This window comes from Melospiza georgiana, chromosome 18 (genome assembly GCF_028018845.1).
Source record: "Melospiza georgiana isolate bMelGeo1 chromosome 18, bMelGeo1.pri, whole genome shotgun sequence".
Lineage (NCBI taxonomy): Eukaryota > Metazoa > Chordata > Aves > Passeriformes > Passerellidae > Melospiza > Melospiza georgiana.
This window is the reverse complement of record NC_080447.1, coordinates 167,832-239,920: the sequence shown is the minus strand read 5'-3', so window position 1 is coordinate 239,920 and position 72,089 is coordinate 167,832. Positions and strand designations below refer to the sequence as shown.

The 72,089-nt window shown below is 39.9% G+C and overlaps 1 protein-coding gene across 4 annotated transcripts; it reads left to right on the top strand.

Moving 5' to 3' along the window:
• Positions 1 to 27,125: 27,125 nt before the first annotated feature.
• SFSWAP (splicing factor SWAP) lies at positions 27,126 to 63,609 on the top strand. Of its 4 annotated transcripts, XM_058037308.1 has the most exons (19): positions 27,126 to 27,505; positions 29,972 to 30,141; positions 30,666 to 30,803; positions 32,206 to 32,291; positions 35,039 to 35,264; positions 35,698 to 35,813; positions 36,662 to 36,797; positions 38,379 to 38,616; positions 38,903 to 39,034; positions 39,406 to 39,499; positions 41,723 to 41,897; positions 43,699 to 43,932; positions 45,436 to 45,626; positions 52,507 to 52,772; positions 56,643 to 56,798; positions 57,683 to 57,808; positions 60,496 to 60,666; positions 61,226 to 61,298; positions 63,189 to 63,609. In XM_058037308.1, the coding sequence occupies exons 1-19, from the start codon at positions 27,252 to 27,254 to the stop codon at positions 63,252 to 63,254; spliced, it is 3,048 nt and encodes a 1,015-aa protein (XP_057893291.1). In that variant the 5' UTR covers positions 27,126 to 27,251; the 3' UTR covers positions 63,255 to 63,609. The 4 variants fall into 4 exon arrangements, with proteins under 4 accessions (XP_057893291.1, XP_057893288.1, XP_057893290.1 ...); XM_058037305.1 differs by lacking the exon at positions 56,643 to 56,798; XM_058037307.1 differs by lacking the exon at positions 56,643 to 56,798 and having other exon boundaries at positions 27,416 to 29,591; positions 29,972 to 30,094.
• Positions 63,610 to 72,089: the final 8,480 nt, after the last annotated feature.

The following is a 72,089-nucleotide window of genomic DNA, read 5'->3' as shown; positions in this document are numbered from 1 at the left end:
GTCTGCACTGATGCAGGCTAGAGAGTGATGCATTAATTACTTCTGAGACGTAATTAGTCAGGCTTTAAGAAGTGTTTTCTGCCCATTTGCAAGTATCCTTTTGGTGCATTCTGGCTCCCCATTTTCACCTCGTTCGTGTTCAGGTGGCAGTTCTTATCTCCAGTGCAGTTCTGACACACAATTGTGCTAAGGTGAATTAAATCTGTGTATTTTCTAATAACGGTGGTTTCAGCTCAGCCGACTGTGTGGGCTGGTACAGAGAAAACTAATAACTGCTGTGTATCATTTACAGCAGCTATCCCATATTTTAGAAAAGTGGGAAATAAATGTTCAAGGTTAGTGGTTCCCACTGCATTTTCTTACAGCACAACCAGGTGAACAGCAGGTGTCTTATGCAGAGCAGCCTCCACCAGAATAAAGCCACAATTGAAATGGACGTTGATGTCACTGAACAATTTATCTTCCTTAAAAGGGTTTTGCTTTACAAAAGAAGCTAATTTAGTCTGGGAATTAAATTGATGGCCATGTGGGAACATTTGTCTAATTCACTTAGAGTTGTATCATTAGCCATGATTGTTTGATCAATATTTACAAAACAGTGGAATTTACTCAGTTGACAGATGTCAGAGTTCCGCTCCTCATTACTGAAAGTAGATTCTTTGTGGGAAACCTGCAACAACTTCTACTTCCTTAGAGACGCAAAATGCTAATATGAAGTTAATAATGGATTTTTGAATACATGACACAGTCTTCTCCAATCTTTTAGGAAGCAGGTAAAACCAGGAAATGCTATTGCTAAATACATAATACTAATATTCACTACATGCAGAAGGGTTTAGTGGCCTACCGTGACTGGACGAAACCTGGAGGATGCCAAACATGCTGCATCTAACAGCTAAAAAAAGAATTACTTGTGTTCCCAGCTTACTTGTGGGTGCTAGCAGAGTGCTTCAGGGAAGAAGATAGTGCTGCAATTACATGCATACTGCTGGGATTGTCTGTTCTCCCTCTTTAATTGTGTCAGATTATTGTCTTTTATCAATTTTTACTCTACCTGTGGAAGCTGAATCCCTGACAAAATGTATTTTAGACGAGTATGAGACGTTATTCAGGTCCAAAACATTCTGTTAGAGACAGGAAGGCTCCCTCTGCCCCTCTTGATAAAAATCAGTGCTGTTCCTCTGCAGACCTTGGAACACAGTTCATTTTGGGAAGTGCTCACCAGAGATGCCTGTTTATCAAACAGCAAATAGAAGAGAGAGGCTTGTTTAAAAGACATGAGCTTATTTTTCTGTGAATGTTGACTGTTCTCACTGCTTTCATATTTTTTTACTATCCTGCCTGTGGCACAGACTATCACTGAATTATCCTGGGTGTAAAATTGGATAAGTTTATGGAAATTATTCCTGATTTTCCCTGGCTACCCTGTATTTTTTGTTATCTGTTGATACTTGGAGATTCTGATGCTTTCTTTCTCTCTCTTCTCTCTCTCTTTTCCTGTCTCCCTCCCTCCCTCACCCTTTTTATTTTAATAATGGATTGTTATCTTGTAAGCTTTTCTGCCTCTTAGTCTGGTTTAAAAGAAATATTCAGTTACTTCCTACTGACAAGTAACACAGGAGTAGCTTCCTCCATATTCTTTTTCTTCCCTTGCTTGACTTGCCCTCTGCAGTTAAAATGATATACTTTCCACTTGGGCAATTTTATGATCTTCTTAAACCAACATGCACAAATACAAAAAACACAAGTAACTTGGGTAGCTCTCACTGACATTTAAAAGCAGAAGCGTGACTACATTAGATAAAATATGTCTTTCTTTTGGCTCCATTTTTCATTTTATTGCATTTCTCACTTGTAAATATGTTTTTAAGAGTATATGCTAATCAGTTAACCAAAGATGATGCGCTGAGGTACCCAGCTGTCAGAGGAGCATTAGTGCATCCATGTCTCCTGGAAGGAGGTGCGCACCTGATCCTTGTCTCAGCATTTCCTCGCTATTTCTCCCTCAAACGGGAGTGCCAGAGGTGCTGAGCAGGCTGGGTGAGGCACCTGGGCTCCACGCAGCTCTTTGGGAGTGCAGGTGAGCGGGGCCAGGTGTCTGCCCGCCCCAGCCCTGGCGTGGGAACCACAGCTGCTCTCAGGAACCTGGTCAGGTAAGGCCAGGGTGTCATGCCATCAGGGGGATTCTTTAATTATCCTGGGTAAGAAGCCAGCCCCAGCTGAAATCTCGCCTTCCATATGTTTTGGGTTGAGTAATTTCTTGTGTTGGTAGTTATGTAACAATGCAAATGGCTTGTGCAGTCCTATATTGAAGTTCAATTTCTTTAAGTCATTGTAGAATGAAGAGTCAGCTCTAGGCTTTCCAGGTAATGGATTTCCACGTGTTTGAATTTGTGTCTTTAATTAAAACTGTCAAATTGGTGCTTTTGAGAAGTGTATTTCCTTGAATTCCTTCTGTTCTCTTTGACTTGCGAGTAGGAAAACAGACACAGACATGGTGATAGATTTGACAGCTGACCTATTACTCTCCAAGAAAATGATACCATGATGGACCTCCTCTAATAAGAATTCAGGAGGTATTAATGTCACTTTCAGTCTAATAAATGTTTGACCTTTATTATGGTCTTACAGAAATGATAGCTGCTCGTACTCTTCAATTTTAAATGCATGCTGAAAAACATTTAAATTTGGAAAGCCCACTGATTCAAGGCAAGTTCAAGAAATTGCTTCTGACTTCAGGCATTGTAATCAATTTATGAATAACAGGACAAGCTGGCTCACATTGAAGGTGGCAATCTAAGGCACTAAAAAATCTGTTTCATAAAGCTACATATAAGGCTTTCCCTTCTTTAGGAAGCTCTGTTTTATGATTGTGCAGATTTTCATTGGTGTACTTTCATTTCAGGTTCTGGGAAGAAAGCCAGAAGTTTAATCCCATTTTATAAGCGGCTGGGGCCAAATTCTATTCCCAGAAAATTAAATGAGAGTTCTGTGATGGAGTTCAAAAGAATTGGGAATTGACCTCTATCTAATATCTTTCAGAATAATTTATTAAAACTATTTCACTTTTTTTGCTATTGCATTGCCAATGCAAATTTGTGCATTGGGTTTAAGACTTGAGCAAAGGGGAAAAGCAGCTAAATAATGATTGACATTCCAGTTACTTTATGCTTAATGTATATTACTCCTAAAACCAATGCAATGCACGATTTCATGACGTTACAGAAAGGGCCATATGTGCTAAATAAAAAAAAAAATGGTTTGAAAAATAAAATGCCCCAATCTCAGTAAGCCAACACGTAAGATTAGCTCCAAACAACCCATGAAGGATCAGGAGCTGAAACTCACCTTTCTGTAGGAAATGTTCTGGGTGGACTGTTTAAAGGTTGGGGCCAGTTTAATACTAAGTAGCAATTTCTGTAACACACTGTGTGAGTGATTAATCCTCCTCTGTGCATTTCCACCTTGCTTTCCTGTTAAAACCCTCCTTCTGAAGCTGCATTGTTAATGTGATGTACAGCTGGTCTATCCCAGCAGCTTTGCCTGTGACGCTGCTTGAAAAGCTCATTGATGTTTGTCCTCCTCACCTGGCACACCTTCCAGCTGAAGGAAAGTGTGTGGATTAAGTTAATACACAATCAATATTGTTAAAACGAATGGTTCCTTTAATCAACAGGCAACTCTCGTTCTTTTGGATTGGGATTTTCAAAGCTATTTTGAGGAGCAAATATATTAAATTTCACCAGTGCTTTTAAGATAATGGGACACCAAACTTCCTTGTGTACACATAATGAATCCTCATTGAATTTTGTCTTGGATTTGTATTCAAGAGGGAAAAGGAGTGGTTTTTTCCAAGCTTTTCTTCATTATTTTGGAGACTTGCCAACCCTAAGTAAAATTGTATTAGCTGCTTTAGCTGTCTCTGTTGTCAGTTAAAGAGAACTATAAGACCACATGGCTTAGGAAGAAAGTAGAATTTCAATCACAGAATTTTCTAACTAATTGTTTGGAAAGCTTCTGTCAAGAAATACAGGGTTCAGACTTCTCTTGAAAAAAAGATAGATTGTGTGACTTGATGGCATTTCCAGACTTATTTTCTACTGTGTTTTATTAATATATTTTATAATATTTCAGTTTCAGAATCTCATACATTGATGGAAATGCATTCACTTTTGCAGTCAGAATCTGGGGGAAAAGCTGGCACCAGAGTGAACTGATTTCTGAGAATGAAAATGTGGGATGGCAGTCTCGATCTCGGTTTTTGACTACAGAGGAAGGTTAGTTGAATGAAAAAATCTTCTTCCAATGGCCCTGCATCCTTCAAGTACACCAAAACCTTTCTCAGTTTTGGCAGCAATGCTTAGGATGGAAATGGACCCACTTTTGGGGGTTTTGGAAGAAATTTTGGTATCTGATTCAATTATTTATTGAAGTTTTTAAAGAGGGAGTTATTACTTGTCTTAATGGCCACAGAGAAACTGAAGAATAAAGGATAGTAGGGCTTTTAAAATAACAATTTACAAGGAAACCAAGGAGAAATTTTTGAAAACTGACACTTTTCTTCACAGATTTTTTTTTCTGAGCTTGACAATGTTAGTGTACTAATATTGCAATTTTTTTGTTTTTGTTTTTAACACTGGCAAGTGCCATTTCATGACTATATTTAGTTAGATACCCTCAGCAGTCTTTGGACGAAGTTTCTGAGTTTTTGAAACTTGTCTTATTTTGTTGTTTATTCCCCATAGAAAGTAGTGATGTTATTGTTTGGCTTTCTGCCATTTGAGGCACCAGCTGTGTGCAAAACACAGATGCTACCCTCAGCCCAGGATTCATCCTGATTATTATGTTCTTAAATCAGCTTGTGCTGATTTATGGCAGTGCCACATATCACTTTAGTGAGTCCATACCATCCTGTGTTAATTTACTGCTTCACTGTCCACTTCTGCAGTGTTTCTTGCATCCTTCCTCACTTTAAAAGGTTGATTGAGAAGTTTTTAGTGATTTAATGGGAACATAGATATGTTCTGAAAATTTAGATTCAAGGAGGCCTCTCCTTTCAAAGATGGGATTTCTGGTGAAAAACAGAGAGATCTGTGCCAAATGGACAGAAATTGGAGGATGATGCAGAAAGCCTTTATTTGAGGAAAGCAGTTTGAGTCAGAGACAGCCTGATCTCGAAATCTGAGCACTCATTTCTCAGGCCGGATTTGCTTTCTGTCTGTCCTTTCATCCACACAGTCACAAAAACCTTTGAAAGACCTTGACTTCGCTGTAATGTGCAAAACAGACCTTTTCAAGCCCTTCATTCTGTGCAAGTGAACCCCATGCCAATTAAATTGCTGATGGCAGTAATGAGGCTGTCAGTGAGGCTGGGCAGACCCTAATTGGGCTGGAGCACAGCCCCCACTGGCTCTGCCGTGGCAATAACTGGACTCTCTCCTCACTCACACTTAATTGCTTTGCCACTGCACAAGTTCAGGCACATCAAATAATTGAGGATAACAGTTTTGACCCATTCCAACCTTGGCAAAAGGTTTTGGAAAAGTTGAAAAAATGCCGTGGAGGTGGGGGGGGCTGAATTTTGAGAAAGTTTTTTGTCTGTTTTGATTCATCTCCCTGTAACCACAAAAAGCATCTATTCATATTCTCAAATAGTTCTGTGTGAGTTACAACTGTCCCAAAGTTGTACGTTTCATTTCTGTTCCTATTCCAAGTGTGTTTATTTAAAGCTGGGCTAAAGAGGATCCAGATAGAGCTGGTGTTTGACTCCTCTATTAGAAAACTCCTCTATCAAGTTGGAATAAGCCGTCAAGTAGCAGAGACATAATTTTTTCAAAACCAGATTTCAGCAATATCTGGTTTTTTTAATGCAGAATGAAATATTTAGATTGCTGCAAAATAAACTGTATTTGAAGTTATATTTCAAATTTCATATATTTTAATTTTTAAAGCATACCTGTAGTAACTCAATAATAAGTACCAAGAGGAATTTAAGTAGGTTTGAGTTAAACATTTCTGTAATTTCCATGTTTTCCACAAAGAGAACAGTATCATAGCTGTTCTCCCCCCCGCCCTTTTTTTTTTTTTTTTTGAGGGTAGAGCAGTTTCTGGTCAAGGTGCTACTTAAATCTGTAGTGTCTTGCTGTCTCTACATGATAGTTGGTGAACATGAATGCATTGATTCCTAACACACTCTGTTTAACAATTTCAATTTCTGAATGTACTGTGCTCTAGCAAGAAGCTCTAAGCTTCTCATTATAGCTCAGTATATGTTGTCAGCATAAACAATCTTCAAAATTGTATTAGAAGTGAGGAATTATTTGTCCTTCATTGCTTAAATTGGTTTACGTAGACTGCTGAATGTCCTCTGCCTTGATAAAGCTTTTTAGATGAAAAATCTTTATATTTCCTTAGGAATACTTGGAATGAAGCAGTTAATGTGACATACTGTGTCATTGATTACAAATTGCAGCTGACACTTCACAGAGGAATTGCTTTGTTCTTCCATTTTCAAGAGCGTATCCACACTCCTGTGTCTGTTCATCTGTTTGTCTATATATTGATATATTTAGAGAGACAACTTTTAAAAAAGCTACTTAGTTTGACATCAGTAAAAAGCAAATCAGAACGGAATTTTGATGTGATACTAAACACAGTGTATGAAACCCAGATTGTGTAAAGGATAGATGAATTTTCCCAGGGTACTGGCAGCTTTCATCTCCCCACGTGAACACGAGTGCAAAAGCACAATCTCCCTTGGCCACGCTGCAGTCTGAGACTGATTGACATCCATCAATATTGCTCAGCACCTGAATAGCAGGAGGCTGCCTTTTTCCAGCAGAACATGACAGCTGAGTGCTCTTATCTGACCGAGCCCCATGTGCCAGCGGGCTCAGGAGGGAAGAGACACCAAACGCTCTGCTGATTGGCAATTCAGCTCTGCAAGGGAGAAGGTCACCCAGTCCTGATCAGAGATGGAAAACTCACTTTGCCTGCTATTTGACAGCTCCTTCCCATTAAGCACGAGCCTGCAGGATCACAGTGCTCAGAGGTGCACTCTGCCTTGGCAGCCCAGTGATGCGGCAGCAGCACTGAGCCAAGTCTGAGTGACCCCCAGCCCCTGGCTGCCCCGAGCCCACGCAGGAGGGACTCCCCATTCCATTGCCCATTCCATTGCCCATTCCATTGCCCATTCTATTGCCCATTCCATTGCCCATTTCATTATTTTCTGGGGTCAGCTGGGACTGAGTGACCCCCAGCCACTGGCTGCCCCGAGCCCACACAGGAGGGACTCCCCATTCCATTGCCCATTCCATTGCCCATTCCATTGCCCATTTCATTATTTTCTGGGGTCAGCTGGGACTGAGTGACCCCCAGCCACTGGCCGCCCCGAGCCCACACAGGAGGGACTCCCCATTCCACTGCCCATTCCATTGCCCATTCCATTGCCCATTCCATTGCCCATTTCATTATTTTCTGGGGTCAGCTGGGACTCCTGCCTGGTGCTGCTCCACTGAGGCTCCTTGGAGTGTTCTCACTCAGGAAGCTGCTGAGCAGCATCGAGTAATGGCAGCCACAGTCCACTGAAGGCCCAAGAGCCCTTTTGGGAATTGGGATCTCCATACTCTGAGGTCATTCAAGTCCTGCAGATGTTGTTATGGTGATCTCAACTAACACATAAACGGATGAGCACAAGGAGAGAAAAGCCAGGGTGAATTGTATATTTGTTGTGGATGGAGATTTGGTATAGATCAGTTAGAAAGTGAATGCAAAGCAACAGAAAGATTCTCTGCTACATTTGCCAGTAACATAAAATGCTCTGTGACTTTTGTGTGAATGCCAGTTGTCTTTTTAGTCTCAAAATTACTTTCATGGCTTTGTTTAGTACCTCAGTGCTCAGCAGGAAAAAAAAAATCTGAATATTTATATATTGAGTGTGAGGAATGACCCTTACAAGTGACAACTTCAGCACAACTGCAAAGATGATAAATAATAACATGAATTAGTTTGTCTTTGATCATCTAAAAGACTTGTGTGATTTCAGCACTACTCTGTGGTATGAAACATCTGTGTGAAATTTACATTGGTAGCCAGGATCATCTGTAGAAGAAAACTGGGTATATTAAACTATGCCAGAGTAGGGTACAGTCAGATGGGTAAATGATATATCTGAACCATAGTGAGCTCCAAGTGCTTGTTCATTTAACCGGTAAAATTGCATTCACACTAGAAAGATTTCACAGCTTTAATTATATTTTTGGATTAATTAAGGCAGTAAAACTTTCCAACGTAGATGAGCCCTTGCTCATCTAATTTCTTTGCTTCCAGCATGCAGTCTATCAGATTTGCAGTGCAATTTAGGCACCCTTATTTTGTCATTTTGCAGAGAGCTCAGTGTGCTCCAGCAGCTTCCCCTGGTCTGTGTTAACTTTGGCCCTGTTCACCGGATGGCTGCAGGTTCATTGTGACTCTCACTGCAGCAGCTCCTGCAGCACATTTCCTCAGCTCTCTGGCTTCCAGGCATGCGGGGTTTTATTGGTAAATCTGGTACACTGCAATCAGCATTACACTTGGAATGGTCTAATTTATCTTCTGGTTGTCTCTGGTGGCAAGCAGGTGCTGCCAGCCGCTCCTGTGCAGCAGAATTTGGGTTTGGCCGCAGCAGCAATTCCGCTGAGGCAGAGGCGCTCCTGCCCCTGGGCCAGCGGCGTCAGCGTGCTCAGAACGCTCTGATTCTTTCAGCCTTTTCCCCACCTCTTTTCGCTCAAATGTGGAGCTTTTGAAAGAGATAATGAGGATCGGAGGGGTGGGTAAGAGACGAGAGTGCAGGACAGAAACGTGCACCACGAGAGGAGCGGCATGAAGGGGAATAAATTGGGAATGTCCTCCTCTTCACTGGGCTGTTTGCCTGTCAGGACCACGCAAATTAACATTTTTGCTGCACCCTGTTGTATCAGTTGAGTAGCATAAAATAATTTTTCAGGTCATGGCTTGGTACTGAAGGAGTCTCTGTGCCTCTCCAGTTCCCATAAAAGTTAGATATTGGCAACCCCAAGAGTTCTAAGTTTATTATTATGGTTTGCAAATCATAACACTGGATTAATATCAGAAAAATTGAAAATGAATAATTTTAAAGATCATGGAAATTTTTACCTTTCCTTTTACTTCTTTAAAAATTAAAGTTAATATTTTCACAAAATGTTCTGGAAACTTAATAAAAACAAAAGGCTTAATTCAAAAAACTGTGCAAAAATACTAAAGTATTAAGAACAGTCTTAAAAATTTTTAACAGTGGAATATTTACTATGAAGTAAAACTGATCAAAATAAGAATTTCTACAATTTAATGGTTCCAAACAAGCTAGTTTGAAATGCGAAATTACTGAAGATTCAAACAGATCTCTGCCCTCTGGTATCCTGTGGACAATTTGGTAATGAGTTATAAAGCTTGTGCACGCACTGGTTCATGGTTTAGTTCCTAGGGCTATGCTGGGTCACTGAAGTGTTTAATGTATACATATGTTTGTCTGATTTAATAACAATCTGCTGATAGATAAATTCAAAATTGAGGCCCTGAATTGTTATGGACCTTCACAAGATTAACAGTTTGTTGTTTTCAGTTTAGTGGCTGTTGCAGGTGGTGTGATTGCCACAGTGAAAATGCCAGGGAAAATAAAATTTAAATCATGTATTGGTTATTCAGAAAACTCCTAACAAACACCAGCGCTATGCCAGCTGCAAAAACCACTCTCTGGTAAATATAATTGGATATGAAGAGAAGGCATTAATTATTCATCCGTCTATGCCCCACCAGACCCAGGAGACTGAGAGCTGATTTGCAGGGTAGAGCGAGTGAGGCCTCTGGCTCCCTGGGGAGCAGCACAGATTTCTGCCGGGCAAGATGCAGTCACAGAAAGCTCTCAGAGGCACAGCTAATCCTGTGGGCAGCAGGGTGGACCCAAACCACATTCAGGTTTTCATTGCAAATGGTTTCTCTCAGTCAGAAATGTGGCTGGCACTGCTGGCAGGAGTTAAAGGCACAACAATATTGCAATTTCAAACAACAAAAATGAAGAGTGGATCCAGCCAAATTACTTCTCCAAGATCTGCAATAGCTGGTAAATAGTTTTATTTTTTAATAGCAGAGTCCCAGTATTGATGATACACAGGAGTAAAAGATGGGATATCTCTCTGATGCAAGAAGCTAGACAGTGTTATATCAACATTAAATGGATTTTAGGTATAAGCGTTTTAAGGCTTGAGTTCATAAATAGAATGTGACAAAAGGTCAGGCTGGCACATATGGCTCATTTACTGTTCAGCTGTACAAAGAACCTTGTAATAGCTGGGGTTTATAATAACTGAAAACCCCATGGATGAGTGGGTACAGAGAATTAACTTCATAATCTGAATGTTGCATTTCAATGTTATTGAAAACAATTATAATTATTTGAATGACTAAACTATATTTACATGTTTTGAGTTTTCCCTTTGGGATAGTTTCCTGCTTTTCTATCACACACCACTGGCTGGTAGATATTAGGCTGCAGTTAATAGCTCTGTTTTACATGGCAATATTATTTCAAGTACGTGAATGTAATAGCACCAAAACACATCATGGGTTGTAGCCATGGTCAAATCAATACATCCATACAAAATGAGGAGAAAATTAATGTTGTGCTGTGAATGGCTCTAGCTAGAAAAATGTCTTTTGTAATAATGAGCAGACTTAATAGTCTCTAGCACAAACACAGAAGTAGAGAGCAACATGGCCTTTCAAGGAACACAGGGGAGTTTTGTGCTATCAAAATCCCCTGTGTCCCTCTAAGGAGAAACAGGATTTCCTCCACGATATGCTCTTCTTAAGGTAAGAGAGTAGCAGCTCTAAATAGATAAATATCTAGGTGGCAGGCTGTCAGCCTAGAGAATCTGGGTTGGAGTCTGCATTTTGTCACCATCTCTGCCTTGGGGGTGGGAATGGGGGAAGAGGAGGAGCTGGACCCTGGGTGTGGGGAGAGTGACCCCTGGGTGTGGGGGAGTGACCCCTGGGTGTGGGGGGAGTGACCCCTGGGTGTGAGGGGAGTGACCCTTGGGTGTGGGGAGAGTGACCCCTGGGTGTGGGGAGAGTGACCCCTGGGTGTAGGGGGAGTGACCCCTGGGTGTGGGGGACTGACCCCTGGGTGTGGGGAGAGTGACCCCTGGGTGTAGGGGGAGTGACCCCTGGGTGTGGGGGGAGTGACCCCTGGGTGTAGGGGGAGTGACCCCTGGGTGTAGGGGGACTGACCCCTGGGTGTAGGGGGAGTGACCCCTGGCTCAGGAGGAGCTGCTGAAGGCTGGCACGGGTCTGAGTTTCTATACAAAGGACAGCTCCTGGACATTGCCTTAAGCACACGTGGATTTGTGATTAATGGGCTTGTGATTGCAGGTGGAGGCAATGTAGCAAGCGGCAGGACAGACAGAGGGCCTGGGGGGGACAGATGGAATTTGCGCAGCAGACCGAGGAGTGACCTGAGGGAAAAGCCCAGGCTGACTGAGGGGAGACCCCTCAGGACTCTGCAAAGTGAACTTTTCCTCACTTGCAGGTGATGGTTCTGGGAATGTGAGGCTGCAAAACAAGCAGCTGTATGGGAAGACACCTGGGCTTTACTGCTTCCCTTAAAGGATGAAATCCATGAAAGAGAAGCACTACCTGAAATACTCAGGGCTGGCAGTGACACTTAAATATCAAACCCAGCGTGAGCTGAAAGATGAAATGCCAAGCAGCAGTGCCTGCTGTGAGGGGACAAACAGCTACCAGTAAATTCATTTGTACCTTGCCTTTCTTTTGCTGACAAGTGTCACCATAATGTCTTTCGACATAAACTTATTGTTTGATATGGTTTTCATACAGTTTCATACTGTTTTCTAATAGCTTGGAGCAGAATTTTTCTTGCTGCAAACAGAAGGCTGTGCTGAGCTCAGGAGTGGAAACAGGCTGCTGTTTCTGGTGGGGCAAGATCTTGACCATCTTTTTGTAATGCTTTAGCATGGGCTTAGCAGTGCAGATCTTGCAGCTGTAGTACAAAACATCATTGGTTCCATGAAATCTGTGATTCCTGTAAACCAAGGAAACAATTCACACAATCACCAGAGTACTCCAAGGTAGGGCTCTGCTGCCTTAATTTTGATATCCACTGTACAGAGATCCTGAGCTGAGCGTTCAGAGTGCTTTTATAGCCCATGGAGAGAAATAGGGAATGATTTGTCTTATCCTACAGTAAATGCCTAAAGTGCCATATAAGTCATGCTTTAGAAGCGCCTGTGTCTCTCTGAGGACTGCCGGGGTGGTGCAGGTAACTGGTTGGAGACCTGCGAATTTAGGGGCAGGTGAGGGGGGCCGTGCCCCTGGGCCTGCAGGAGAGCGGCCAAGAGCTGCTCAGGGCTGGCACCGCAGCCAGAGCCCCGCGCTGCCCGTCCCCGCTCTGCCGCCTCCTGCGCCCCCGCTCTGCAGAGCCGTCCCCACAGCCCTGGGCCGTTTGCTGCCCCTCTGGGCCCCTGCTCGCCTGCTCCAGCCCGAGGATTTGCACTCCAGATCCACAGATCCCGGGTTTGCTGTGCCCAGGGTACTTTTATCCACCAGGTTTTTCATGTATCCAGATGACTGCGCGGTATTTACCTCAAGTCCAAAGCTAGCAGAAAAGGGCATCTTGCTTCTCATGGCGGAGCCTTAGACTGCTCTGCTTTCATCTCAGTCCCGAGGTGTTTCTCAAGTTTATTTATAGAGGACACAAGTGCTGAGCTTGGTTTTCTGTTTCCTTGCACCACACAGTCGTTTACAGTAATGAGAACAGGATTCCAGCTGCTTCACAGTCCAAATGAGGACTTGAGGCTGATATTATGGGCCAGATTAAGTTCTAATTGCATTTAATTCTGGATGAAGTAGTTCTCCTTCTCTTTTCACTCATACCAGCTCTGCTTGAATGTGGCTTTAAGGTTTCCTTTGTCCTGCTTTTGTGTTGTGGATTTGTTCCTTGATTGCAGTGTGATTTCAGTAATTGCTGAAGTTTCAGTAGCTAACTATGTTAATTGAGGAGCTGGACAGATGGCTCAAGCATCTGATATTAAGCTTATTGTGCTGAAAGGATGTAGCCATCAGGATTTGAAGTGTTACTATGGGAATGCTCTTCCTACTGGGCTACTGGGTGCTGGAAGCTTTACCAGTGACGCTCTGCCAGGGCTGTAGTGACAGGAGCTTTTAAGAGATAAAAGGAAGCAATAAAGGGTTAGTTTCAAAAATCCTTGGAGAAGTAGTGTGATATATTGGTATCCTCAAATTAGCTGCTGTGTAGTCAACCAAAGGTTCCTTGTACATGCCCTCAATGAGGAGCATCAAAGCTGTGATTAGCTTTAAAATAGACCTATCATTTTGTAACTTTCATTGCAGACTTCAAATTGGTATAAAAACTTCCTGGTCTTCGAATCCTCTGTTCATTTCACTGGAAAGAATTTTCATGACCTTCAGACAAGGAGGATGGTTTGGCAGCTAAGCATTGAGGTGTCATCTCAGTAACACCCACAATTATTTGGTTTTCTATAGGTAACTCTGAACTGAGAGTTTGGACATGACCCAAACATCTCACATGAAACCTACAGAGTTGAAATTACATAGACTTTGTCTTGGAGCACCTTAAAATTCCTTTGCGCAAGTAATTTCATTCCTTCATAGCAGAATAATTGATATTTAGGCAACATGTTTCTTTGAAGCTGCTGTCTTTCTGAAACCAACTACTCTGTGTTGAAAGGCTGGATTGCATGGCATAAGGCATACTCTTGATGCCCCCATTTTTGATCGTGTTTTTCAACAACAGAAGAAAGTCCGTCCAAGGAGGTCATTCACGAATAAATCTGTTCTGTTTGACAGACGCACAATGTCAGTGAAAACACAAATTACAGGAAAGGAAAAAAAAAACCAAAACAGTTTAACAATTCCATTTTCTCATAAAATATGATTTTATCGTAGTATTGTAGTGTCTTGTATTTGGTATTTTTCCAACAATGAGCACTTTTTAAAAATCTGTACCTTTGTTTTGCAATTTAGAGCATATCTGCAATCTCTAGAAAGTCTCTCCCTAGAGCATAATCTTCAAAGTAATTGTCTGTTCATAGAAAAAGCCATGAGAGGAAAAAGGTCTGTCTGTCTATCTGCCTGGGGCCTTATCAGATCTCTCCCTTGGCCTGTGTAATCTGTGGGGCTGTGATTTCAAATAAAGGCTGGGTCTGAGTGGCTTTAGGCAAGATGGCCAACTGTGCTTGCCATTTTTATCCTTTCTAAGTAGCAGTCCCTGTGCAGGACTTGCAGCAGAAGGGAAATTCTAAAACTGTAAAATGAATCACCCCTAGGTAAAAAAGGAATTTATGGCAGCACTGCTGGAGACAGGGGCTGGAAGGTATGAGCTTCATTTTCCCAGTGAAAAAAGCACTTTGGTGGCTAAATGCATTTGTGAGTCAGGGTTGCTCAGCCCTGCTGAAATAAGGTGGCAGTGATTCCTGGCTTGTGCTGGATGAACTAAGGCCATGATGTTGCATTGTTTTCATTGTAATTTTCTGCTCCCTTTAAAGCGCTGCCCTTCATTCTGGACTATGAAAATTAGCAGCAAAAACACTCCTGATGAAATGAACCAAGACCCATCACAGCTGTCCTGTTCTTTGGCCATTTTGAGCACCATGTTCTTTTATTCATTTTCTTTGAGAGCATTGTGTGTTGCTGACTTTTCAAAAGTCCTTCATTGCCATGCACCCAGACAAGATGGTGAGTAGTGCCCATGCTTCAGATCTCATACCTTGTCTGAAGAGCAGTTTCATTAAAAACATAATTATACAGAAATGACAAGCAATTATTCCACAGAACAGCCCCCTGGTAAACATTGAAGAGCATCTCCTTCTTTTGCCTAGCAGGCAGGATGGGTGCTTTTTTGCCTCTGCTGTTACTGAGAAGAACCAGGGCAGTGCATGTGCCTTCTCCTCTACCTGTTTGTCTTCCCCAGAACCATCAGTGGTGTTCCAGCCACAGAGCATCCATGGTGAGAAGAGACATCTGGTTTGGGCGTGGTCCAGGTCAGTCTGGCAAAAGGGCTCTCTTTCCTCATAATGCTGTGCATTAACTATTGCTTATATGCACAAATGTAATAATATAATATGCATGTGGGAGGATGGAGGCATGGAGATAGGTCAGGCCTCCCACCTCACTGCGGTGGGTGAGACCTCTGACCTGTCAAACAGAATGCTAAAATCTGCTGCTCAAGACTGTAGGTAAAGTTAATCTATTGTCCCAAATTCCATGATAAATTCACACAGTAGTGTGTGGAAAGGCTGTCCAGCTGTGTCTGAAAGATGCCCAGTGAAAATGCTGTGCCAGAGTGCAGAAAACCAAGTTTCTTGGGTTTTCTCAACATCACCGTGTTGGAAATGATAATGCAGCTGGATCACGAACTTCAACATTGTCAGCATGTTCTCACCATGGCATTTACATTAATTAGTCTGCATGTTATTTAACAGCACACTTCTCTTAGATGAATTCACTAATGTACTTTTTGGCTCCCACTATGTGGAGTGCCTCTGCTTTAAAAGTAAGCTATTAAATGCTAGAAAAGGTAGGAAGATTTGTGGAAACACACAGCAATGTGTTCTCATTTGAAGAGAATCACATAAAGACATTGAATGATAACTTTTCTGAAGGAATCTCTTGCTGCTTACTATGCAAAAGTTTTGTTTTTACCTCATGTGCAGGCAGGAAAGCAAACAAAAACCAGAATATCAAATCCAGGGGAGGAGCAAATGTTTAGGAGCCTGAAAAGTGAGATGAATGAGTGGTTCCAGAAGATTGTTTTAGCATAAATTAAGACACTGTTCAGAGTCCAGAAAAGGAACATGAAAATATAATGAGAAGCTTATATTCACAGATCCATACACAGCTGCTCCCAGCGTATGGAGGACTCAGCTTGAACTGCAACCTGTTTGGATTAAAGTGCAGTATGTGAGGGGGCTTTATTTGAAATCTCTTTTCATGACTCTGAGAACTGAGAGGAGCCTCTCAACTTGGTCAGATGTGAGATATGATATTTCCATTTTGCCTTATCCCTGTGCAGTTTCCTGCTCCTGAACTTGGCCTGGCAGGTTAATCAGTCAATTAACACGTAATCAATCAGAAAACCAAATAATCTGGGGGCGTTCCAGTAATGTGTTTCCTTAGCTGTTGTCACCTACAGAAGCAGATCCCTTGCTGGGTGAGGTGTGGGTGTTTCTGTGCAGGTGTGAGAGGAATAGCAGATTTGTCTTTACAAACAAGCCCTGGGTCTGATGGTAGATAAAACTAGCTCTGGAAGATAAAAGAAACAATGAGAAAGATTCCACTGATTGATGAATGGAAAAAAGATATTTACTTTTACAAATAAACTTTAAGGTTGCTGATAAATGAGATTAGACATTGAGAGATGAAAGAAACAATGAGGAAGAAAAACCCCTAAATTCCATAAAAATTAAAGGTGTTAAACATAAGAAGAGAATCTTTAGTATCAGGCATGTCAGAGATTCTGAACCTCTCAAGTACCTCAGAAATGGGGAAAGAGAGAAAGGAAATGCAGCTGGGAAACTGGGATAAAAAGGAGGCTGCGTCCTCCAAAAATAGGAGAGATTGGCAAACTGCAGAGAGTTAATTTTATTGTCCTTTGCCCATAGGCTGATGAAACACACCAGAATTGGAAAATCTCTGTTCAAGTCAGTGGGCCAACATTCAGCGAGCTGCCATCCAACTGCAGTCCAATTTTTCATGCCTTCATTAGTCAGCTGAGTGGGCCTGGGGAGGAAGATTTGACCCTTTCACTGCAGGAAGAATGCTATAATTACTATGAAAGTAAAAAGAACTTGTCCTTTAGGTTACATAACCCATGTTTCTGCTGTCTTACATAACTATGGAGTACTAAATAATACGTAATTGAACGAAAGCTGCAACACTGGGCTCGAAAATTTGCTGAAATAATTAATATCACCAGTCATTATATTGATTTATACAGTTGGTATTCCAGACAGAGCCAACCACTGTAGGTTATTATCCTTGTGAATCAATGTATTCAACTGCTGTGCACAAACAAAGGGAAAAGTCAAAGAATATAATTTGTAACATTTGCAGCTGAAAAAAAGGAGATGCTGAATGCATTGTGTGTCCTGCACAAGGAAAAGTCATGCTGAAAAATGAATGGAGAAAGAGAGAGAAGCAGACATGAAGGATTGCTTAGCACACAGCCCAAAGTATAATGTGATACTGACAACTTGAATATATAGTTATTTGCACAGCCCTTTTAGACTGCCTCCCTGGTATTGCTCACAGTCAAAAGGTAGAGTTTCTGCTCTGTATGACTATGTAAATACATATTAAAACATACATACATGTACACACCTAAAATAACTTCACAAGAATGGATATCGGGTGTCAGAGGACTTCAAAGTATGAAGTGATACAACTTCTATCTGTATGCAACTTTATCATGGTAACAATATTGCCAGCCAAGGATAAAGTAACTATTTGCATTATTATCCACTGAAATGGAAACTGTTATTTTTTACCTGCAAATACAGGGCTGGCTTTAGCTTAAGCGGCAGGACGAATGCTAAACCAGAGCTAATGAATAATTCATGAAGGTTACATAATGCAGTGGCTCATTCTGGGATTCGTGTTTGAAGAATGACTTCTGCTGGTTAGATGCTGTTTAGATTCTGGACTAGTGACACCTTGGCGTGACCTGCCTGCAATGAGATAATGATGAAAGGGTTGGTTTGCTGTCTGGGGGTTTTTTCACCATTAAAATTTTATTGAGTTTTCATTACACAGACGTATCTACAGAAGACTGAAAAAAGCATATACGCAAATTCAGCAAGTGTGTTCCACTCCCTGAGTTGACTGCAGAGCCAACAACTGCCTGGAGTAAACCAAGGGCCTGTTCCCCCCAAATCCCGCGCAAAACACAGCACAGCAGGGAGAATACCATGCTTGGCATTAGGAAATCTGGGTCCATCCCAAGCTCTGCCAGCTGCCTAGGACACGATCGAAACAGGGATGTGATTTCCCTCCACGGCCTTGAGGGGGGAAGAGGAAAGGAAGGAAGAATTTAACGCTCACAGGACAGGGACTGAGCATTGGTGGTGTTCCAACCAGACCATATACTTGTCTGATGTCCTCTCCAAGGCAGCTGAAGCAAAGATGCTTGGCATTAACTAAGGGCTCTTCAGCTGCATAGTTCCAGCATTATGACAAACAGCAGTGATGGCACAGCAAGGCACAGTGACAAACAGCAGTGGTGGCACAGCAGTGCAGCAAGGCACAGTGACAAACAGCAGTGATGGCACAGCACAGGCACAGTGACAAACAGCAGTGATGGCACAGCAGTGCAGCAAGGCACAGTGACAAACAGCAGTGATGGCACAGCACAGGCACAGTGACAAACAGCAGTGATGGCACAGCACAGGCACAGTGACAAAAGCAGTGGTGGCACAGCAAGGCACAGTGACAAACAGCAGTGATGGCACAGCAAGGCACAGTGACAAACAGCAGTGATGGCACAGCAGTGCAGCAAGGCACAGTGACAAACAGCAGTGATGGCACAGCACAGGCACAGTGACAAACAGCAGTGATGGCACAGCTCAAGGCACAGTGACAAACAGCAGTGATGGCACAGCTCAAGGCACAGTGACAAAAGCAGTGGTGGCACAGCAAGGCACAGTGACAAACAGCAGTGATGGCACAGCACAGGCACAGCAAGGCACAGTGACAAACAGCAGTGATGGCACAGCACAGGCACAGTGACAAAAGCAGTGGTGGCACAGCAAGGCACAGTGACAAACAGCAGTGATGGCACAGGTAGGTGGCATCACCCGATTTTGACCTCCAATCCTGTGATTTGGTCACAGGTCAGGCTATCCTTTTATTGACCATGCAAGCATCTAGAGAGCTCCCCGGCAGTACAGACTAATGGAAGTGGGTGTCTGTGCTTGCATTTGTGGCTACAGAGGTTGTCACTTTGTTCATCAGAAGAGCCGTGCAAACACAGTCCTGCAAGTCACTGATGTGTGCTTCATTTTAAGTAAGCTCACAGTAATGCCACACGTATGTGTGGCAAGAATGAAGGAGCCTACAGTGAGTAGATTAGCTTTGAGATTTATTTGTTTTGTTATCCTAAAACTAGATAATTAAAAAAGGAAATAAGCAGGTTCTCAATAGATTTGTATGGTTCACACCTGTTATTAGAAGCAGCATTAGCTCAGTGGAGAACTCCCCTGCTCTTTGAAGTTCAAATGAAAAATCTCTCACAAGCTCTGGTGTGTCTGCTCCTCTGCTGATGCATTAGAAAAAAAGTGCCAAAATGAACTGACAGCTTATCATTTCTTTCCCCAATTAACAATCACAGCAGCTGCTTGCTGGTAGAATAATAAGCTTCCTTCTTATTTTTTATCTCATTTAAGCAAAATGTTATTCTGGTTTGATGCAAAATTCTGTGCTTTTTTTTTTTCCTATGACACTACACTTGCTGCAGTCAAGAGCTAGTTTTGTGTTCTTATTTCAGCTGAGGCAGTACAGCAAATAGATAATTTGATACCTCAGTGCTGACACACAAATTAAATACTAGGTGTCAAGAAATCTTCCCTTTTCATGTGACATTAGCTTTTCACTGCAAAAAAAAAAAAGGATCAAGACAAAATGATCACAAAATATTTCTTGTATTTTTGTATCATTTAACCTAGACCAGAAGCCAAGTTTTATCACTCACCTTCAGCTCACAGTTACATTAATTACATTAATTTCTGTGCTCTTTCTTCAGCAAATTCAGTGTTTGACATATTCTTAAATTTAGTAGTAATCACTGTAGCTCAAAATCTTCCTAGAATAAAACCTTTATGTGGATTGCACAGAGGGACAGCTAGCTTTAAGTAGCTTAAAAATTTGTGTCTGGGCTCAAAAGACTAGACTAGGGCTTAAAATCTGTAGCTCCTCTCTAGTTTTACTACACACTTCATGTACTACTGAACAAAACCATCTGACCAAGGAAGACAACAAAAGTCCCCCTTGTCCCTGTTATACCCTGCCCGTTTTCTTCTTTTCCTACAAAGAAAGTAGGAGTTATCCAAAATAGTACATTTGCCTTGTATTTTCATGGTACAATCACATTTCTCAGTAGAAGTCATCAGTACATTTTAACAAGGGCCTAATTTCCACAAGTTGTGCAGTATAAATGAAACAAACCTTAAAAGAAATTATATGCTTCAACTAGTGGGAAATTTGGGGTTTGTAGATGGCCACAACACATTCTTAAGTGATTCAAATGATACATTATTCCTACATGAAGAACAAAACAGCACACAAGCACAGATGTATGTGTTCATGCAGTAAGGCTGCTTCTATGTATCACTTAAATAGATGAGAAAAGTAAGTGTGGCTAACTGTTCCTCTTATAAACAATATTTCTCTCAACAGAAAGCAGGACCACGTGCCAATTCATAGGAAATGTGCCATCCTTTCTCTGTGCTATCACCACCGAAGACAATAAAGAGTAACTCAGAGCACAAAAATACATTTTTATAAAAATGAAACCATGGGTGTTGGCACAGCACCTTATCTGCTCTGTGTGAGTATGGAAGCATTTGGATTGCCTCAGTGGACAACCTAAGATCCTTTATTACATTTATGCTGTTGGCTTCTTGAGTACAGCTTTGAGAACAAAGCCCAGTAAATCATCAGCAAATGGTGTTCAGTGATATATTTAATGTGTTTGGATCCATGGACATGAAAGTCAAATCAAAGGTTCTGAGGAGGCAGCAGAGGTTATGCCCTATTTCAAAGGTGAGTCACCTATATACTCTGAGTCAGCCTGAACACAACACCAGCAGAAGTTAACAGTTGAACAAATGCTCTGGATCGCACATAAACCCGTGAAAATTCCTTCTGTGTCTTCTGAATGCTTGCCATTCGATTACTGACACTTGTAAAGGGAAAAGGAGTCTCTGGAACAGTACGATTCCTCTTCACCATTAATGGCTGGTGGGGAAGCATCCTGTTTTGGAGACTGCATTAGTTTACACAAATGTGAAGCTGCAATGTTCCCATCATCTTCAAGATGTTTTCACAGCAGGTTATTAGCCTGGTAGCTGTGCTCACACTACTTCTGCATGGCGTGCAATGTGTACATTGCTCAGCCTCCCCAAAATGCTCATTGATTAGCTACTTCCATACGCACAATGTTGTCTTGGGGCCCATCACAGCTTCCACTCATACTTTACTCAAATCTAATAAGAAACATGCTTTCCATTCAGAATCATGCAGCTGCCTAACACCTCTCCAGCCCTCTTGGAGGCAGACACACTCCTTCTGGAGCCAACTACACAGAAGGTCTAATCAAATGGCTTAATGGGTAAGTATCGCTGACTTAGTGCAATTATTTACATTTGACTAAAGCCTAACACATACTTTGCCAAAGTTAATCTTCCAAAAAGACACTTAAGCTTAGCTCAAAGGCATTTCGGGGCATAGAAATATAGATTTATTGCAGCAGTTGTTATGTATGTTCAGTCTTTCTAACTGGCATATGTCTTGCTTCAGTTTCCATCTGCTGATCCTTACAAAAATACTATTTAGGACACAATGCTTCTTTCTCCATGAAAACACTACTTCATTGCAATTGAAACCTCTTTCAATATTTTTAGTAAGTACATACACTAAAAATCAAAAAGCTCAGCCCATTTCATATTACACTTGCAATCTTGGCTGTTCACATTTCCAAACTATACTCCTGATCCAAACTGGGATTAGGAAAATATGTTTTTTGTTTTGCTTTAATTCCCTCAAACAACAAGTTTCCAACTGATGCCTAGCAGCATTCACAGCAACCCGGCAGCAGGTGTCCTGTGATTGTAATCCCCTCTGGCTAACACTGCTGGAAATTTCAGGGAAATTTTGCATGTTTAAAGCCATCCAGAGACAGAGTAGTTGCAAAATAACTGCTGATTATTTCACTCTTTTTCAGTGACAAACATCCAGGGTAAGAGAACATTAAAAGTATTTTGAAGAGAGATATTTTGTCCTACAGATTCCCATGGAGAGAAGGCAGTAGATTACTGCAGACCACTGGACAGACATGGCCGCTTTCAGCAATGCGGTAAGTGCTGAACACCAGCATTGGCATGAAGTCAGGTCCCAGGCTGTAAGCATCAGCTCCAGTGTGGAACATGGGAGCCCCCTTGTCACAGAACAGATCCCGTTGGAAGCGACCAGCACCCCCAGGTCCTGCTCTGCAGCAGGCCATCCCCAGCCTGTGCTGCTGCTGGGGTTGCTCCTCCACAGATGCAGGACCGTGCAGCTGCCATTGTAGAATTCCAGACTGTTCCTCCCTGCCCATCACTCTGACCTGTTGAGATCCATCTAAAGGGCGGCCCAACACCTAGGGGGTATTGGCCACTCCTCCCACTTCTGTCCAAAAGCTCTGTCTTGTGGGTTTGTGCATGACAACCACCACTCCCATTGCCAGCTGACGGTAAAAAAGAGGCTTTCAGAGAGACAAGGTAGAATAATTCTCACATATTACTTTTAAAAGGAACTGCTTCTCAACAACAAAAGCTTTTTACATTACATTGTCAGGAGAGAGGTTCTGCCTTTTTAGCAAAGGCTTTTTTATTGCTCAAACATGAAGAAGTATTTAATTACAGGACATTACTAAAATAACATGTTAAGGATGAAATCCAGTTCTATTCATCCAAAATCAAAAGAGGCCATGTCAGGCTAATAAGCTACTTCTTCCTAGTTGGGAACTTTTATCTGGTGTTTTAAAAAATTTAAGCTGAAATTTGACTCTACAAATGTATACATTCAAGCATAATCATTCACTATACAAATGTTAATTTGTTTGAAAACACAGTTGATTCTGTCCTTAAATTTACATTTAATGGAAAAAAAATCAATGAAGTAATTAATTATAGGGACACATGTTTATATAGGACCTATCCAAATAGCTAACAGATTTCTGCAGAGAGACACAGGATCCTTTAATGAACAATAGAATTATGCAAATTAAGTTAATTTCCTGGTATTTTCTGTGCATTTCTTGGGGGTTTTTTTGTTTGTTTGGGGGAAGGGTGTCATTTTGGGAAGTTTTTGTTTGGTTGTTTTATTTAACTCTTAGTTAGTTGTTTGGTTGTTTTATTTAACTCTTGATGCAATCCCAAGAGCTGCATGCTATCTGAAGGGGGATGTCAGATCAAACCAATGGTTTCTTTGACCCCTTAAGCATCAATGATCAGCCAATAGGCAAGGCAAGCTAAATTAACCCTCTAAGTTAGCAGCTTTCTCCACCTCTGAAAAAGGTTTTGGACATTTCTAAGTGTCTAAGGTCTGGTGAAGAGGGCATAAAGAACCTACCTAGTCCAGAAATCAAACAGGCTGCTCAAAACTCCACCAAAGCAGAAAAACAATGGCAAGCTCTTAATACTTAACCTTGTGACACAGAAAAAGTGCTTCTTTAATGGCTTTCCTTCTCCTGGAGTAAAAGTTACCAACAAATTTTAGAAAGGCGAATGGCTTCTGCTTTTTTTAACAGCTGAAAAGAAATCTAAGCAGTAACCTATTGCATGGTACAGAGAAACCTCTGCTAGAAGTAATTTCTTTATACTCAAGGCTACAATGTTATCCTTCATTGCACAGAAAGTGTCTGTAATTAAACCTGAAAAACTTTCATGCAGGAAACAAAGAAAGGCTGGGGGAGGAACACTAATGTTTAATTTTGGCTATGGCTTTTGCCTTTCCTCTGAGATGAAAACCAAAATGTATTTGGAGTCGTCTTCTTCTATTGAAGCTCACAAAACACTTTGCAGACCTTGGCTTTTGGCAAAGGCAGCTGAGGGGAACAATTTAGATGTAGTGAGGAAAGTTATCAAAATATGACAACAGGTTGAATAGTTTTAAATAGTCAAGTTTAGTAAACAATTTTAGCCTCTTTGACCAAGGTCAAAATGAAGAAATAACTGACTTCTTCTGTAAACAGTCCTACATAAAGTAATGCTAAATTACAGCAATGTTTCTGTAACAAGATGGTTTAGGAGGGACAAAAATCTGTAAGAGCTGGCAGCTACTGTACACAGTTTCCAATTTTTCAGGAAAACCAGCCAAGTTTTCCTCCCATCAATGCAGGGGATTAAAGCGATCATGCTAGAATACAAATAGAAATAATCTTAGGGTTTCTATGCTAAGCAGAAGCAAAACTAAGTATTTGTTTCTGGTGGGAAATGTCAAATATGGAAGTTTAAACTTTTTTTTTTCCTAATTACTGAGCAGATTCACAGTGAATTTTAAAAAGGATGCATTGCATTGTGCTAAACATAGGGAAATTTTGAGAGGCACTTTAGAGATTCAAGCTTACAGATTAGTTTTCAAATTCCATATGCTTTTCCCTCTTCCCACATATCTAACTTCTGCCCTTCTTTACTTTGAAAAGAGGAGGGAAAAGGTATATATTAATTCAGTATGAGTGCTGACAAGCCATTTGCCAAAATGGTATAAGTGAAACCTTAGCTTGCTGCCCAGAGCAGCAGAACATATCTCCCCTGTGCTTGGCATAACATTTGATGCACTCTTCTGGTATGCTAAAAATTCCTTTACATTGATTATCATGATAGAAATGGGACTTTTTTTCAGAATCAGCACAGCACTTTTTTTTTTTTCAAATTTCAGAACTAGAGAATAAATGTTATTATCCGTTTTTAGCTAAACTGCAAACTAATACTAAATGACAGCACTTCCATTAAGATAGAGGAAAATGGACTGTTATCAGCCTAGGAAATAACAGCTTGTCTGTGTTTCCCTACCTATAGCAAAATGAAAATAAATACAGTGAGTGGGATAGAGATTGTGTAAATTTTCCTCATTACAACACTTTCCCTCTCTGCAATGCAGCCAGAACAGCTGGGACTAATCAAGGGTCTGAATGAAACAACATGGTCATCCTATCATATAAAGACTTTACAAGTCTATAGTAAGCTCAAAGTATTTTTTTTCTTACTCATAGATATTAAAACTGGTTGTATTGTTAAATGTGGTTAAAAGGCATACCATGTGCCATGATCAGCACTGCATTTTCTTCCCAATGTTGGTGCAGAGTAAAAAAAAATGAAAAAAGTTTAATTTTTTACTCATGCTGGGAAAAAAGGAAGGGATGGGTGCTTTTTTATTCCAATGCAAATTCATAATGCATTATGACAAACTTGCATAAATATACTGAAAATCTGTATGCAGTCTGTTTATATTTCTGTTCTTTCCCTCAGGTACACCATAATCAGAAAAGAACTGTGCTGCAGTTGTCCTGTTATTTCAGAAACCTTTCTGAATCCCTCTTTTGATGACAGGCTAATGATATGTGAACAGAGAGCTGAGAACATCACGTGCTGCAATATACAGAAAGATACTGCCCAACCCTCAAGCTTCATTTTGTTCCTTTTCTCAAAAACAGACACATGATTCCCCTTTACCATTTCTTTGTTTTCAAGCTACCAAATTAACACAAATTTATTTTTAAGGCAATATCCCCTTCCATTCATAATAATTCAGTGGGAACATTATCAACACCCAGTGCTTTATTGTTCCTGGGTGTTCTGGTCAGCTCTTCGTTCTTCTAGAAATGGCTCAGCTGTCTGGAAAATGCTTTACTGGATAAAATACTCACTCCATCTTTCTGTAATTACATTCTTTTAACTAAGTCTTCCCTTTTTGTCCCTTATCTGACCTATGCACTGTTCACGTCCTTGTCTTAAATGCTGATATCCCAGGAAAATGGTCTGAAGCTATCTTATAATGCTGCCACTTCTACTGCACAGAGCCCTTTTTTCTGCTGTGCTATCTTGCTGCTGAATCCTTTGCATTACCAAAGGACTTAGGGAAGTCACAAAATCATTACCCCACATTGCTTTCTTACAGTCCCCATCAAAAACTTTTTGTTTGTTTTGTTCGTTTTATTTTTTTTTCATTTTATTTTTATTTTTTCTCCTACTCTTTTTTTTTGACCTCAAGTGTTTTCAAGCTGGTATCAAATTGCTCCACAACGATCAAGCGCGCTCTGACAAGTTCACATGGTAGGATTTCTAAATGCGGATACAAACTATCCACCTCTCTTCCAGTGCTGCTCCATTTCTTCCCTCGCTATTTTACATATTTTAACCCTGTCTGCACAACGATGCCAAGAGTTTTTCACACATTCCACCAGCTCTGCCAGCACTTCTGGGCACTCAGAAACTAAGGATATGGAATAATTCCCACTCTGAATCACAAAACACCATGAGCTTCCTTACAGAATTTTATTATAAAATATACAAAACAACGTGTTTCTTCATACTTCCTGAAGAGTGATGAAATTAATAACCACGAAGTACACAACTTTGAAAATTTCAGCCCAAGTCACACAATTTTAGTAAAAAAATTCTCTAGTTTATAAACTTTCTTAAAATATTTTTAGTCAGTGCCCCAAATCCTCCCTCTCCCCTTTCAAAGACTGGACGTGGCACTCGGTGCCCTGGTCTGCTTGATAAGGTGGTGTTCGGTCATAGATTGGATTCGATGGTCTCAGAGCTCTTTTCCCAACCGCATGGATTCTGTGATTCCCACCCTGCCTCCCAGGCTTTCCCCTCGAGCTTCATGGGCGCAGCCTGAGGTTGATGCCCGCTTTGTGCCGCAGGTCCTTGCACTGCCTTGAGCCCCTCAGCCTCCGCTGGGGGTCCAAAGCAGCGCGGCGGACACCAGGATTTGTTTCGGTTTTGTTTTTAAGCTCCTCGAGCCCGCTCCGGCGGAGCCCGCCGCTCCCCGCCCGCCTCGGGCCCTCAGCGCGCCGGGCGGCACCGCCCCGCCCTCCGCCGTGCTGCACTTTCGTCAGGCCGCGCCCATGGCTCCACCGTCCCGCCGGGCCTCGACCGTTGTCAGTGAGCGCGTAGTGTCCTCGCCGGTACCGCGGAGTCACGTTATCCTCGGATTTAACATTCGGGCTGCCGGAACTTGATTCGAATCTGCCGTCGCCAAAAGCCAGCCCGTCCCTGCGCCTCCAGCGGAACCGGAAGGGTCGCCATTTTGTTTCGGGTGATGGCGGCTGTGGTGCTCTGCGGCCGGGGGCTTTAGCGCGGGCCTGGCCGTGCGGGGACTCGCTGCTCGGACAGTCGGTGCTCCTGCGAGCCGCCTCCGCCTCGCTGCGCTCTCCGGTGATGTACGGAGGGCTCGGAGGGTCTCGACGGACTGCAGAAGAAGCAGGCCCGCCGCCCCTAATGTTGTTGTCAGGCGGGGGAACGGTGCCCGGCCCCCCCGGAGGAGGTGGAGGTGGAGGCGGGAGTAGCCGTGTGGAGCTGCTGGTGTTCGGCTATGCCTGCAAGCTGTTTCGGGATGATGAGAAGGCTCAGTACCAGGAGCAGGGGCGACACCTTATTCCTTGGATGGGAGACCCCAAGATCATGATCGATAGGTCGGTGTAACACAACCCCCAGACTGTGCTGCGAGATCTCCTGTGATAGCCTCTTTCTGTTCCCCCCCTTGTGCTGTGGGCAGTGAGGGCGGGGGTTGAGCAGACGGCTCGCTCTGGCAGGTGCGTCGGGATCTTCCGTGGCGAGGCTGGAGGCAGCTGCTCCCGGCACAGCGCTCCGAGGGTGCTCTGGGAACGCTGCAGGCCCCCCCGTCTGCGGGAACTTGGGGTTTCCCGCTCTCGCAGCGCTGGGAGATCCCTCTCCTGGCAGTCAGCGTGCGATGGGTCTTTCTGCTCCGCTTGTCAAGGCAGGTTCGGCAGGGTGGAGAGTGGGAATGATCTGTTCCTTTTCAGTGCAAACCACAAACATCCTCTTTTTTTCACTTGGAATCCAAGGGAGCCTGATTGTCGGAGTATTTATTAGGCACATTGTGTGTTCTGTAGGTGAGAATGGGGCAGTGTTGGGAGTGCAAAGGTGTTTATCCATCTTAAAGAAAATGGGGATTTCCTGTTTCTCGTACATAATCTGGCTGCAGGCTGTTGATGGGACACCCCAAAAGTAGTTCTTGGTCTCTTTATTTTTCCTGGTGCCATGATTTACTGCATCAGACAGAATGGATTTGATTTTGGGTGCTTGCTCTTGAAATTTTATGTCAGGGCTGGCTTCTTGGTTGTTCTGCCGTAGGTCCAGGTTCGTGGCCGCAGAGAGTAATAGAATCTGCTTTGATGTTTCTTCTGGTCTCTTGAGTTGTTTCAGCATTGCAGGGTGGGATTTGGAAATAAACTCATTCAGAAAAGGTTACCTGAATGTTTTGTTGGACAAAGTGAAGATGAGAGATCAGGTTGGTTATGTTTGAGTGGAGCACTGAAGGAATAATTACAAGTTGTGGCTGACCCTGAAAACCTCAGTGGGAAAGATGGAAGGATTTTGGTTTGAAAAGGCTCACATAACATACTATAGATATTTGTTCCCTCAGTTTCATCACTGCTTTAGTGCTAGACAGGATTTTCTTATTTTGACTTAAAACCATATTTGTTTTGGAAAAATGTCAGTAGGGGAAGGTCTTTTGATTGCCTTCCATAGGACTGGAGAAGAAAGAAAGTGCCCTTGCACTGTTTTGGTGCTTACTCCAGTAGTGACCGTCATTGAAATAAATTTGTTAAATTGACATAGACACGAAGGCAGGACAAAGCAACCATAAATATTTGTGGTTTTGTTTCATTTCTCACTTACACAGCAGTGGAAGTGTTGTGTTGCACACTTCTAAAAAATCAAAAATAATAACTAAAAGTAATTACTGTGATTGATCTCATTCATAGGTAGAGGCGGATTTTGGGGTGCTCTGCAGCAGAGCCCTGTTCACAGGTGTTACAGAAATTGTAGGGAGCAAACACTAAGTATGTGCATGTCTGTGCACGCATACTGAAATACCAAATAACAGTACATTTGTGAGTTAAGGCAGCTTGCAATTGCTAATCTTATAAACTCCTTTGGAAGCTTAGATTCCTTTTATCTCCAGCAGCAGGAAGTCTTCATTTTCACCATTTTGAGAAAAGCACATTGCTATGAGAAGACTTGGGTTCATATTTTCCTGTGGACAGAGCTTGATTAACCAGACCTATGTTTCACTTGCTTTTTGCTATAAGAATATTTACTTTCTTTGTTTTTGGTCTAGCAAGTTGGCACAAGTCAAGAGTTGTGTGTGGGAAGACACCTCAGCGGAGTCAAGCTTACTGTCACTTTACTTTCCAATCAGTTTCTCTTACTGATGCGTAAACATTATCCCAATGCAGTGCTTTTCCTGCAAATAAAGTGATTTCGTAGTAGAAAGGAACTGTACATCTTTGATCTTTGCCGATTTTGCGGTGAACCTCCTTAAATTGCATGTTTATGTTACTGTTCCTATGTATGTGTGTCTCTCTATCACATAACCCAGAACTTATTTCCTCAGCCAAATGGCTAGGGGCCGAGCCTAGCCATGATTTTACCTCCAATGGACGCAAGTTTCTATGGTGAAGATTTCTCCTGAGAGTTCGGGACTAGCAGAAAGAAGCGAGGAAATTTCGACCGTTTGGTTCTTACGGATAGGTATTTATGTACTCGGGTTTGTGTGAATGTAAGCTATTTGACTTTCCAGAAAAACGTATTTTGCAAGTGGCATTGATTGGTTGGTTGAAGCACGTACGGTAAGAGCTGTTAAGGAAGTGGATCTCACTTAAACTATTAAAGGATACCTTTGGCTTTAATTGTAATAATTTATTAGTTTCTTTGAGAGGAATTTAGACTATTAAACAAATTTTCGATAGTTGGTGACAAATGATTAGCAAAATTAATTGTAACTTCTAAAAGGGAGTATGCATTAACATATAAGTTGTTTTTTTTTTTCATTTTTATTGGGTAAGTATTTAAGTAGTCGCATAAACCCAAGCCCTAAGTTCTTTGCATTGACCAGCTGTTTCATCCTGCAGGTATGATGGGCGTGGTCACCTGCATGACCTTTCTGAATATGATGCTGAGTATTCCACCTGGAACAGAGATTATCAATTGTCCGAAGAGGAGGCTAGAATAGAAGCCCTCTGTGATGAAGAGAGGTATTTAGCCTTGCATACGGACTTGCTTGAGGAGGAGGCAAGGCAAGGTATTGCTCAAGGAATAACATGGTTATTTAAAAAAGCAGGTTTAAATAAATTATTATGAAACTAAATTTACTCCTAATTTTATACTCTCTTTTTCTGATATTATCTTGACAGTACCCAGTGGATTCGAAAAACAGGAGTCTCTGCGTATGTGAGAGGACTCTAGGATAGTTTAACTGTAGATCCACAGAGAAATTGCCCAGATTCTGAGGGCAGACTGGGATTTCAGACCCCCCCAAAATAAACAGATTCTTCTTCATATTTAGTGTTGTTTAAAGGAAATTCTGTGCTTTTATATGCATAATTGCATTAGAATGTCTTAATCCACAGCCTGTGTCTCTTCGAGAAGAAATAAATAAATGGTCAGCATGTGTACATACTTGTTTTTCTGTTCCATTTTTAATGACAGCTAAAGTGATCAGGAGAAAAGTTCTTATTTAAAAACTAAAGTAAGAAATATTACATTTTAAAAAATACATTAGCTTCTGAACATGTTCTAATGTTGGCAATTGTATTTTTGTTCAAGAGGAGGAATATAAAAGACTCAGTGAAGCTTTGGCAGAGGATGGTACCTATAATGCAGTGGGATTCCGTTATGGCAGTGATTATTATGACCCTTCAGAACCCACTGAAGAGGAGGAGCATCAGCCTGCAAGACAAAGAGGTATGGGGTTAAAATAACAAGGGTTAATTGAAAGGGGGGACATAGCACTTCTGTCTTGCAGTTGAGTGTTTAAAATATATGTGCTATTAAAAAGCAGTTAAAAATTCTGAGAACATTTCATCAGTCTTTATGGTACTCTGTTACTGAGTTTTTGAAGACTTTGTTCTCTTTGAGCTTAAAAATGTTTTCCTGCTATGGTACAGTCAGTACTGCAGTAGTCGTGGAATTTAACTCTGCTGTCATGACGATTCTTAACAGAAATAAATAGTAATTCCTTACATTGGCTGTCTGCTAACACTGTGTTTCTCAGTCAAGATGAAAAATATCACTGCAAGCATAAAATAATAATTAATAAGAATGTAAATTTCTAAGTTCTGCTTTTGTCATCTTAATTGCTATAAATGAGTCTGTCTTCAGCTTAGTGTCCCCTGCTCCATGACCTCAAAAATACAGAATTCAGTTGTCATGTTGTCATCTATAATTCCAGTAACTTCATATTTTTGTCATACATTCTTTAGGAAGGTTTCAAATGTTGTTGAACTATGTCTTAGTAAAGTGAGGATTGTTTAATTAACAATTGGGTTGCTCAATTATATCTTGGTGGGTTACTGTGATACGTGGTTTTTTCCCTCCAAGTTGCAGTGCAAGATCATTTTAGGTGCTAAAGTTTATTTAAGTGTTTTTTGCTGTGTCTGAGAGATTGCGTACTTTTGTACTGAAGCAGAATTGATTGTCTTTTCTGGGATTTAATTAATTTGTTTAAGACTCTATAACCACATACTGTTAGCTGGAGCTGCTGCCAAAAGAAACAGTATATTCTTCTTGTCTGTGGCTCTTTCCTTCTTTCTTGGCTGCTAAAATTTCTCTGTACCTTTGTGGAGTTAAACTATTTGAGTTCATTACAAAAAACATAACAAAACCAAACTCACTAGAAAGTAACCAAAAAAGTGAATTCCCCTTGTTGCATGGTTTGTCCTCAGTAATTACTGGGACATCTCATTCCTTACGAGGTTGTTCTGTTTCCACAGCTCCCATGGTCAGGTGTTCCTGCACTTGTTCTAATCTGTCAGGGGAAAAGGGGAATACAATTTCTCTTAAGGCTAGTGGAATAGATAATACTATAAGATTTTTAAGAAGTAAACTTTTAACTTCAATTATTATAAAAATCTGTAAAGCAAAGTATTTTCAGAGGAATATTTCTGCTATATCAAGTAGTGGACTGTAATACATGTTATTCTTTTAAACCATGTTTAAATGTCTTCAGTATAAATGCAGTTTATATAGCTGCATTTGATTAGTTCCTTGATTGCACATCACTTTAGAAATATTTTATTTCAAAAAATTTTAAGCATTTGTGTACTTTGTTTTTTTCCTAAATACTTTGTTCTGGCATTTCTTGCAGAAATGGCTCAGACAGAAAATACAGAGGAAAATGAGGAACCTTTTGTTGCCCCTCCAGGACTGAATGTACCCTCTGATGTGGAACTGGTATGTGTGCATGTAATGCAGCCTACACTTCTGCCAGCTTTTGAGCAGTTGATGGTGCTCTGTTTGGTGGTTGGGTTCATTTTTTTTTTCAATTTATTTTTAGTGTGGTACATTGTAAAAGTTAATTTCAGGTGTTCTGTTGTGAACTCTTGAGTTCCGTGAACACCCTTGAATCTTCTTTTTCACACTGAAATGATTGCTGTGCTTATGCTAAGTGCATTTGGTATCACTTGTGATATTATTTTAGCTAATGCAGAGAAGAGGCAGTTGTTCTTGGAATGGATGCTTGCTGAGATGTAAGATTCAACATTCCAAACATAAAGGACCATTAAACTAAAAGTTCGCTTGTGTTCAAGAATTCTTTTCTAGAATCTTTTTAATTGGGTCCCAGTCTGAAGGGGATAGGAACTGATCAATTCTTAATGCTGTATATAAAACTAGCATATTCGAGGAGAAAAACAGTAATTTATTTCTAGCAAAGTCTGAAATACCTTGAAAGTATTAGAATATAGAAGCACCTTCCTTCATGTGGTGTTGCTAGAATTTGCTGTGTTCTATAGACTTAATTTGACTTGTGTATTGTTCTTGAAGGGAGCTGAACAGACACCTGCTTGAGTACAGATCGAATTATAGGGGTTTTCAATGTATTTCAAGTTTCATAAAAGATGCTGGAAAATCAGGTCATATTCTTTCTTGTATAACTGTGGTCATGAAAGTGTTAATTTAGTTGTGGGCTCAGCTTGGTATTCTCACCTTGAAAACGTTGGCCAGTGAAGACTCAGAACATGCCTTTAGAATAACTAATACTGACCACAGAGTATTTGTGTGTTTCTATTTTTCATTAGCTTTTATTTAAAGAACCTTCAGTTTTCAGAGAAAAGGTTCTTATTTTGCATTTTGAAACTGTTTCCAAAACTTACCTGCTGGTGAAAGAGTGTTGGTTTAGATAGCTGCCTGGCTTGAGTTTTTTTCTGAAATTTAGACTGTATTTCCTATTTACATTGCCTAGTGTAGTGTGGGGCTTACTAAAGTAATTTCTCAGTCAGCTGTTGGACTCCAGTATATTCACATAAACAGAAAGCAAATAGAGGTGTATTTGGTTTTGATTAAAATAAAAATAAACCCAGCAAGCATCAAAATGTCTAGACAGCAGCTCTGAAAGGAGTGTATACTTAACCTTGGATTGGGAATTGTGAGAATTTTTTTTGTAAGCCTTGATTTGTTGTTGCTGTTCTATTAAAGTCATTCAGCTTTACCATGGAAGATATTTATTCTGTTTAAATTTAAGAAATTTGAGAATCAGCTTGCTAGACTGGGAGACTTTGCTCCCAGTCTGCAAGGTGCAGTTCAATAAAGACACATACTTTATATCTCCTGTAATAGAGATCAATGCAAAGTGGAAATATTTGGTGAAGACAAGCCAGGCAGCAAAAAAAAGAACTATGGAATGTTCAGTCTATGGGAGCTCCAGTTGCAGCAGTAATATCATTCTGGAGTTTAGAATGGAAGAGCTGTGAGAAGCAGGTCAAAGGTCTTCCACTACTTTAAAGTGATAATGGGCAAAGATGGTTGTTCTTCACCAGGGCACTTTAAGAAGTCTGTGGATGCTCTTGAAGTGGCCTGTTAGAGGAAATTTCTGCTTAATAACTTCTGAGGAGAGATAGAGAAAAACTTGATACATGATGTGAAACTGATAATGCACAAAATGTTACAAGTTTAAGAACCTCATTGCCTCTCATTAAAGGAATATTTGCTGTGGTTTTAGCAGGACAAATAAAACTTGAAACAGCCAGTCATTTTTCATATTGAACATGTCCTGGTAAATGATTCAATTGGCAGAAAACAGCTTTTAAAATTGGACTGTTTGATAGTATTCAGATTTTTCCCTACATGGAGCACCTTTGTCTCAAGTGTTTCCAGTCTTCTGAGAAACATTTTCTGAGGTTTGCAACGTAGCCGGTTATCTGTGCAGTAAAAATGCAGAGCTAAACCAAATTAATGTGACACTGCAGTCTTCATAGGCACACAGATTGTTTTTTTACAGTTTACTGAGTACAGGATGAAACAGCTGAGTACGAGATTAAAAGCAGTGACTAATGTTCATTCATTCTTTAACTGTACTCCTGTTCTCTTCACATCTTTGGTTTCATATCACACTGCTCCCTAGGGATTTCTGGAGTGAAAAAGCAAGGATGCTGCTAAACTTTATTTACTTTATCTTTTGCTTTATTGATGGAGCTTTCAATGACTCTTAAGGGAATGGACATGGGAATTGTAGTTTGGATGTTGGTCTTGAGAGGCAACATGTTCTTCCCAAACAAATATGAAGTAAGAAATTTCTAGTTAGGGAGCAATGTTTGTGCATTCAGAGATAACAGAATTAAGGACAGCTTGTGGGAAGGAAACCGTACATGTTGAGTGTTCAGAGCACCTTGAGATATTGTAACACCAAGGTCATCCAGGATCTGTTGCCCTCTTCAGTTTGGTGTTCAATGCAGAAACAGCTGTGCTGGTAAAAGAAGAGGATCTTGCAAAAGGAATGGATTGAGCAGCTGAGGAAGTTTGGGACTGTTTTGGTTATTTTTTTAGGGCTGATGTACTATCACTAGTTTTAAGTGATTATGAAACTTAAGTTGCTAAAGAAAGCCGAGAAGGACAGGGAACTATTTTCTCATTCCCTTTGGAGTTCTAACACACTGTACAAGCTGCTTATGAAAATACAAATATGTCTTATTTTACTTTCACAGCCACCAACCGCAAAAATGCATGCGATCATTGAGCGAACTGCAAACTTTGTGTGCAAGCAGGGAGCCCAGTTTGAGATCATGCTGAAAGCCAAGCAAGCACGCAACTCCCAGTTTGACTTTCTGCGGTTTGATCACTACCTCAATCCCTACTACAAATTCATCCAGAAGGCCATGAAGGAAGGACGCTATGCGGCTCCTTCGGAAAGTAAAGCTGACGAGAAAAAACGTGAGTTTTTCCTTGGGAAATGCTGGCTTCAGGATGGGAATCAGTGAAACAGATGCTGGTCATTTTGTTAGAATAGCCACGTTTTTCTGGAATTCCACTGCAGCTGAGATTGATGTGATGATTCAAAATTTTGCTTACATTGGAGATTTAAAGAAAAAAATATTGTTTGTGGAAACTTTCAGCTACAGGAGCTGCTATGATGTGGAAGTTTTAGGAACAGTCATATAGCTCAAGTCCAACCGAAGGTTGGTCTGTCTATTTAGGGTTCAGTTTTATTGATGTTGGGCAATATCTTGGAACTATGCTTTTGTGACTAAGCTGATGTATATGAATGATGCTTTCCTAAGAATTCATGCTTGTCCTGTATCATCATTCTCCCCCAAAGCAAGGTCATAGCAAACCCAAATAAAATTCAGACTTTGCTTTTATTTAGACTCGAAAGTCAAATCTGAGGAAGATGATGATGATGATGATGACGATGATGGAAATTATCTTCATCCAAGTCTTTTTGCATCTAAAAAATGCAGTAGGCTTGAAGAGCTCATGAAGGTACTTGACATTATTAAAATTACCTTTTTATTTTGTAAAACGCCTGATTCATGGACACAAAAATTCTAATATGCAGGTGCTCAGGTCTTTTATGGACAGAGGTCTGGGGTTCTTTTTGGACTGTAATTTAAGTCTGTTTTGGTAAACTTTTGAGTTACCTTTTCTCTAGTACACAATTTGTTATTTTTACATTTCCAAGGAATTAGATTTCTGTTTCTGATGCCCTCTGGTATTGAGGGCACCGCTCAAGGATTTATCCTACAGAACCTGTGTTGAAGCAAAGAGATTAAGGTATTTAATGTCTTCTGTATATAAGCTGAGAGAGATATCTTTTTCTTCTTAGGTTTTAGTAGATAAAATGTTGACATGAAATAACAGTTCCAGCAAATAAATAGTTCACCAGAATTTGCACTCATTACATGTAAATTTTGCTAAATGTTAGTTGTTTTTATTTTCTGAGACTGAGCAGCAATGGAATAATAGGAGTGACAGACAGTTGTATGTATCTGAGGCTTTCAGAGGAATGGCTGTGATGCTGCCTGATATTTAGACAAGGCAGGTTTTGTGCCTTATCCCAGACATGGCAGTCATTGGCTAACAGTAATAACCATTTTTTTTTCTGTCATTAATTTCTGTTTACATGAAAATGATTTTGTCTTGTTTTTTACTTATTTTCAAATACATTGATTTGGATGTGAGAGCTACAAAAACAGTAACTTCAGGGTTTGCACATAATTACTGATGTCTATTAACATAGATAAATTTGCTTTCCCAAATATGTTGATGCTACTGTTCTTAAAATATGTACTTCAATTTTAATCTTTTTTCCTACTTCAAAATACTTTCAGCCTTTGAAGGTGGTAGACCCTGATCACCCCCTTGCAGCACTGGTGCGCAAAGCACAATCAGATAATAATTCATCTACGCCACAGTCAACAGACGGGGCAGCTGTGCAGACATCACAGGCAGAATATTCCTCTGATTGTAAGTGCTTTGTGAGGAGGCAGCTGGTGGTGTGTTTTGATGAATTGTGTGTGGATGCTGGTGAGAAGAGAATAAGTTTGGCTTCATGCTTCATCCTGTGTATTAGTTCTTTTGCAATCTCCTGAATTTTTGAAGTTCTATTCTGAGTATCTGTTGAGTGGCAGCTCAGGGAAACCAGGAATGGTGTGGGGGGGTGAGCAGGCAGGAGGCCAAGTCTCCCGTCTGTGAGTACGTTTAGAACAATACCCTTATTATTATTTTATTTTGTTCTTGCAGATTTTGTAAATTCTGATACTTAAAAAGATAGTCAAGCTTAAATGAGTTTGTGTGCCTCTTAATTCTTTTCAGCTTTCAGAATTCTGAAAGTCCTTGATTCCTTAAATATAGAAATGCAACTTACCCTTTAATTTATGGGACTGACAATATGACGCTACTGAGATATAAGAAAATTTGTAGTGAAGCCTTCACTACAGTAGAGTTTCATGTTATTATACATTTGTAAGTAATGACCCGTGTGGTGCTGATTGAGTTCTTGGTTTTTCAGCAGCATTGCTGCAGTTCAGTTATCACCATAATAACTGAGTTGATTTTTATGCATCATAGATTCAGGATTACAGGTGTTGTCAGTGTAATGTGTATATGCAAGGAAGTAATTTGTATTTAAAACTGTACCATAAGGGAATCCTAAAATCAAAGTAAGATTTCTGTGAAGAAATTGAAAATCACCTGTTATTTCAAGAAAGAAAAAAATCAGAATAAGTATCTTAATAGAACAGAGCTAGTCAGCTTTTTGATTACTTTCATGTCAGGTTTGAACCTAAACGTATATGATAGAAACTGGGAGATTATAATTTAGTACCAAAACTAGGTCAGTTTGCAGCTCCTCTCCCTGCTTTTTAAACTTAACAGAACTTTATTCTGTTCTCATTACAATTTATTCTTTGAAGAAAGTAAATACTGCCACATGAGAATGTTTATGAAACTTTTAAGATAATAATTAATTGAAATCTAGTCCATTGATTAAACCTTGCTTCTAGAAGTGCAAACTCTTACTGTAATTAATTTGAAATATTGTATCGCCTATATATGTCTCCTATATATAATATTATATATATTATATATATCTATAATATAGGGCTTTAATATGTGTATAGTGATTCTAGTGGTTTAGTTTGTTAATGCTAATTTTGAATATATGCACATTTCCTTCTTAATGAAAACATAGTTTTAATGGAGTTAAATTGCCAGACATGAGTTAGATTAGGAAGTGTGATTTCATACTAGCTCCTTTTTAAATATGCCTACTCTAGTTCACTTCTGTATTCACATCTATGACCCTCAGTACATTTGCATTCTGTCTCATAATCTACATATTTCTTACTCATCCTAAATTTGTTAATGTGAGCCTTTCCTTTTTTGCCTTGTGTTTGGTTGGTTTTTTTTTTTACACAAGAAGTGAGATGCCATTTCATAGTGTGTTGTGTGAATCCGGATTCTCAGTGTGTTTGTATTAATGTAATAGTGCATTGCGTTGGGTAGTTTTCGTCTAATTAGCAGTTGTTCTTAAATGTGTCTTTGTAGCAACCGTGGCAGCCATGTATTACAGCTACTACATGCTCCCGGATGGCACCTATTGCCTGGCGCCTCCACCGCCGGGAATTGATGTTGCTGCCTACTACAGCGCCCTGCCCCCAGGGGTGACTGTGTCCAGCACTACCGGGGTAGCGACGGTTCCTCCCCCTCCCGGTACCACACCCCCGCCTCCCCCGGACACAACTGACAGCGCCACTGGGTTGGCTTCCACCACGACATCTACAAGGTACCTCGGACAGATTTGCTTGTTGATTGGGGGAGTCGTGTTCCTGCACTTCAATACGGAGTGCTTAGCAAGAGTTCTGTTATTGAATCAAGCTATTTTAACAGCACAATGAACAAAGAGGGCAAACATCTCTATATTGTTTGTTCAGGGATTTTTTGTTGACTTTGTTTTGGTTTTTGTTTATTTAGGGGTTTGTTTTTGTTTTTTGGGGGTTTTTTTTGTTAAAGCAAAACTCTGAAAGATTTTTGTTCTATTTTTAAAAAACCTTTACTTGTGATGTTTTCAGCACAATTGCTCCAGTGGTTGCCATTATACCTCCACCTCCAGATATCCAGCCTGTTATTGACAAGCTAGCTGAGTATGTTGCTAGGAATGGGGTAAAATTTGAAACTAGTGTTCGTGCCAAGAATGATCTCAGGTAAGAGAAAATATTGTTTAAACTGCTATTTCAAAAGCTAAGGTTTTAATTTTTTAAGATATTAAATTGCAGGACATGCAGGTTTTGAGAAGAGGAGTATTATTGTTTGCTTTTTTGTTTAATTGAAATTTAGGGACATACTTAATGGCAATGGGAAAGCATTATGGCTCAAGTTATCAAAACAACCAACCTGTGAAAAATGTCTCTAGTAAGCATGCTCTGAATTCGTATCCTCTGAAGTTTAGGATTAAGTAAGAGTGCTTCTAAACATCAAATAACAATCCATTTGCTAGAGAAGACTAGATGGTAAGGAATTGTTAGTATTAGCTGTGTTCATGTGCATCTTCACATGCTCAGTTTTATTTCAACAGGTTTGAATTCCTGCAACCATGGCACCAGTATAATGCATATTATGAATTTAAAAAACAGTTCTTCCTTCAAAAAGAGAGTGGTGACAATTGCCAGGTACATGTATTTTTATACATACTTCTATTAAAAATGCAGTAAACATGAGAAAAGGACTTACCAGTTGTCATACCATGAGATATTTTAAAAGTGAAACGCTAAATTAGGAAGAAATTGATCAGCAAAGGATGTGAATGCTTTTTTTAGTTTTTTAGTTTTGTACAGCATTAAAGTAAGGATCTGTGAGGTGGTGTGATATTTAATTCTTGCTTTTTACTATATGCCAGTCCACTGTGGCTGTAATATAAAATGACAACCTGAAAATCTTCTGGCTTTCTATACGAGGGAAAAGATGCTTTGTGTAGGTTTAGAGCTTTGTAGGATTGTGATTAGTGTTCTGCTGTCAGAAGGGTTAGCTATGGCTTTTAACCCCCATACCTTCCCATATGCCTCGACCTTCTTTGTACAACAGTAGCACAGAGGCTAGAGGAGCTTTCTGACATGCCTTTTTCTGAGGCAGGTTTTGTTAGTGTCAGTCATGACTGCAACAATACTGGAGCTTCAGAATCTCACAGCAGTTTCCTACTTGCTTTGCTTCTTCTAGTCCATGTTATTAGAAAGTGGTAGCCAGACTTGGCATCCATGTTTTTAACTATTCTCATGTTAGATAATTAGATTGTTCTCTTACTGAAAAGAAAATTGCAAATAATATCAGAACTACATTATCTGATGTTAACTTTTCATGGGAAAGAGCTATTTTTTTTTTAGGCCCTATGTCATTTGTCATCTCAAGGCTTAGATTGGGGAGCCTTAAACTGAAGAAGGTAGGCCTGTGGGTAAACTCCTCGGAATTGCTTTGTGGAAAATGAAGAAATTCAATAATGGTTGCTGTTTGGAACACTTGTGTCTGATGTTTTGTTTTAATAGTGAAAAAATGTTTTGGAAACACTGTTTATAAAGATAAGCCATGGTAAATATGATCTTACTCAGCTGATAAATTACAACCAAAATTGTCCTGTGCCACAATGCTGACTGTTGTTCTACCAAGTGTTATTTGCAAAGCAGTGGGTTGAATTCATAATACTTACATAATTAATAAGGACTTGTTAACATGTAGTTGGGGGGAAATTGTACACTAACCAAAGCATTATAGTGTAAAGGATTCATTTTAAATGTTCAAATGAGTACAGCTAAAAAGAAACTGAAACTGGTTTAAGTCCCTTGAGGTCAAGCATAGCAATGCATATTTTTGTACTGCATGGCTTTGTAGATAATACCATTCTCTTCAGTTTCTTAAAATAATGACTTTGATATTATCTTTATGCTCTAGTAATGTATGTATAGGCAACTAATGCAACTGATGCTTTTCCTTTTGGCCATTAAAATTAATAAGAAACCATACTACTGACTTCAGTAAATACAGGGTGAAGTGCTTGATTTCATTGTGCTTTTCCCCTTTGAGGACCTTCAGAAATCTGTTCTGTTGGTCAGGGAATGGCTGCAGGGAAGATCTGCTAAATGTCTCAGTTTCAATGTCATGTATGCTTAACAGCCAGAGCAACCAAACTCTTGGTTGACTATGTTGAATTACTTGATGTTATCACACAACTCACTATGCAAATACTTTGAATGTTCTATAATATCCTTCTTGAATTTTTTTTGATGTGAGTTTAGAAATCATGCTGAATGTTTCAGTCGTGTAATGGTAGAACCAGTAATGCTTTACCTCCTTGAAAATCTCAGCACATCTGTTGTGACAAAAAAATCTTGCTAGGCCCAGTGTTCTTCAGCAGAATGTTGGAACAAATCAAACATTATTCCTGTGAAATCTGATTCTGCAAAAAATTTACATGCAGTTGTACATAAGGAAAAAGTGTCACAAGCTTTCACCCTCTCCCTTGGAATTGACTTTATGGATTTGGTTTGGGATCCTGGAAATCAAGACCTAAATAAATATACAAAAGAAGTACATGCTTTTAGGGTCTAATTTTAAAAATACAGTTTTAAAGCAGTTTTGGCAGAAGTGTGTCAGCTGAAGAACATTTTTTTTTTTTTTTGCTGTAAAATAACATGTTCTTACTGTAGGTCTGGAGGTTTTACAACCTGTGGGTTGACATGGGGCGGAATTATGGTCATGAGTGCTGACTGATATAACATCACCTGTAGTGTGATTGACTGATAATGTGATTTTTCAAATGGCTGACAAAACTGCAGCTCCACAGACATTGTATTAATGATTTCATAAGTATCCTGTTAGTAATTCTGCTAATTTCTTTTGAAAAGGGAGTGTCTTCTTCTGAAGATGTTCCAGCAGACACTGCCAATGATACACCGAGTGAGACTCAATTTGCAGATGAACATGCACCTGAAGATGCATCTGAGCCAAGTGCTAAGGGAATTCCAGGAGCTAAAAAGGATATTCCTTCTAAAGCTGTCAGTGATGGTAAACTGGTGAAAGGTATGGAAACATGATTTATTTGGCATGAAAATATTTCATAACATATACATAAAAAAAGAAAAGAAGGTAGGGAAAAGAATTTCATCATGTGAAAAATGCATTTTCAATGCAGGCATCAAAAAAGTCTGCAATAAGTAATTTGCTTGCTTTCATATTTCTTTCTTATCAGTTTATGGTCTGACACAATAAATTATTTTACTTCAGTTTTGTGCAAAGTTGAAGGCTTTCATCAGTGATGCCAGTAAAATCTTTTTTTGTTATTTTCAACTTAACAGCTATAAGTTTTGTGGAAGAGTGGAATCATTCATTCTGAAGAAAAGCAGTGGTCTTATTTGAAAGGATACATGTGGAGGATGCATTGTTGCTCATTCTTCCTGTGTTATGCATTAGTTATGCTGGAAGAAAAGGCCCTTTTCTAAATGAAATGTTTTTCCTCTTGCAGTCATGGCAGCAGAGGGACAAAATGGGAAGATCTCTCTGGAAGCCACTCAAAGCTAGCTAGCACACTATTAGTGTCCTGAGTTACAGAAATTATTGTTTATATCTGGGAGCTGATTTATTGTCCTGTCAGGAGAAGATATGTTAAAAATTCTTATTTTCAGTAAAACTTAAAAATGTGCATCTTTTAACTTGAACTGAAAGCCACTGTAAAAAACAAATAGAAAAAGCACTCTTTAACTGGGTTTCCATGAATGGAAACTTACTTCCTGCCGCCTGAGTGGCTTACCTAATTACTGATAATTTTATCTACTCCCTGTGGTTCCTTGGAATTCTCTCTTCTTGCTTCTCACTGTGCTCGCATTTCCTCCACAACCAGCAAACACTGGGCTCTTTGCTGTGGCTGTCTGACTCTCCAGACTCTGCAGTTTCTTCTCTGAGCAGCTTGAGTAGCTTCCCTGGAGAAGGAACAATCTTCCCTGCCTTCAAAGATGCCTTATTAAGAGCTGCAATGTACACCAAGAAATATGTATTGTTTCTGTAGTCCTGCTATCAATAAGTGGCAAACTGGAGCCTGGACTTTAATAGTAGTAATCTGCTCAAATTTACTTAATGGAATATAACCAATGAGTCATTTTGTGGCAATCTGATTCCTATAAACTTATTTTCATTTCCTTTAATATGGTACAAATCCCACTTTATTATAACCTAAATGCAGTACTTGCCTCCAAGACAGACATAGCATCCATACTAGACTTTTCTTCTGCCTCTGAGGAAATAAAATCCCATTTTAGGATTTGTTCAATCCCATGAAAAAATTGGAAATCACAGTTACCTCTTCTCTTGGAATTCTGGAGTTCTTTGTTTCTGAGTCTATTTCCTTACCCTGTTATTACCAGAATCAAAGCTTATTTTTTATAAACTGGTATGTAATTTAATTACTGTATTTAAATTTCCCTAATTGCAATTTCATAGGGCATATATGCAAAAAGCATCTTGAGGAACATAAGTATTGCAACAGACAGTACAGTACTAGGTAGTGAAAATTAAATTCTTCTATTCGTTTTTCTTTAAAGTGTTTTTTTTTTATAAATGGGTTAGAGATTAGTGCCGGGTTTTTGTTTGGTGTTTTTTTTTTTTTATTTGAGATCTTTACACTGCAAATGAAGTTTCCCATGTTTGTTTAAAAACACAGAAAGGGCAAAAGTGGATTATGTTGTCCTTTTCACCAAAATAATTAGCGTTATAGAATGATGACTTTTTTTGTGGCATAGTCTGCAGGAGTAATGGGTAAAGTCAGGAAATTGAACCTGCCTTCTACTGTAGTCTAATGATGCGTGGAATCTTACCCATTCATTCACAGCATCCTTTGCTCCAATAAGCTTTGCAATCAAGGCCAAAGAAAACGACCTTCTTCCTTTGGAGAAAAACCGTGTTAAATTAGATGATGACAGTGATGAGGAGGAAGAGGAGGGAAAGGAAGGCCAAGAGAGTGCTAACAGTGCATCAAACCATACTCCAGCAATTACTGCTCCTTGTACTGCTCCTGAAGAGAAAAAGCCTCAACTTACACAGGAGGAGTTGGAAGCTAAACAAGGTATTCCATGCAGCACTGAAAACAAACTGGTTTGAGTCCTTCACACAAACTGCGCAATGGCCATGTGTGGCATTCTAGGTGTTTTGAATAATTTATGTGTCATATTAATAAGAACCAGAATTTTGTTCCCACAATTTCCTCCTTATTTTTAACAATGAAATCTTCATTGTTGCTCAAAGTCAAACTTAGAGCACACAGGGGTGGTTGAATGCTTTGTCCTAATGTCTTATCTTTCTGAATTTTGTTTTGGTTTTTCATTACAACCTTCTAGTAAAGCACTGACTGTGTAGTTTCCAAATTGCATTAACAAAGCCCAGCAAAGACATACCTGTTTGTCATTTTCTTCAGTGAGCAGTGAATTGCTGCAAGCTATTTTTCATTTATATAGCACGCCCATATAGAATGATATTGCCTTGTTGATGCTTTGTTGCTGTTATAATGCAATGCCATTAAATCTTTGTATGGGTTTTTCCTGTTACTGTGTTAATGTGCATTAGGGCAGAAGTGCATGCTGTGTGAATTTCAATGAAATAATGCTTTAAAAGAAGCCAGTTTCACCCATTCCTCCCCAAGGCTGTTTCACAGCAGAGTGTGCTTATTAAAGTGGATGCTCTGTCAGTATTTACCAGCTTAAAAATTCAGTATTTCTCACAACTATGAGTATGCCACAGGTATTTAGTTTTTAATTTTCAAAATGGAGGTTTTTTGCCTCGAAGTAGCAGTTGCTTTGTAAACTGCAGTAGCACAAAGTATGCTGTGGTGTTACATATCTAAAGCAAATATGAAGTTTTTTGTATGATAATAAAAATGAAGAGTAAAACACACTTGGGAAGATCTGTGTGTTGAAAAACCTGTGAACAAAACAATCTGGTTGCTTTGTATGTATACCAAGTACAAAAATGAAAGTGAAAGATGAAAAACATTACACTAAGTAGCTGTTAGGTGCATAGCTAAATCAATTCGCTTATTCTCTTCATGTAATCACGTACAACATGTAATCACACTCAATCTGCTGGTTGTAACGATGAAACAGTTTCTGGAACAGCTCTTTCTATAAACATATTAACATATATTTAAATAGGGATGGAAACTGTGAAGATCACATCAGTGGAAAGAGCAAACTGGAGAGTTAGCATCACTTTAAGACTTAAAAAAGCTTCTCATTTTATGGAGCTAGTTTCTTTAGATAGCTTTTATAAATAGAAAAGGACAAGTATCCTGAATAATCAGGATTGGATTTTCTTGTAATTTTAAGTTAGAAGTTTTTACTTCACTGCTTTACATCTGCTTTACATTAAGCAAATGATGTATGTATTAATTAAGATGGTTGGAGTTTCTTAATTTCAAGCTGATGTTCTTATCATGTCATTGAATGGCTATATTGGGAAGGCTTGAGAATGGCTGGAGGGGCTGTTTGGGATGGGGATGGGTGTTTGTTTTAAGGAAGCCTGAGTTCCCCAAGCATGACTCACTCTGAACTTAATGCTTAATTGTCTTTTTTAGCAAAGCAGAAACTAGAGGATAGATTAGCAGCTGCAGCAAGGGAGAAACTTGCACAGGCCTCCAAAGAATCCAAGGAGAAGCAGCTACAAGCGGAACGCAAAAGGAAAGCTGCCTTGTTCTTGCAGACCCTGAAAAACCCTTTGGCAGAGGCAGAAACTGAGAAGATAGAGGAGAACTCCTTCAGTAGTGAGGTAAGCAAGAAATAAATTTCTCTTTCCCATAAAGCTGGTAGAAAATACCTCTAGAATGTGACTCTTGACAGTGTGTTATGAACTTGACTGATGAAATAGAAGCTTTTCTAAATGGAGAGAAATTTGAATTTTAAACACTGTTAAAATGTATGTCTCTCATCTGTCATTAAAGAACTGGTAGAGAAGTAGGCTGCACAATTCCTAGGTCAGTTAGACAGGTACAGAAAGGAAAAGGTGCTTCCATGTTTTAACTATGTACTAGTGAACCAAGTGTTGGAATGCTCACCTTGCAAGAATATTGGGATGGCTTACTTAAGCTGTGAAACTTTCTCATTTGATGTGTATATTAATGGTTTTGCTGTACATTACAAATATAAATGCTGATGAAGTAGAATCTCGGGTTCCTGGGTTTGGAATTACATTGCTTTCAGAAAAGCCAGTAAAATCACTCTTGGTTGCACTAGTCAAGCAAAAGGTAATCTCTGGATACCGATGGAAAATTTAAGCTTTTGATTGTGACAGACTGGCTACAAGAAATAATGACATGGCTTTCAATTGTTTCCTTTCCCTCAGAAAGAATTCCAGTACCTAGCAAGTAGTTCATTGCCCAGTTCTCGATTTTTCCAAATAAATCATGGATTACCCCTCAAAACACTTTCAAGAGAAAAGTTGAAAGAGGCATACCTGCAGTTTAGGTAGTCCATACCAGCAGAGAGTGGCAGATATGTGAATTAAGTGTGGTCACATCCCAAAAGAGATCCTGTTTGGGTTTTTCATTGCTACTGCTAACAAATTTTCCCTGACACAAGTGTTCAGTACTTCTGTTTTTAGTTATATATTGAAGAGTGAATGCAAAGAGACAATGACAGTGCGAAACTCCCCATATTTGCAGTTCTGCTCTTTTTCCCAAGGGAATTTGTCAAGGACATGGACATTCCTAAGCTAAGGATCCTTTGATATTTTTCTTTAAGAGAATGCCTGAAATAACCAGTGAGAGCTGACTCTTTTTTAGAAGAGCAGATGAGTGTTCTTGCTCACATCTGAACTTACTGAAGTTCTAAGCTGAACTTGCTAGTGAACTTGTCAACAAAAAACTATACCCTATCCCACTTCTCAGTAAATTGAATTTCTAGAAACTTCTTTTTCTTCCACAGAAGTACAGTCTCAGAGAAGGCATCTATTTTTTCTTACACAAAAAATTCCACTGTATTTGAGAATTTTAAAGTAATCTGTTTCACTGTTTCTTACCAGTAGAAATTGTTTATTATTAAAGGGTTTATTTAGCATTTCAGATGTGTATTTAAATATTTTCTGATGTGACCTTGCTTTTTAAAAATAAATTGGCTATTGTATTGGGAGTGCTTGTACTGTTTTAATGAAGAGTCAAAAATGCCCTAATGTGTTTGGAAGTAGTATTCCTGCTAAATGTGGTTTGCTTAGTGACACGCTTGCCTAGATACATGTATATAGACTTTTGAAGATAAAAGCTTATTTTGAAACATAAATGTTTTTCAAGCTTGTTTTTTCATTTGCCATATTCAAAAAAGCATTCATTTCCATTCATTTCAAATAATCTGCCTTTTATTCTCCTTGCCTGTTTTGCCTATTTGTAACAGTCCATTTGAGTTAAGAAATCATATTGAAGAAAGATGAGTGAAATAATACTGCAGATTTGTTAACCTCTGTTCTATTTACCCTGAGAACCCAGTATGCTGCATTATGATGTCTGAATCAGCTTGTAAATAAATATGTAGCACTGGCTTGGTTTTTTAGGCTTTTTCAGTAGTGTTTCAGACTTTCAGCCATGTTTCAGACTAAAGATGCATCTAACGATACTGATTGCAAACGTAACAAGAGATAACTACAGTGGCTGTAATATAAAGTATGTTAAAAAGTTGAGCGAGGCAGATATGTAAAATTTTGGTAGTTTGGTCAATGGAACTAATTGGGGTAATTAAATCAGAAAACTAATAAAATCAGAAAACAAAGAAAAAATTAAATACTTGTGTCCGCCAAAAATGTCACTAAATGTATTTCATTTCTTGTTTTGGGGGTAGGAACATCCAATGAGGAATCGAGGAAACAAAGACTGATATACACTGGTCAGAGTTAATTTAGTGACATGACTTCTGTAGCTTAAAATTTGTCTCAAAAATGGAGGAATGGCTGAGTTGTATAATAAAGCACAAAGAGGAGTTGAGAATATCTATGGGAGGTGCATAATCTCCATTACATTGCCCCAGCCTAATAAGTATATAAAAAAAACAGTAATGCTATTTATGTGTATACACAGTGTACATTTGTGCTGAAAATCTGTTTATCGCGATGTGCAGAAATAAATTAAATGCACAAAGCATTTGTGACCTCTGTCAGATTTTCCTGATACCTTGTATTTATTGAAAGGATCACTGGTACCAAGTGTACATTACATCTTTGAATGAAATCGATTCTACTAACTGCAGGTAAAGGACAGTCAGTACCCCAGAACAGAGCGCTTCTAAGCTGTTTTGGCTTCAGCTGAGTCTTAAAAATAGTTTGTTCTGTGTTTTCCATAGCTGAATTGTTTCTTTTATATGGCTTCCTGTTTTTCTTTAAAGTGAAATCAAGCAAGAGAAACAAAAGACTGAAAAAACTTGAGCAGTGAAGCAGCACAGCTTTTCACAAATGGCTCCTTACCGTCCTTGCATGCATTAGAACAGCACAGTTAGGCACAGTATTTCCTCAGACCAGTACTTGGAAAGCATGGAGCTTATTTTAGTTTGCAGAACTGATGAACTTCCAGTGATGCTGTGGCCAGTGAAGTCTGTGCCCTTGTTCAGGACATGGAGAAACAGTAAAAGGTTGATGTTTCCCTTCTTGTGCTTACATGTATAATTCATATAGACTCTTGGTCTTGGTACACATAGACTCTTCAGCACATCTGTCAGTGTCACTGAGAAGTTGTCTTCATTCTGCAGTGAATGTAGGTTCCTTGTCCTGGAACAGCAAACAACTGCAGTTCTACCATGCTGAGCTGAAATATGCCAGGTTATATGCCAGCTTCACTGAACTGCCTTTTTTACTTCAGAACAAATAAAGTAAGGTGTTTCATGATCTGAAATGCAAATCTCATTCCAAAATTACATAATTCAAAATTTAAGAAATAAGATTATATATCCTCGGTAGTGGGACATGGCATGTTTTGTTCTGCATGTTTAAATGTCATATTTTACTCTGTGTCAGAAATGTTTTAGTGGTGATAGTGCTTTGATAGCCATGTAAAAGCCAGTTGGTTATACCCAAACTTACCTGTATAAACCTTAGTATCTGATTTAAACAGAAAAGTAATCCACAGTCATTATGTTGCAAAATCAGACAAGCACATGATTTGAAAGTGATGCTTTTTTAATGGCTTGTCCCAAATGTCATCTGGTGTTATGCCTCAGAATATATAGATTCTATAGCACAAAGCAAAAGTTCCCTTCTTTTGGCTCTTTCATCTTCCCAGGTTTTGAAGCCCTGTTTTATCATTTGTTTCTTTAGATGACTTGTCCTTACTTTTGTCCTGTATGTAAAAATTATTTTTTTCTTGTGGAAAGTAGTCTTATTTATGAGTGAAATAGAAGTGTGCTGTGTTTCAAAAATGAGATGCTCTTCTAGTTTTGTCAAGCATAACAGGGTTATCAACTGCTGTAGATAGTGTATGTTTTTCACACTGCTGTAGTTTATCCTATTTTTTTTTGCAGTGGACTGTAGATATTCCTGCATGCCTTTTTGAAATAATAATAATGTGTAACATCATTTTAGGTTTTGTGTATTTTCTTTGTTAATTTTTGAGCAAAATATAATTGACTAATAAATCCCATAAGTATTTAAAGATAAAAATTTTTTTAATATTTTGGAACCATTCACTTTTTTCTGTACTTTTTTTGCAGACTATAGGTATCTACATCTTCTGATTAGCATGGGAGGGGAGGTTAGGTTTGCTTGTACATTCATCTGTCCTTTTGAAAAAGCAAGATAAAGAAAAAACATAAATGTCACATACTAATGTGGCATTTAGGGGGTTAGATAACTTGCTAGCATTTGGAACTTTTTTTATTGCAATAACCCTGCTTTAAAAAACTACATGAGGGTTGCAGTTCCTTATAGCATAAATACTTAAGTCATTATTAAATGGGGGAACCAGGGTAAATATTAGGAACTGCCATTTTAATTAAGATAGGTGAAGAGGTAAGAATATTTATGTGTTGATTTTTAGTTTTCAAAGTGCTCAAAATAAAAGGGTATATTGATCCACACAGCAAACAGATTCACAGCCAGTAATTTCCTTGCAGTTGGCCCTGTCAAAATCTCTGTTTTTGAAGACCTTACCATGGTCAGTGTACTGCTAAAAGGTGTTTTTTGGTGCAGCAGAGTAACCCTGATAAAACTGTTGAGTCTTTGAGTTCCTATAGAACAAATTCTGTAGGAGCGTATTCTATAAGAAATACTTTTATCTCTTCAAATTAACATTTTGGGCCAGTTCATGAATACTAGGACTGACAGGCTTCTAAATAGAAGTAACAGCTTGCTTTGTTCCACAAATCAATGAATACATAAATAATACACTTCCATTGCTGGTAGACAGCTGCTTTGTAATTCTCAGTCAGGGAATACTTCACTATAAGCTTTGAGGAACCTGGAGTAAGAAAGATAGAGTGGTAGAAAAGAATCTGGAGTACTTTTGGATTTTAGTGACCTGAAAGAATTGTTGATTAACTTTTTACAGTTCTGACATTCTTCACTCTTTGCAGTTTTTATCTAACATAGGATTCCAATTGCTGTAAAATGCATATAAGCTGTTTGTAATATTATTGATGATGTCCTTTGCTAGTTGAACCAGACACAGTGCTAGGGGTTTTTTCCGGTTGCAATAAGCATGTTCTGGTTAATTTCTAATTTTGACTTTAAGTATTGATTAAGTAGTGTAACCCCAAAATAACTAATGTATGTTCTGGGCTTACGAATACTGCAAATATGCAAATGCACTGAAGTACTCATTTCTGTTCTCATATGGCTATAAATTCTCCCTATTTACAGAGCTCTTTTCTAATCCATTCCTGCTAAACAAGAGTTGTCAAATCATGTTTTGGCATTACTTGTGTCAGATTTGCTTCAGTCATGCAAATAAAATGCTGAAGAACAACTCTGCCAGAGAATTTGTCTGACAGCATAGCATTTAATAAAGGCCAAAAAAACCATGCTGTTTAGTAGGCCAAAAAAACAGACAAAGAAGTGAGATTCAGTGAATGCTATCTGAATGTTTGCAGTTTAACTTCTTAGAAGAGCTCTCAGACAATGTAAATCTCTCATCCCTTGAGATGCGTAATAAATTTCATCAGGTGACAGGTTTGTTTCCATGCCTTCCGAAACGGTTCTGCTGGCCTGCATATTGGCAGAGCCTGCTCAGTGTCATTCATTTATTAACTTCCTTCTTGGCAGTGATAGGAGAGCTTGTGTTTTATGTGGCCGAACAAACCTGAGCAGTGAAAACCATTGGGTTTTTCTCCTCTCTCATTTTCCTCTTAATGCTACTTTGCCTACAGCTTTTTCATTTGAAGCTACTAGAGGTGTCTACTTCAAGGCAGACTGGGCTATTCCATATTCAGTAGTGTTCAAAGCAGAGGCTCAGGTACCATATCAAGAGGTGAATAATGTTGTCAAAGGAATGAAAGTCAACTGTGGTGGCCTCTTAGGAAACTGGAGAAGAGGTGTCTGTGAGGTGCCTGCAGTTACACATGGGAGTTTGTGAAATTAGAAACAGGACTCTGGACTCAACCACTCAAATGATCATGCTGTAAAATGTTTATAATCTTTGAGGCAAGCTTCTTTAGTACTGCTTTGTTGCTGGTTTTGTAATAAATATTGTGATAACAGTTATCAGTTAAAGCATGAAAAAGTGTCATGTCTCTAACTTGAAGCAGAGCTGCCTTTTTGATTATTCAAATGTCATTGTTCAGTTACCATCTTTATGTATTCATGGTAGGAGAAGGGCAAAAAGAAAGAAAAAGATTACCTGTTTCTAATTTGGTTATTTCAGGTTTTAATGTATTACTTTTTATTCCAGTCATAGTAAGTATCCTTGTATCAAACAGTGAAACTCAGATAAGGTGGAGCAGAAATTATGACAGGGAAACAGATTTCTCCAGTTGCCTTGAAATGGCAGCTGGCGGAATGACAGGCTTTGAAATGAGGTGCATATCTATGGTGCCTGACTTGAATTGTTCTAAAGAAGGCATTGAGCTGAATTCTCTGGGGTTCAAGGTGATAATTTGAAAATGTTGTGGTATGATTTTGCTTAATCTCCTTCAGCTGGAATTATTCACTGAACATTAACTGTGCATGGACCTGTTCTGTCTTGTGATCTTCCCAATCGTTTACATTTAGAACATTTATTTTGAAAAGTTCAGGCATAATTTCTATCACTACTTGTTCATTTTGCTGTTGAAATTGTCATCCAAACGGCACAGTTCATGGAGGAAAGTGACCCTAAAACTTAGTTTTGAATGTCACTAGTTCCTGATTGTATTTCTAGGTTTATCCTGTTTTAAGTAAAACATGTAAATAAACTAAAAGATACCTGATAGTACCCATTCTTTTAGAACACATTTCTTCTAAAAACTAAAGATGAAAAGTTCAGAACTATGTCCTGATTAAGCTGACAATCTTAGTATGCATATACCAACTTGCATGTGTATCTTTGGGAAACTGTACAGGCCTCCATTAAATTTTTCTTTATGCATGTGTTTGAAGATGTCAGCCTTACTTCTGAACATTTTACATAATCCCAATGCAGCACTAGCTAACTTTGACTAATTTTGGAAACTGATCACTGTTCTTTGTTTATCTTTGATTTTAGAGCGTCAGTAGTATACCATGTCCTGTGACTGCAGTCAGAACTTTACCCACCTTAGAAGTTAAACAAGCAGAAAGGCCTTCAAGCAGAAGCAGAGATCCTCCTAGGGATGAAGAAAAGGAAAAGAAAAGGAAAAAACACAAGAAAAGATCTCGGTCAAGATCTCGATCACCATTCAAGTATCATTCATCATCTAAGTCCAGGTCTAGATCACATTCAAAAGCAAAACACTCACTTCCCACTGCCTATAGGACTGTCAGGCATTCAAGGTGGGTTTGGAAACCAAACATATTCTTTAGCATTCTGCGTGGGTTAAAACGTAAAACGTCTTTGCACTTCTTCTATTACATAGGTGTTTTTATACCCATTGCAAAGGTCACAGTCACCTTGAAGGCAGTATGTGGCACATACAGATCGAATGTGGCAGGTCTTTTGAAAGTCCTTTTAGTGAAATAATGAATCGGTAATCTCTTGTTACAAAGTACAAAACTTTTACCCGTAAATGCTTTTTCCTGATCTTCTTTGAAATACCTGGGGATAGTACATAGAAATGGGATGATAGCAGGAAGAGAGCTTGCTAATAAATCTCTGTCTGTTACTGGAACAAAGTAACTTAGACAATATTCAGATAAGATATAGAGGTAGAGTACTAGGTGGTTGAGCAGCAAAGCTCAGAGGAAAACAAAGCAGTTGAGTAACAAGTGAAAAAATATGATGGAGATATATGGCAGGAATCCAAGAAGAGTGTGAACAGAGGTGAAAGAGAGAGATACTACAGAAGAGTGTAACCCAGTGCTGTTAACTCTGTACTTAATCATTAATGAGATTAAATACACTATGCTAATTATCCAGCTATAAGATGATGTATATTGTGTTTTACTGATACTGTTAATTCTGTCAAAGGTATTTGGGTCTAGGCACCTTCAAAGCTTACTGTCTGTAAATGCTTTTCTGCAGTGAAGTTACTATGGTCAGTAGGAGGGGCTTTGAGGGTGCATTCTGTGGATCAGTGTACAGAACAGTGTAACTACTTATGTAGCTTGTAGTTCAAGCAAATTGCATATAAATACTGCCACAGCTGTATAAGTATGTGATGCATATGAAACCCTCTAGTACTTCCTCTTTTTGTCTCTGTCTATGACTCATGCCTGAAAAAAGCTGCTAGCCTCTGATGACAGTGTCTTAGTTTTCTTGTGCTTTTTTGTTTAATGAAGTGTCTTAACTACACTAGCAGGAGTGTTAACATGTTACAACTTACTGGTTTATACGTAATTTTTGAGTTTAAGAGCAATACTTTTCTGCAGAAATCTCTGCTATTCAGAGATGCCAGGAGTTAAATAAGCGCAACTTGGACTGAAACGATCAGTCCGACATGCTGCTTATTTGACTACCTTTGACAGTAAGTTGTCATGACATGCTATGTCTTAACCAAAAGTCATCAAGAATAGGTAATCTGTAGGAGTTAATCTTGTGTTTGCCTCCTTGGACAAATCAAATGACAAGCACACAACAGCATGAAAATCATGAATCACCACAACACCTGATTAAATTTGGTCAGATATTTCCTTGAGGAGCTGTTGAATTCTGAAATCTCAGAAGTCTAATAAGCTTGATGCTGGCTGGCTGAATTTTAAAATTATTTAGAAGAACAGCACCGGATTTTGCACTGAAAACATTTTGCATATTTTAACTTCATAGAAGTTAGAGCTGAACAGGAAAGGCCTTGAAGAAGAAATGGTGATGATTGAAGGTGTGCTTTATTGAAGGTGTTTGCTATGCCTTAACATACTGTATTTCCAAAGTTAGAGCTCTTGCTCCTGAAACAGAAAAATTGTTGAATAATCAAGAGCAAGAGGCTGATTCATAACCCTTTTAGATACTGATGTGTTTTGATTCTCAAATGTTTAGGCAAAAATAGTACCTTGTCTTAATAATTGCCACAAAAAGGCTCATGTTGTTGCCTAGATAGAAGATATTACTGGTCTTTTTTATCATTATTATTATTTGTTCTTATTTTACTGTTGTTTCAGATAAAATAATTTCAGTGCATTGTGTTGCTTCATTCAAAGCTTGGCATGTTTCACATATCTTTGCTAATCAGTTTTCCTTAGAACAGTATTCTTCAGCTTCACCTAGAACAGTTTTCTTCCCTTGCTTCCCAAAGCACTGGATATTACAGCTTTCAGCTGAATGAATAGTTTCGTAAAGAGCCATCCTCTCCTGGAATAACGTGTAAACTGTTTCTCGATGTTAATATGTTCATTGTGTATTAAGTGGATGGCGCTTGGAGACAGTCATTACTGTGTGGACAGTGATGCTAAATTACTTTGAAACAGCCCTATTTTGAGTATCTGTGCAGTATTTGAATGCCCCAGTCTAATGATGTTGCCTTATTTTAATCTGTTCAAAATACAGATTGAAAATGATCTTTACCATATAACTTATTGTGATAAGTTACTGGGGAATAAAATGTGGGAAGTGTAGATAAACATCAAAATTTGCAATAACATTCTTTGCTTTTTATTCAAGGAATGTTTAGGATACTTTGCAAGCTCTTCGTTTTTGGTTTATCATCTTATTCTTTTTTTCCAAAATGCATATTGTGCTTAGGAATCCCACAAATGAACTTTGCAGTATACTTCTTTGTATAGCATTTTACATCACTTGCTTATCATTTATTTTTGCATTGTTAGAGGCTTAGAGGCTCTGCTGCATTTAAGAGTAGTCTTTGGTCATAAGATACAATTTTGAAACTGTTGCATTTTTTTATATTTTCTTATGCATCTTCAGCCGTAATAAAGTTGAAAAATTCTGTTCCAATAACATGAAGTTGATTCAGAGCATGTTTTGCATATTCATTTCTCAGGTTAACAGCCAAACCTATTTTACAGAAACAAGTTTAAAAAAATCATAGCTATATAGAGAACCCAGATAATACTAGCTTAATTGTAGCATGTGGTGTGCTAACAGCAATTCTCTGTATAAATGCTTGTTATTTTCTGGAACAAAATTAGTCCTATAAAGCTTGGTATCATGCAATTTTAATTCTAGACCTACATGACAGATTAAACAAGCCAAGTACACAGTAAACAGTGTCCCAGAGTTCTCTAAGGTACTGCAGAACAGACCTGTCATTCCCAGAGAGGTCATTCCCAGAGAGTACTTACAAGTAAGTACTTGATACCAAAGATGGGGCATATTTATTAAATCTGTCTTGGAAAACAAAGGTTTTGGTATCTTAGTATTAAGTGTAGTAAATACTAAATCACTGTTTTTATTTCTCATGGGCTTCAAAGCACTGTTAAAGAATTGGGTCTGAGCTGTTTCTGGTAGTGATGCTGGGTGTCAGAGGAGATGAAGGGAAGTGATTTGATTTGGTGAAATTTGGATGTTCATTTCGAACTAGAGATGGAAAGTCAAAACTTCAGTATTGCTGCTTTACTTTATACTGTTTAGTAATGGAGTAGTACTAAAGCCCATAATATATCCAGTTAATGAATATTAGCAGTAATTGGTTGTATATTTTGTTAACAGGTTACTTTGCGGTAAGTTTGGATAGGGTGCACCTGTGTGGGAGTTTCTGTGAGACTTTTTGCCTCAGTATATCAGTAGACTTGGAAGTAGCTGTTCTTTGTTAAAAAAGATTGTTTGGTGTTGGGGTTTATTTCTCCTACAAAAGTCATTTTCTTATTGCTGAGGCAGTGTCTAGTCACATAATTTTAATTCCAGTTTTGTAATGAGACATGCCAAGCTTCATAACCCTTTGAACTTTGGGGACCCTTCTAAGCATAAGTCATAAAGGAACAAAGTGCCTTCTGGAATTACAGTCTAATGAAAGTTACAATTTACATATTGCAGTAAAACTGATTAGCTGTCTTCTAATTGTTTGGAGCAAATGGCCTAAGTTCTTAATATTTGGTGATTGGAAGAATGCTGTAGAACCACAAATGTCAGTTCATAAAAATAAAGCTAATGTCTTTTTCTTTCTGATTGTTTGGACTTTTTTAGGCTGGTCCATACAGGCGTGTTTCACTAAAGTTCAGCTTTTGGTTAAGGGACTAAGCCTTTTCAGGATTCTAGTTAATACCAAAACTAGGACATTTTAGTCTGGATGTGAAGTGTGTGCCTCCATATCACAGACTCACAGCATCCACAGCGACACTGAGCATGGAGCCGAGTCTGAGCAGCTCATCAGTGGCAGCAGCAGCAGAGTGGAAAAATTATCAGGCAACTTGGGCAATGAAAAGATTTGACTGCTGGAGCTCTTTTGAGGGAGATCCTGGTAAAATGTCAAGGTGTCTGACTGAACCCAAGTTTTATAATCTGTTGGTCTTTTCCTTTTTTTTAATCCTTCTGAATGGCTTGGTAAAGATCAGATTTTAAAAGTGTCAAAGCAGTTAATTTGCAACAGTTATCTGCCATTGAGATTTCTTTTCAGTTGGGCTTTTTTGTTGTAGGTGTAACAGAAATGGCTCAGGACCTTGTAGGTGTGTATATATTATCTATATTATGTGAACCTGAAGCTCTCTGATCTTAACTGGGCATGCTTTCTATTTTCCCTTCTTGTTCTCCTCACTTTTCTAGGAAAAATATTTCAAGTCAAAGTGCTAGTGCCAAACAACACTGATAATGGGTTGTTGGTCACTTGCACTGGTGAAAATACTGGCTGTGCTAGGATTGTTCTGCAGCATCCAGGACATTTCCTGGACTTGTCAGTGTTAGACAGCCACTGCATCAAGAATGTGCATTTATCTCTGTGAGACATCAGTTCTAGAAGCACACCACTAATTTAAGAAGACAAGGTCAGGTCTGCCAATCCCAGGCTTTGTGCAAATTTGATTTCTGTATACCAATTTTAGCAAAATGTGTTGCCACAAAAGGTGACTAGAGTAAAAAAAAAGTTTTTGCATCAAATAATACGGAAGTTGTCATAGCAGACAAGAACAAAAAATAATTTCTTTTTTTAGCCCCCTATTGGGCATGAAAAGCAATGGATAACTTCATCTCAAATGTCTTGGATAGGCAAGAAATTTTTATGTAGCTGACAAGTCTTGGAGACTAAATGCACCATGTTGGTATAAAATAGCTGTTTGCATTTGGTGAAGCACAATTCCACTGAAGTAAAAGTTTTGAAATAAGTAACAAAAAGCAAACTTTTGAATGTTTTTTCTCTCCTCAGGTCACGATCAAGGTCACCCCGGAGAAGGGCTCACACACCAGAACGGCGGAGAGACGAGAGAAGCGTTCCCACAGCATATCGCATCAGCAATAGTCCTGGGAACAGCAGGAAACGGCCCCGCTCCAAGTAAGGGCTCCTGGTCCTGGACAGTGGGATCTTGGCATCCTAACAGCCTGATGGATTGTAGACTCCTTAGCTGGAACTTAACCATTGTATCCTTTGTAGGTTCTGGAGATTTATTTTGATAGAAAAATACTTTTTCGGGAGAAAAAAAAATATGGATGCACTTGTTGTTCTTCCCTTCTCTTGCATATGTTTGAACAGCAGCTGTACAGTCAAATTGGTGGATGTTAATACACTGCTGTTTGCTGGCTATGAGAGTTCACATTTCACTGGGAGTTTCGTATTTCCCTCTTTTTGGGTCATTTTCTCATGCTGTGATTGTGCAAGCTGTATGACCTCTGTACAAGTCATAGCCCAACTATGATGTCAGCTTTCTTGACATCACATCATATCTGCATAAGGGCAACACTGATTTAGCAAACAGTTATTTAACAGTTGTTTTACTGGCAGACTGGAATGTGAAGTATGAATCGTAGTGTCATTTTGAGAGCATCCTGCATACAGTCATTCTTAAACTATTATAATCAAAATGGCATTTAGTCTTCAACTTCTTTCTCCATATGTCTTGTGGAATAAGAAAGAAAGAGATAACTTTCAGCTTCATTTAAAAAATTCTTTTGTTTCTTATGACATCTCTTGATAGCCTGTAATTAATTTATGTGTGGTAGGTATTATTGAGAACTTCTTAAGTATACTTCAAATGATTTAGTTTTTACATTCATCAAATGTGGAATTAATGCAAATTGGGTTAAGCGGAAAATGTGGAAGCTTAAAATATTTGTTTTCCTATAAATGCACAAAAGATGCTTTTTTCACATCTCCATGCTGTTCTTAATGCTGTGTTGGCGTGTCTGCTGCTTTAAATGCATTCAGCATTTAAAAGTATAAAGTATTTTTAGAATTTTGCTACTCCAAGTTGTAAATTATAAGTTAGTAATTGTGAATAATATTGCTATATAGGTCAAAATTTTAAACTTCTGTTAGGCATCAAACAGGAAACCAGGAAGTGGCACAATAAAATATGGCAGTAAGTACAGAAGATGTAGACTGAAGAAGGAGTAACATGTAGTTAAACATAGATAAGGATATTTTGCAGCTCTGATTGCAGAAATTAAATCAGAAACTGTTTCAGCCCTGACATGTTAAATTTTCAAGTAAAAATGTGATGGATCAGTTTCCATGTTGAATTATGGAACAGATTTCTTCATCATTCAGCTGTTCTATTTGTTCATTGTAGTCTGAGATGAAAAACACTGAAAAAGCTTACAGTAAAATACTTTTCTTGCATGACAAATATTTGCCAAGATTTTCAAGAGTCAAATATGAGATCTGTTCACAGCTTGGTTACGTGAGGATGTTTAAAGAAACAAAGCGAATAAAGTACATAGCTAGTCAAGGAATAACTGACTTTGTAGTTGATGGTTTTGTGTAGTCATGAAAATGTTAGAGGCTGTGGGGTTTTTTGTCTGCCACTTAATAATTTTTTATTCAAGAAAAGTGTAAGGAGGTTTTGCAATTTTAAATCTTGAGTGTTTTCTGTATATAAAAGTATATGTATTATGTCTCTATATAAAATATAATAGATCTCTGTATAAAAAATTGTGGGGTAAATTCTAAGGTTCAGAGTTGTACGCAGTTTATATGGAAATTCAATGTGTTACAGTATAGCACCTTTTAAAGTAGAAAATTCCCACAAAAATTCAAAGTAAAGGAATGAATAATATGATATTTAAAAGGTGGCTGAAAGTTTTAGTGTTCTAAGATGTTCTAGAAGCTTTAAGAACATTGCTCTGAATAGACCTCTAGGAGTGCATACTAGAGAGGGATGCTTATAGTGAGATATTGCCTACCTCTAATTAAGGCATCACTCTAGTTATTCTAATTATAGTAATATCAATAGTAGTGTGTAAATCATAAAGGCATAAGTTCATAGCCAGGTAAAAAGATTCAGTAGTTTCATCTTTAATATATTACTAATTGAATTCTCTTTGAACTTAATATTGGCTTGCGTGGTGAATATCTCCGTTCCCTTCTGTCAGTAATGAACACATCAGGTACCCATAAGTCCTTTGTTTCAGCTTCCATATTGACAAACATTTCTGGATCTAATTTCCAGGTCTGAAACATGGAAATTCTCACTTAGGCACACTGTTAGGTCCAGATTACTCTGAGCGCAGTACACCATCTCATTTAAAATTTTGATCCTGTGGTTTGTTGCATTGCAGGTTGGATCACAAAGAAAAGGGAGTTTTTTTTTTTGTTTTAAAAACCAAACAAACTGGATTTGCCTTACAGATATTTCATATAGCCATGATTCCATGTTTTGTTTATTTTATGAGCTAGGAAAATTGTAAGGGATATAAACTCTTACTTTTCTTTTTGCATCCTTAGTGTCTGTTGTTGTTTGGGAAGGAACTTCCCTCTAGCAAAATTATTCTGCAAATCTCCATTGAAAGGCTTTTTGTTGTTGTCCTGCATTCCAAGTGAGAACATCAGGAACCAGAAGTTTCCTAATGTAGTATATTAAAAAGAGCTTCTGATAAACTATTTTGTACAGCCATAAATGTGCAGCATTGGGTAAGACTAATGCTTGCTAAGTGCAAGAGAAACAGAAGTGTGCCAAGTAACTTCAGTGTAGCTAGTGTAATATTGCTTTAAATATTCTTCACTAAAATATTTTCTTCTCACAGAAGTCCCCATGAAAAGAAGAAGAAAAGGCGGTCTAGATCACGTACTAAATCCAGAGCAAGGTCTCCCTCACCATCCATGTCACCAGGCAAACCATCCACACACAAAAATTCTGTACATTCAACTAGTGTCTCTCCTGTGGAGAGCAGGGAATCCAGCCAGGAACGCTCCAGGTACCGTACTCTGTTAGTGTCTTACTGCAGTGCTGCTGCCTCTTGACTGTCAGGGTGTCTGTGACCAGAGTCTGTGTGTGTGCAATGTGTGCTTATCAAAAGTAAAAGTCATTAGGAGCACAGCACTGTCTGAATCAGTCTGATAAACATATTGGGTCTCTTTTGCTTTCTGGAGTAAATTTCTCAACCTTACAGGAAAACTGGTGCAGAAAATTCTACAACCTATTTCTAAGTTGGAAATTGGAAGCTTTCATGAAATGGGATAACTCTTTGAAGTAGAACTTTAATAGAGTGGTTTAAATTATAACATGTGTCAAGATTCATGATTAAATTATTTCTAGAATATAGAACAGCCCTGTTAAAAATTTTCAAGCTGCTGTTCAGATTTGTCGGAGCAGTTGTACAAGTGATTTTTCTGACCCTGACTTACATTCTCTGGTTGACTGAAAGAGCTGTTGACTAACATAGGAGAAACATGTACAATAAAACCCAAATCAAGATGGTGAGTGAAATGCATTTTCAAAACTTTTACTATAAATTTCTGATTTTATTTTTTTAGGGGAGTTTCTCAGGAAAAAGATGGTCAAATCTCTTCAGCAATTGTGTCATCAGTGCAGAGTAAAATCACTCAGGTACAAGTGGTCAAAATCAGAGTATATTGCCTAATTAAGTATGTCCAACATATTGCTTTTTTCTCTTACCGCCTTGGGCAATTCTGAACTTTGCGTATGATGTAGAGACATGTTCACTGTCTTTTTTAATCTGTTTGCTTATGGGAGCAACGGTGTTGTTGCTTCCCTAGGTGCTGTCCTTTCAATTTTCATCAAGCCTCTAAAGACCGAGCTAAATTCATTAGGCTGCAGTTGTATCCACTGTAAAGATGCTAAAGTCCATGTTATGCTGCAATACTCCCTTTATCAACAGCCCATCTTACCATGTAGAGCTCTTCACAAGTTTCATGGAAGAAGGAAATATTTAACTTTTTTCAATTGGATAAGCCAACTTTAAAGGGAAAATTGTCTTAATTATGCTTTGAAAAATTCACAGTAGAAAATCAGAGCTGCTTTTTATATTCTGATGTTTTTTCAGTGGATAATTTATTCTTCAATAAATAGATATTGTTCAAAAATATAGTTCTGCTATGGAAATAGTGGTAGTTGGAAATTGATACTTGTGGTCTAGTACCTTACATACAAAATTTGATCCATTTCTTATGACAAACCCTAAACAAGATTATTCAGGAAAAATAACAAGTATAGGCAGCAGAGGAAGAAAAAGGAGTGTTAATATCACAGCATTTCTTATGCTACCAAACAAATGCATGGGAAGTCGTGGTATGAGAAATGAGATACAAACTACAGCATGGTCTTCAAAGGAGAGTTAACATCCCACCCTTCAAACACGTATACCCTTCAAAGATCATTGGTTTATGCATTTTTGGGTTAAATGTTGCTTATGGCATAGCATTTCCTATTTTAGTATTAGACTGCTTGTTTGAAGTACAGCTGTAAGAGAAGGAATGGTTACTTAAGCAAAATACAGTTCTTGGTTGCTATTTGCAAAAAGTAAAAAATAGGAATGAAACTTAGATGAATTTTGTAAGATATTTCCCAATAGAGATGAGTTTATCATTAAGGGCTCCAAAAAATGGAATTTAACTAATTATTAAATTGTTGTGCTGCCATTGTCCTGCCTGACCCTAACTAAGTCAGTATTTTTTCTCATTCAGATCCTTCCATCTGTAAAGCAGAAGGAGTAATGATGCTAAATTCCCCTCTGGTGTGTTTTGAGAACTTCAGATGCAATATGCTTTAAAAGCACTAAGGATTTTATTTATGTTGCCTTTGTGAACAAATGTTCAAGTAACTCAGATTTATTACCAATACACACTTTTTATTTTGTCATCATTTTTTGCAACCCAGTTATTCAATGCCGTTTACATGAAATTTCATTTCTTTTTGTAATGCTGTTCCAACTGGCTGCTCAGACAAGACTGAGAGTCTGTTTGCTTTTACAGTCACTGTCATATGAAAAAATGCCTCTGCTGTGTAAATTTTTGGTTCAGATTTACAAACCAAGGAAAAAAACTTTCTGTTTTAGAGTAATTGTTACATTCTTTTCTTACCAGCTCTCTCTCTTTTTCTCTTTTCTTTTTTCCCATTTTAAACCTCCAGTGGTTAGTAATTGTGTGTTCATTACAGGATTTCTTTGAAGATGTGGTCACAGTTTTTCTATTCCAATTGATATGATTTCTGTGCTTTGTTGTGTAGAAACTGCTTGATATATTTATGCAGAGCACTGTTGCATTCTGGTAAAACCAGAATTCAGTTGCTGTCATAGGAACTTTGTCCAAATTATTTGACTCATTTAGCCTAGGAGCTAAACATTTGATAGTCATGAGTCCAAGTATCCCACATGACTGGAATGCACACTAACCCTTTCAGGTGGAGTTTTTCAGTCATGTGTTTTAGCTCTTTTCAAACATCAGACATGTTTGATCATTTTCCTTTTATTGTCTACAGGATCTTATGGCCAAAGTGAGAGCAATGCTTGCAGCTTCCAAAAACATCCAAACCAGTGCCTCCTGAGACCTATTGGAGCTGACCATCAATAAATTGTGAGAAAAGAACAATTGAAAAAGAACTGCCTCATCTCAAATGTACAGCTGAGTTTGGCTCACTTGGTTCACAACTCGCCTAATTTACCGGAACTCAAGAAGCTAAAACCTATCTTTCTGTACAGAAGCATCTCCTTGAAATTTCATTAAATTTTTTCAGCCAGAATATCTTTGAAAAGTTTTTGGGTTTTGTAAATTGATTTTTTTGACTAATTCTTCGATAACATTTTATGATCAGCAGTCTGTATGTGTATATTTGTAAATACTATGTTTCTGTGAAAAGTATTACACAATAATAAAGAAGGAAACGTCTTTCATTAGCTAGAGTTTTTGTGGAGTCCTTAATTGTTTGCAGTTAATTTTGTTACAAATTAATTGTTTTTTTATTATTTTCTGCTTTTTAATTTGACAGCTGTCTTTCCTGCTGACCATCTTAAGCTGAGAAATTCTGTTTATCTTCCTTCATGCACAGGATGATCTCAGAAAAATGCTTGTATACTTGGATGTCAGTAGCAGACAGTTTTTGAACAAGGCAAAATTTGTAGCTGGTGGCTGGTGGTGGTGTGACTGCAGTCCCTGCTGGGCTACCTGGTAACATCCATCACAGCATTTGTGTAGAGGCCCAGAGAAAGACACTGATGGAGTGCAGGGAGGGAGCAAAGTTCCCAGCTCTTTTTTCTGCAGGTATTTTGCAGCAGGAATGGTTGGGTTTCTTTCTGTATTATGGGATTTTGGGTGCATAGGAGAGAAATCGAGGGATGGTGATGCTCATAGGCAACTCTGCTGCTCGTGCCAGCAGTCAGAGCTGAGCTGAGGGACTTGGCATGCCAAGGGGGCAAGAAGACTGAGTGGATGTGCAGTCTAGCCCAGTGTGGGAAGGCAGGGAGGGGAACTGTGGTGGTGCCTAATGGATTGTCATTCAGAAATGTAGCATTTGCCTCTGGGAATGATGCTTGCATGGCTGAGCCAGGGGTGCTTGAAGTGAATTAGGCTGTATAATTTCAGGTTGTCTTTGAGTCAAAGAAAACTTTTGGAAATTCATTCTTTATTGATGTGTTTTCTCTTGCTTCAGAGACAGAAAAGGGAATTTCCTGCAAGGTGGAAAAAAACCCAACCAACTACTTTCCATCTTGCTTGTAAAAAGCGCCTCAAGATTTTTATGAATTCTTTGTTACAGATTGCCAACAAAGTTAATTGAAAGACTGGACAAAAACCCAGATTTTTTTTTCTTTATCAGAATCCTTGCCTGTGCTTTGCCTAAGAGCACTCAGTGCCTGCGCTATTGAATGTGTCCATGTGCAAAATGAAAATGGATTGCGGCTGGAAAGTTAAAGAAAAAAGCGACAAAAACTAACCTTGAATTGCTCAAAATAATTCTTGCATGATATCTTGTTGGCTTAAGGCTGACAGTACCTCAGATGTAGAAAACCAGCAATGCACCCCTTCTTTCTCTGATAACTGGAGAAGTAAGTGAAGAGAAGCTTTTGTTGTGCCCTCAACCCTGGCTGGCACTGAACATGCCCAATGTTCTGTGCTTTCTGTTGCTAATTGGGGTGGCCTCTTCCTGCTGGGGATCTGTTCCACACCAGCAACAGCAGGTCCTGAAGCCTTTGAGAGCCTCTGATGCCAGTTTGTGCCTGCATCTTCTCACAGCAGAGTGGTAAATTTATGAAACACCTCTGCTGGGAAACCACTGGCTTTTCTTTTGGTCTGGCTTTCGCAGTGCTGGAAGGAGCAATGATCCATGTTGAGAACAAAGAGGGAGGAACAGCTTCCAACATGCTTTACTGCATGGGAATGACAGTGGCACATCAGCTATTATTATTCACTGAGGGCACAGAGGCTGGCTCTGTGGGGGGATACTGCTGAGGTGAAATCTCCTCCACTATTTTCAATAAGAGATGTGCAGAGCATAAACAGGTCGGTATCTTTGACATGAGCAGGAGAACAGCGCTGGATTCACTCCTGTGTAATGCTCTGCTTTATTTACAGCAGCTCTTTATGTGTGCTCATGTAGCATATGTGCCCACGTTTAACAGCTGGAAATGCAGCATGGCCATTGGCCCTGACCTGCTCACACTGCAACAGGAGAATCGCAGGTTCGACAGGAAATCTGAATCATTCCTCAGGCTCCTCTCTTGGCTCAGCTCAAGGTTTGTGCAATTGATGTCATCCTTTGTCAAACAGCTTCCACACCAACAAACCAGAGCAAAAATAACTCCTGTCTCCTGCCTGCTACCTGATTAAGGTTTTTAAGGTCAAGATTCTTTCTTAGTAGCTATCCTGTAACTGCTACGGTACAGTCTGGTCTCGTTCAAGCCCTTTCAGGGCTGTTTTTGTACCAGTGAGTACAGTCCAGGTTGCTTTGGGGCTGGATGCTACCATTACATCCCAGTCACACTCCTGAATGGCAGCCAAGTTTCCTTGCCTGGTAAAGAAAATATATAGCAGCAAGTTTTATGACTTACTGAGGCTACAGATAGAATGCAAGCGGCATGTCTTTCTTAAGGTACATTCCTTTTCATTAGAGTGAACTGCATTTTGAAGTAAAAATGTTGTCAATTTTCCTTATGTGCTGAAAAGCACAGAGAATTAGAGGATATCTGCGTTGGAAGGGACCCATCAGGATCATTGAGTCCTGCTCCTGGGCTTACACAGGATACCTCAAAAATCCCACCATGTTCCTGAGAGCATTGTCCAAATGCTTCTTGAACGTGGGCTTGGTGCTTTGGCCGCTTACCTGGGGACCCTGTTCCAGAGACATTACCTCCCAGAAAGGCTGAGTTTTGTAGCATGAGGGGACTCTTATGCTGCTGCTGTGTCACTGCTGGGCCTGACAGCTCACTGACTCAGACCTGAGTTCAGTAGCCAGACCTGTTAATGTGCCCAGCACACCCCAAGCTGCTCCTGCTGCCCCCAGGCAGCAATGCTGCTGGCAGGGCCTGGATGGGAGCCTGGGAACCCCATGGGAAAATGCATTTGAAGAGTGGGGCAGAAGAAGAGGAGGACACATGGAAGGTGGAGGGCTCAGTATCACAGTCCAGCAGCCACAGGATTAATGCTCAGCTGCTTTTTGTCTTGCATGAAACACCCAAGAGACGAGAGTTAAAGGAACTAAATGGTGACTGAGTGAATGGTACTGGCACAGTGAAATCAGTTGTGTCAGTGGCTTTTGGGTGCAACTGGAGCCATCAGCTGCATGCTGGGGAAAAGGAAGGGGAAGAAACGTGGGTCTGATCATGCCCTTGGGGACATTGCCCTGAGCCCTGTGCTGATGTGCAGGAGACAGGGAGGCAGTGGGATGGGCACAGCCTGCCAGCACAGTGGCTTCAGAGCATGGAGAGAGCAGATACCACTGTTACCAATCTGCTCCTTTACTTCTGGGCTCATGCTTTTGAGGCAGGTTGGCCTGGACTGGACACATCACATGAGCTGAGGTGCCTTGTTTGATATTAATACAGTTGGGTCTTGGAATAACTTCTGCCAGACATTTATCATCTGTGTGCTGATTGCTGATATTCACCTCCCTTAGACCCAAGCGAGGTGCAAGAAGCCTGTAATCCTTTTCTCTCAGCACATTAGTGTAAAGCCTCATGAATCTCTATTAAATTTGAGAGAGAACATGAAGCTAGGTTGCAGCTGCCTTGTTGATTTTATATTTCCTCTCATTACAGCGCCTTGCCATGGAACTGAGAATTAAATGGCTAATAAGGCATCTGCTCCAAGCAGGAGTCTCAAGATTATGACAAAAGCATCTTACATCAGGGTTTAGGTTATTGGTTTTTCTTGCCAACACATATCATGTTATTAAAATCATTAGTGATACCTGATCAGAGGTAGTGACTGTCAAAGGCAGCTTAGCTGGCAGAGCAGGTAAGTAGGTGTCTCTGGACTTAGCTGGGTGCTGGAGCTGCATCTGGGAAGTGGCTGGAGCTGTGGGGCTGGGCAGCATCCACAGGAGGAGGACTGTGGAGGCACAGGGGCCTGGCTGGCTGCTGCTCTCTACAGAACCTGTGACTGATAAGCTGAAATCCTTGAAGAAATAGATTCTGAAAGAAACTCAAGTGTGCTCTGTTTTGGGGTGGCAGATGGAAAATGCACTAAAACATCTCCCAGTCTCCATCTGGAAGAGCGATGCCCAAAGGGAAAGGAACCCTCTCTGGGAGCAGGAGGCAGGGCCCGGGTCAGACTTACTGTCTGACAGGGAGTTGGCTGTGGGCCTGGGAAGTGGTAGCAGTCCTGTGGCATTTTGCACTCATTCCATAAGGATGGGATGAAGTGTAATGTCACCAATTTTAGGGATTAATTAGACTCACATTTTGTGGTATAGTTAAAATACTGTTAAAAAACCAAAACAAAAAAAAAAACAAAACAAAAAACCTCTGCAAGAGATTTTCTGCTCTGCTCTAAACCTCTAGCATTGTGTGCCTCTAGAGAGACACATTTGTACCAGCAAAGACAATTATGACTGATGGGTTGGTGTGATTGGCATTACTTGGGTTTTTTTTCTTCCCTGTAGGTGATGTTCACTGTTAAAATTGGGCTTTACTGTGTCAGAAATCATTCCAAGGCACAACCTTAGTCCCTGCTTTTGATTTTTCCACATAAACACCAATAGGAGGAGACTGGAGCTGACTGATTTTGGGGAGGACTTGCCTGCCTTCTGGGTCCTGCAGAAGGGTTCAACTCTTTCTGCTCTGTAAGTTCCTACTCCTCCTTCTCCCTCCTAGCAGTTACCACAGGCTGATGTAAGTGCTGTCCAGCCTTGAATGCATTATACAGATATATTTCACCCCTTTAAAATGCTCAGTATGGAAGGAACAGTGTGCTTGTCCTCTCTCAGCTACTCAAACACTCCTGCCTCTGTTTGCTGAATGCTCCAAGTCTTCCTCTGGGCTTTTCTTCCCCCTCCCCTTGGAAAGGGAGATCCTTGTTTCCAGGATATAGGACACTGTAGGATCATTTCCAGCACACTTCAGAGAAGGGGCTTCAAGTGAATTTGTTTGTTTCAAGAACCTTGGCATGAGCACCAGGCCGGTCCACCCTTCATCCTCACTTGAGACAGTCTTGCCATAACCTGGCCCTCAAATGCTGCTTATGCAAATGCTCCTTTGCATAGCTAATGGCTATTTATTAATGCTAACCAAGCCAAAAGAAGTCACTGCTTATTAAAACTGCATTGCCTTCCCCGGCCTTGAATTTATCCTTGAAGTCTAACTTAAAAAGATGCTAAGAGTCCCCAGGTGACTGTTACCTTGACTCAAAGTGGCTACAAAGAGTTTTCCCAGTGACCTGGCAGAACTGTGCAAGCTGCTTTTGCTGGGTTTTTACTCTGAATCTCCCAGTTTTACCCATGTGAACATGTTGCCATGTTTCTCAGGCTGCTGTTAACTCCACCAGACCAGTGTCTGTCAAGAGTCTTTGTGCCACAGCTGTGTTCTGGGATATGGAGGCAGGTACCACGTGTCTAAGACGGGTACTCTCTTCACTTCCATTTTAAACATCTAATTCTACCTTCAGCAAGGTTGGTCTTCACCCCTTCCCCTTTGCTCCCATCAAGCTAGTGTTAAACACCTTCCGCATCTTGCCCCTTTTGGTTTTAACATGCTCAGATTAACAATGACCGTGTTCAGTGGGTAGGAAAGAATATATATATATATATTCCACTTGACTTTGCTGGTGCTCTTCAGGTCAATAGGAAGAAATTTTTCTGGTGATAAAGGGAAAGGCCATTTAAAAATAAAGCTGTGACAGCCTGTGCTGCCAGCACATGAACTGAAAGGATGAGTTCATTTGGGGAATGTTACCTCCCCTCCTGAAATACTTTACTATCTGTTTCTAATTACAGCAGGACTCAGAGAGCAGGGTGATGTTGATGGCCAAGATGAAGAGCAATGGAGAGGCTCTAAAGATCAGGAGAACTGAGTTTCCAGCTCTGCCACACAACTCTGGGCTGATACCTTGGTCTGGAGGAGTCTTGTGTTCTGTAGGCAATGGCCCCAGGAAGGGAACGTCTGGCTCAGAGGAAGACAGAGGCTCCCAGAGCTGGCCCTGCTGTGTGGGCAGCCAAGACAAGGCTGGGGCTGCAAAGGCTACAGGACACCTGTGCTGGGGCAAAGAGCTGAGCTGCTTTACCCTGGTAAAGATATAGCTGCTGCTATATTTGCCATATCTTCTAAAACTGCCATAAAGACAGGTGACAGATGAGCTCCTCACAGAGTTTGGGATCCCTTCCTTGCTGCTCTTTGTAGACATTTCTCTTTCCTCTTCCCCTCCACACACTTATATTTTTGTGGGGTAGGATGCTAAATTCGGTAGAAGAAAATCATGGTGTGGCTGGGGCAGCAACATCAGGACAAAGCTCCCACCAAGGGCTGAAACCAGCGCAATGCTGCCTGCTGGCCTTAAGAGAACATCCTGACAGCATCAGGTGAAGGGAGAGAATGGAGTGGGATGTGAAATCCATGTCTGGCATGGCCAAGAGCCAGAGGTGGGGCTGACTTGAACTGGGACAAAATGTTCTGTGACTGTCTGGGGGGTGGTAAAATCTGGAGCCCTCTGCTCCACTGCATTCCTGTGATCTGCCCTCATGTATGCTGGAGAAGACAGGAGAAAAGGCACAACTCAACCAGACTCCATATCACCAGAACAATGATAAAATGCTTGTCAGGAACACTTCTCCCAGTGTCAGGCTCAGGAGAGCAGCTTGAGGCTGCAGTCTGCTGTCATGCTGGGATAGGGACCAATTCCACTCCCTGCTTCCCTACAGAGTTGTTTGCTCAGGCTCTGCAAGGTGGCAATTGCTGGAGCTCTGGGGTGTTGCAGCAGCTTGTAAAGGTCAAGACAAAATCTCTCAGCCCTGTGTTTGGTTTGCTTGTTATTAGCTGGGCTGCCAGGGCTGCGCTGCACAGGGCACCGGGGCCTCTGTGTAACTCCCAGGGTGATGTCCTGGCTGTGCATGGGAGCTGCATTGCTGTTTCACAGGGCAGGGGCACACAGACATTTTTTTCAGAGGTACAAAACGCAGCAGCTCTTAAAAACCCCCACAGTCACCCCAAATCCCTCCTAAGCCCATAAAGCAAGACTAGAAGAACCCCCAACACAACTGGCATATACGATTAGGCTCCACTTTTGCCTCACTGCCAGTGCCCAAGTTTAGCACAGCAGTTTCCCACAGCTCCACTCCCGTTGCTCACATTGGGAGCAGAGATGTTGCAGTAATGGAAGATGCTCAGGATAACTGAAGATAGAAGAAGGTACTTCAGTATGGGGCCAGCTAAAAGTCCTGGAGTTATCACACAATTAAATGAGACTTGTACCTTAAGCACCTGAAAGTCTCATCAAATATAACCTGCTCATGAAGGATTTGCAATTTATGTTGAAGTCTCTGAATGTAGCCGTTAAACTTTTTGGGGACCAGCCTGATGTGCCCACTCTAAGGATATCTAAACATGTCACATACCAGCTTTACTCACTGCATTATAATAGCATTCAACAGGATTTAAATTAGCTTCAGCACTCTAATCGTGTTGCTACTATAATAGCAGCAAGATAACTCCCAGGCGTTGGTTATGTAGCCTCTGAGGGAAAGAGATTTCAGATGTGTTCAGCAGAAATGCACCGTGTGAGCCATGGTTATAATTTCATTAACAGGATGCTACTCGGCTCCTACTGGGAGTTGGAGGAGATTAGCATTATAATGGGGATCAGAGCCTTTCCTTGTGTTTGCACCGATCTCCAGCCTGCAGGAGAATGAGCTGTCAGAAGACGTGATCCTCAGACCTCTAGCCTGGTATTTGACACAAACTTGAAGCTTCTTAGAACGTGCTGAGCTCTGCACAGCCTCTGCCTGGAGAGGCAGTGCTGCTGGGGTTTGGGCCATTTGCTGTGCTACAGGCTCTGGCATCCCATGCTCCAGCCAAGGGTTGTTCTCATCCTCATGGGCCTCCCGCAGCGAGGCCAAGCTTACAGTGATGGTCAGGGCAGCTGGGGACTGGTTTCAGTGGGACATAGTGGGATGCTGGGTGGGAGGTGAGGAGCCAAGTACCAGCATGATGTACCTGCCATCGCTCGCTTCCTTGGAACTGCCTGTCCTATGGCAGGGGTATGCTTCTCAAAGGCCAGGGCATATCCCTTGCAGGACAAATCTTGACTAAACACTTAGGCACATCCAGCTAGATTTGAGCTGCTTACAGAGAGAAGAAGCCTAGAATGACTGCCCAGGTGCCTCCAGCATCCTGGAAACCTTCAGGTCACCTCCTCCTTCCTATGCATGGAGACTGCAGTGTCCAGCTTTGGGGAAGAACAGGTGGGTATCCATGCTCTGAAAGGTCTGGATGCTTGCCAGGGAAGACTTACAAGTACTGACCTTTAACTCCTTACCTGCTCTGAGACAGGAAAAAGCAGCCCCAGCATGCCTGAGCTGCAAAAGGCTGACCTTTCCAAGAGCCCCTAACACCTCTTGCTCAGATTATTGTGCCATCTCTGGCTGTGAACATCATGTTGAGCACTCAGTGTGCATCCTGTGGGAAACCCACACAGCAGCTGGATGCATTGGCATCACTGACTATGCACATGGGAAAGACACGCATAGCCCATGCTCAGCAGGCAGGAGAACTGGGACAGTCCAGCCAGGGTGGCCCCTTGCCATAGCCTGACAGCTTCCTACAGCCGACGTCCCAGCCTTGCCACCAGCCTGGGGATACTGCAGAGAGCAGTGGGAAGAATAGGCCTAAATGTCTCCTCTAACAGAACTGCACCAAAACTCACACCCAGCATGGGTTTCCACAGGTGCATTTAACCTTTG

Excerpts from the sequence above, each read along its gene's own strand:
- SFSWAP (XM_058037308.1), top strand. The coding sequence starts at position 27,252 with ATGTACGGAGGGCTCGGAGGGTCTCGACGGACTGCAGAAGAAGCAGGC. Across the intron at positions 27,506-29,971 it reads CCCAAGATCATGATCGATAG|GTATGATGGGCGTGGTCACC; the intron begins GTCGGTGTAACA and ends TTCATCCTGCAG. Across the intron at positions 39,035-39,405 it reads CGTGCCAAGAATGATCTCAG|GTTTGAATTCCTGCAACCAT; the intron begins GTAAGAGAAAAT and ends TTATTTCAACAG.